General features: G+C 52.4%; 16 protein-coding genes across 16 annotated transcripts; 6 read left to right on the top strand and 10 right to left on the bottom strand.

The window, feature by feature from the left end:
- Window positions 1-2938: 2938 nt before the first annotated feature.
- Window positions 2939-3406, top strand: CORC01_05746 (uncharacterized protein; the record flags this gene model as incomplete). Its single annotated transcript, XM_022617388.1, has 1 exon — window positions 2939-3406. The coding sequence occupies one exon, from the start codon at window positions 2939-2941 to the stop codon at window positions 3404-3406; it is 468 nt and encodes a 155-aa protein (XP_022476205.1).
- A 1695-nt stretch (window positions 3407-5101) lies between these two features.
- On the bottom strand, window positions 5102-5497 carry CORC01_05745 (uncharacterized protein; the record flags this gene model as incomplete). The annotated part of the gene is made up of 2 exons (XM_022617387.1): window positions 5102-5386; window positions 5465-5497. 2 exons carry the CDS (start codon window positions 5495-5497, stop codon window positions 5102-5104), a joined length of 318 nt encoding a protein of 105 aa, XP_022476204.1.
- Window positions 5498-8701: 3204 nt separating this feature from the next.
- Window positions 8702-9604, top strand: CORC01_05744 (uncharacterized protein; the record flags this gene model as incomplete). Its single annotated transcript, XM_022617386.1, has 1 exon — window positions 8702-9604. The coding sequence occupies one exon, from the start codon at window positions 8702-8704 to the stop codon at window positions 9602-9604; it is 903 nt and encodes a 300-aa protein (XP_022476203.1).
- Window positions 9605-10586: 982 nt separating this feature from the next.
- On the bottom strand, window positions 10587-14585 carry CORC01_05743 (uncharacterized protein; the record flags this gene model as incomplete). Its single annotated transcript, XM_022617385.1, has 3 exons — window positions 10587-12118; window positions 12195-14239; window positions 14299-14585. 3 exons carry the CDS (start codon window positions 14583-14585, stop codon window positions 10587-10589), a joined length of 3864 nt encoding a protein of 1287 aa, XP_022476202.1.
- A 1071-nt stretch (window positions 14586-15656) lies between these two features.
- On the top strand, window positions 15657-16265 carry CORC01_05742 (uncharacterized protein; the record flags this gene model as incomplete). The annotated part of the gene is made up of 1 exon (XM_022617384.1): window positions 15657-16265. One exon carries the CDS (start codon window positions 15657-15659, stop codon window positions 16263-16265), a length of 609 nt encoding a protein of 202 aa, XP_022476201.1.
- A 7068-nt stretch (window positions 16266-23333) lies between these two features.
- On the top strand, window positions 23334-26250 carry CORC01_05741 (vacuolar protein sorting-associated protein 35; the record flags this gene model as incomplete). Its single annotated transcript, XM_022617383.1, has 4 exons — window positions 23334-23470; window positions 23578-25810; window positions 25862-26008; window positions 26086-26250. The coding sequence occupies 4 exons, from the start codon at window positions 23334-23336 to the stop codon at window positions 26248-26250; spliced, it is 2682 nt and encodes an 893-aa protein (XP_022476200.1).
- A 1318-nt stretch (window positions 26251-27568) lies between these two features.
- On the bottom strand, window positions 27569-30410 carry CORC01_05740 (PA domain-containing protein; the record flags this gene model as incomplete). Its single annotated transcript, XM_022617382.1, has 2 exons — window positions 27569-27775; window positions 27888-30410. 2 exons carry the CDS (start codon window positions 30408-30410, stop codon window positions 27569-27571), a joined length of 2730 nt encoding a protein of 909 aa, XP_022476199.1.
- Window positions 30411-33746: 3336 nt separating this feature from the next.
- On the bottom strand, window positions 33747-34332 carry CORC01_05739 (uncharacterized protein; the record flags this gene model as incomplete). The annotated part of the gene is made up of 3 exons (XM_022617381.1): window positions 33747-33976; window positions 34134-34177; window positions 34250-34332. The coding sequence occupies 3 exons, from the start codon at window positions 34330-34332 to the stop codon at window positions 33747-33749; spliced, it is 357 nt and encodes a 118-aa protein (XP_022476198.1).
- A 5172-nt stretch (window positions 34333-39504) lies between these two features.
- On the bottom strand, window positions 39505-41843 carry CORC01_05738 (SET domain-containing protein; the record flags this gene model as incomplete). Its single annotated transcript, XM_022617380.1, has 2 exons — window positions 39505-41262; window positions 41550-41843. 2 exons carry the CDS (start codon window positions 41841-41843, stop codon window positions 39505-39507), a joined length of 2052 nt encoding a protein of 683 aa, XP_022476197.1.
- A 1463-nt stretch (window positions 41844-43306) lies between these two features.
- CORC01_05737 (uncharacterized protein) lies at window positions 43307-43501 on the top strand (the record flags this gene model as incomplete). The annotated part of the gene is made up of 1 exon (XM_022617379.1): window positions 43307-43501. The coding sequence occupies one exon, from the start codon at window positions 43307-43309 to the stop codon at window positions 43499-43501; it is 195 nt and encodes a 64-aa protein (XP_022476196.1).
- Window positions 43502-45118: 1617 nt separating this feature from the next.
- Window positions 45119-48805, bottom strand: CORC01_05736 (carboxylesterase; the record flags this gene model as incomplete). Its single annotated transcript, XM_022617378.1, has 7 exons — window positions 45119-45226; window positions 46967-47500; window positions 47564-47905; window positions 47963-48147; window positions 48207-48323; window positions 48382-48557; window positions 48639-48805. 7 exons carry the CDS (start codon window positions 48803-48805, stop codon window positions 45119-45121), a joined length of 1629 nt encoding a protein of 542 aa, XP_022476195.1.
- Window positions 48806-49623: 818 nt separating this feature from the next.
- Window positions 49624-51481, bottom strand: CORC01_05735 (carboxylesterase; the record flags this gene model as incomplete). The annotated part of the gene is made up of 5 exons (XM_022617377.1): window positions 49624-50217; window positions 50278-50633; window positions 50726-50901; window positions 51067-51249; window positions 51309-51481. 5 exons carry the CDS (start codon window positions 51479-51481, stop codon window positions 49624-49626), a joined length of 1482 nt encoding a protein of 493 aa, XP_022476194.1.
- Window positions 51482-52005: 524 nt separating this feature from the next.
- CORC01_05734 (uncharacterized protein) lies at window positions 52006-54020 on the bottom strand (the record flags this gene model as incomplete). The annotated part of the gene is made up of 5 exons (XM_022617376.1): window positions 52006-52095; window positions 52545-52768; window positions 52824-53179; window positions 53264-53622; window positions 53757-54020. The coding sequence occupies 5 exons, from the start codon at window positions 54018-54020 to the stop codon at window positions 52006-52008; spliced, it is 1293 nt and encodes a 430-aa protein (XP_022476193.1).
- Window positions 54021-55799: 1779 nt separating this feature from the next.
- Window positions 55800-57550, bottom strand: CORC01_05733 (uncharacterized protein; the record flags this gene model as incomplete). The annotated part of the gene is made up of 3 exons (XM_022617375.1): window positions 55800-56542; window positions 56605-56908; window positions 56969-57550. 3 exons carry the CDS (start codon window positions 57548-57550, stop codon window positions 55800-55802), a joined length of 1629 nt encoding a protein of 542 aa, XP_022476192.1.
- Window positions 57551-58000: 450 nt separating this feature from the next.
- On the top strand, window positions 58001-59525 carry CORC01_05732 (homogentisate 1,2-dioxygenase; the record flags this gene model as incomplete). Its single annotated transcript, XM_022617374.1, has 2 exons — window positions 58001-58315; window positions 58380-59525. The coding sequence occupies 2 exons, from the start codon at window positions 58001-58003 to the stop codon at window positions 59523-59525; spliced, it is 1461 nt and encodes a 486-aa protein (XP_022476191.1).
- A 267-nt stretch (window positions 59526-59792) lies between these two features.
- On the bottom strand, window positions 59793-61492 carry CORC01_05731 (uncharacterized protein; the record flags this gene model as incomplete). Its single annotated transcript, XM_022617373.1, has 4 exons — window positions 59793-60425; window positions 60495-60886; window positions 60942-61158; window positions 61226-61492. The coding sequence occupies 4 exons, from the start codon at window positions 61490-61492 to the stop codon at window positions 59793-59795; spliced, it is 1509 nt and encodes a 502-aa protein (XP_022476190.1).
- Window positions 61493-62873: the final 1381 nt, after the last annotated feature.

Here is a 62873-nt window from a genome sequence, read left to right as displayed (position 1 = left end):
CCCCCCCTCTTCCTTCTTACTGTAACTCTGAAGTTCTGTATCGTACTAGTCCGCAGAGAGCAGAAGAGGGTCCTGAAGCAAGGAAAGAAAAAAGGGCCCCCCCTATGCCATTTCTTGGATTCTGGGAGGCCTTTCTCTCTGAGCCTCTGGCCGGGGCGCGCGCTCCGAGCACGAGTCATTATCGGGGGGCGATCAGGGGACGGCTCCACCGCCGCTATAAGTGTCGTACGAATATTCTGGATTCCCAGTCGTGCCAGTGTGATCCGTGTCAACTACAGTGAATGCTAGCCGAGTTTTTAAAGACTCGAGGTGCCGCTAACCGCTAGTCGCCCGCGCTTGCGTTGCTTCATTTGCTCGCAAATGGTTGGGGATCGGCGGAGGGTATGCGCTGGATACCAGGTTTCTGCAAAGCGGTTTTGGTTTTCTGCCTCCCTTGACAAAATCATTCTCAATCACTCACTGCACCACACACCTATCGCAACGGGGAGTCCCAATTCTTTGCTGGCCTGGCTGTTAGTGTAGACAACACGCTACTTGACGTCAGGTGGCGTCGTTGAACTGCTGTCTAGCCTTTGGCGGTCTTTGGCCTACCTAGTAGCCAGATGAGCGCCGGCCAACGACGTGACGAGTATCGCTAATCCACCGACGGGCTCACCAGTTACTGTCAACTTTAGAAAGACTGGCCGACGACAGGACTCGATTGGGGTAGCAGACGCGTGAAATTCAATGTAACCTCGTTAAACACTAACAGATGAAGACACCCTTCACCCCAGCAGAGTCTGTCGGGTAACTCCGTCGGCGTTTTGCGAATTTCCAGCAATGCCGTTGCCCTCCTATTGGATTGCGAGGTATATGTATCAATCAATCGACGGAGAACATCTGTAACCCTGGGATCGGAAACGTGGCTAAGCGGCCAAGCCAACGCAACGGTCATGGTACGATACCATCTGCGGCTCCGTGAGTGGCATCAATCGCGTCACCTGCCCTGGCCCCAATGCTTCGCCAACTCGCGTAATGATCTGGTAGAGTGGGGGAGGGGGGGGGATTTATGTATGATCCCGTCTGACCCTCTTTCGTCGCAGACGGGACCAGGATATGAGAAAAAAGGCTATTGAACTTTGTGTCTCTCTCCGTAAATCATCCAATAGTTTTATACTTTTCCATCAGCTCAATTGGGAAGAGAGGAAATGTGGCCTAGGGGGGCAGTGAATTTTGCCAATCTTCATTTGATTTTTCTGGAAGGGCGCAGGGGAATTCCCTGAGATTCTTTCTAGATGGATCATGATAGTTTCTGCACAGCCGCCATGCGACCGATTCGGCCTGCACTCCCGCGGCTTTCATCTCCCCTCTGCCGTATACGGATACACACACACACGACTGATCTGAATGGAGAACATCGGCCATCCCTGGAACGGTGGACCTGACTGGGCTGCCTGCACATTCCGGCAGCCCTACCAGGCAAAACCCGGCGCAGGTGTTCGATCGAAATGGCGCTGACGGAGGTTGACCAGCCATCATTCATCCATCACCTACTTATCGAGAATCGAAAACTGGCAGGGAAAGAAGCTGGGTGGACGGATGGGTGTTGGTTCAGACGGAAATTGCAAAAATCCATCACTGGCACGAGCCCCGGACTCATTTCAAAAACAATGCTGCCTCGTGGCGGAATCGAACCGCCGATCTTCTCATATCACTAGTACTAGTGAGACGCTATACCACTTAGCCAACAAGGCGATGCATCCTCAGCCTCAAATTCTGATTCAAGTCGCTTCCGACACGGTTCGGTGATCGTCAACGTAGCCAGAGACAATGATCATGCCAGTTGATGTCAAGAAGAGTCTTTCGAGATAGCAAAGTCTCTCAATCGTCGCTTTCATACCAAACCAGAGACATTCTGGTCAGAACCACAACTTCCTGGGTATTTCTCATCTCTTCTGTCAGGTAAGATCGTCTAGACTATTCACAATTGTTCACTTCGTATCTCGCCCATCGAGGGAAATTAGACGAGAGTTCATCGTTGGGTGTTTCTGCTCTCTTCTGAACTTGGTATGAATTTCTTCAAAGTCCATTATTTTCCCAAGCACTTCTTTTGACTAGTATTCGTGGAGTCTAATTATCTAGATCCTATCGACATTATGTTCAGCATACCTCAAGCTTTCAATCCGCGAATGTAGTGGAAGCATTCGACCACGCTGTCTTCCACAGAAGTAATAGTCGGGCAACATCACCTTCAGTTGCAAATGTCTCAATTTGTACTGGAAGATTTTATTTATTTAGCCTGAAGAGAAGCTTCTACCAGGTCACGTGAAAGCATGAGCTGTTGTGATGATGAAAGAGGATGGTGGTTCCTGCCTAGAAGAATGAAACTGCTACCCAAGAGATGTGAGAGACGTCTTCATTTCCCGGTCAACTACAAATTCTTTTAGGCACTTTGTTAAATAACCGAGAAGGAATTATTATTTGAAGCCGGGTATCAAATTATTTCTGCCTGCTACAAAAAAAACAAAGAAAGCAAGTCTTTACAGCTTCGTCATTTCACATCGTCTTCCGGAAAGTGCGCCAATCTGCTCGAGTCTAGATCGATTCAGGCCCTTTCCTTCCTTTCTCAAGTTTGATATCTGCTGGATGCACCTGCCTCGATGAGCGGCAGTTCTTCCTTCCTCTTCTAGCCATTCTCGCAAAGCCCGCCTCTTCATCTTTTCCTTCTTTTGCCTCTAAAAAGTCACCAATCTCCCACGAAGGCTTCCAGTTCAAGTTTTCTTCAACCCAATATCAACCACGTCGCATTTACTTCACGCCAAACGCCTACCAATTCTACTCACCTTACTGGCGAGTACAGCCAGTGCATCTCTTATCCCCGTCAGTCTGTCGCCATAAACTTTCCTCTTCCCTTGCTCCCTTGGCTAACAAATGTCTTAGGTTGACAACAACAATAACAATGCCTCGCAAGAAGAAGACTCCCAACGCCGGCGCCGGTGCTGCCGCTGGTGCTGCCGCTGGTGCTGCCGCTGGTGCTGCCGCTGGTGCTGCCGCCGCCCGCGAATACACCGACTCTGAGCACAAGCTCATGGTCGCCATCATGGAGCTCATGCCGCGCCCTTCCCTCGACTACAACGCCCTCGCCGCCAAGCTCGGCTCCGCCAGCGTCAACGCCGCCCGCATGCGCGTCACTGCTGCCGTCAACAAGCATCCCACCTGGTTCACCGGCCCCGACGACGCCACCAGCAACGACGGCGATGGTACCCCGGTCGAGAAGCCCCCCATCAACCGCACCCCGAAGAAGAAGGTGCCGTCCGGCGAGGATGACGATGAGAATGCCGAGGAGCAGGCCACGCCCCCCAAGAAGAAGGCTCGTACCGACAAGGTCAAGCAGGAGCTGGAGGATGGCATTGAGGTCCAGAATTGAGGCAAGAAGGTACCGAGGGTTTCAGGCTTTGCAACAAAAAAAAGGGGTTGTGGGCAGGCCACATTGAACTTTGGGCAGGTTGTCATCATGCCATTGTGGAAGCGGGTGGTCTTGGACTTCTGCAGACATCCCAGCCGCGTTTAGATGGATACGATGAGTTTGACTGAAGACCTTGGGGATCTTTACACATCGACAGAATTCACAACATTGAATCATTTGCCGAGTCTTGCTTAGTACTGGTTTGAGAAGTCATGCCCTGCATGTGACCCCTCCTTGAATTCTCAGGCGACTCCATGAGATCAAGGCCTCTAAGATGACGGGTCCAGGGAAAGAGCCCGAGAGTCTCTTCACCAATGATGCCGTCCAATACTTGTCTTTCAGCTATATGGCAACAGTAGCCGTGGAATCGCGTGTTGCTGCAAGTGATATACTTCCAAGGTTGGCATCGCTCGTGTTGTCTTGGTTGACTTATATGCTTGAAAATGTGCCGCTCATGTTTTTAATACTTCCGCAAATTGTGACGGGAATCACCACGCCTTCTATATCTGTCAACGAGGTTAACCCTGTGGCTGGATTGCAGAGTCCAGATAACCTGAGGTGTTCACGGAGGGTCAGATCGAGACTTCTCCAGTGTGGAAATGCCATCGCTTCCCACTTAATCCTCCATCGGCTAATTTGCCGACTTTTACCAGGACAATTTGCGGGTGAATAACGCAAAATTCTAAAGTTCATGGGCAAGCATGTTGACTGCAAGAATGCTTGGACATATACATCCCACCGTTCATCCATGATCTAACTAGCCCTCGTTAGGTGCAATCCTTTTGATCTCTTTTCCTTTAGTTTGCGCATCGCGAGTTTCTTCGTATTCGGTTCAACTGCTGACCTGGTGCTACTTCTTGCCTACCCATGGCTCCTTCTTGCTTCGTAAGAGCCACCAAGTTGAAAAAGACGTTACGCTCGTCGTGTCTCGGCCGTCCAAGAATTTCACGCCGCCGAACTCTGCCGGGAGTATCCTCTCCGTACCCTCCTCGCGCCCCCGCCCTTCTCTTACGACTCTCGAGCCGAATGTATTCAGGAACCTACCTAGTGCAGCCGGTGGGTATCTCGCCCTGATCGATGATCGGAATCCTTCTGGTCTTGGATTTCCCTAACCTTTGTCGGTCGTTCTCCTACCCCTAGTCTGCCCGCCGCAGTTTTTCGTCGCTGTACGCCTCTTGCCTCGTCTCGGCGGCTCACCACCAGGAAAAAGGCCGTCAGCCAGCCAGACAGGTGGACGACGCCTCCGCCCGACATGCCGGCATCGCCCGAGTGGCAGGCACGCTTTCAAAAGTCGCGCACATCTTCGTCGTCCGGCAGATCAAAGCCCGCGATCATCCAGTTAATTACAACGGCGAGAAAGCGCGACTATTCGCATATGGAGGATCCATCGTCATCCAACAGTTCGACGTTGAATTCCGCCAACCTGGTGATACGTCTCGCTAGGTCGGCCCAGTTGCCATGCTTGCCTAGTAGCGTGATAGATGAAAGCCGCACATGATGCTTACGTTGTAGATGAAGTACTGCTTTATAGTACCGAGAAACATCGCGGCGGCAGTCGAGCGGTCGCGCGGCAAAGTCGTGCTAAAGGTCGAAAGCAGCCAGTCCGCCAAGTGGCATTAACCAACCGCCTGCGGACAAAGTCAACGAATTACTCCGTTAAAATGCCACGTCAATGTTGTCGATGTTCGACCTGCCTTTGACGAAGATGACGAGATCGTACTGGCCGTTATGGCCGACAAGAGGTCGCGCAATGCTGACGCGTGAACAACCCCCGCTGGGAAAGAAGCTGAACTGGGCGAGCACGGTCAGCCAGATATTTTCGGGTCGCAGGTCGAGGTGTAGGTGTTGCTGCTCGGCGCGGAGGATCATGTACACGAAGCCGTTTTGGCAGGTCACGATGGTGTGTTTGTTGGTGTCGGAGATGGATATTTGGACTAAATCCTGACATTGATCGTCGAGAGATGGGCCTTTGTGGGAGTCTCAGCGTGTTGATGGTGTATATGTGCATCTGCCGCCCACAACTTCGTCGTGCGTTTGGATAACGGTCGGCATTGGGAACGGGGATAAGTGTGCCATGCGCCGAGGCCAAAGGTAGAGGGCAGAATGGGTCTGAGAAACGTTAAAAGACAGATTTCACTGGGGATTATAGGATTTCGAACGGCCAAATACCGTACCTACCTTTCTAAATAGGTTTAAACAACACATTAGGTGCGACGTTGCCTTGGTTGTCGACTCATCACAGCCAAGATGATGGCCGGAGATGAAGAAGTTTGCAAAAGTCTGAGTCATTGCTTCCACGTGCGCGCGTTACATACGTTAAGATTGTCTGTTAGCCCAAGGTTGATGTCCACGCGACGGACTGCTCTTGATACTAACATGGAAGATGATTGAAAACTATGAAGCATGCTCAGAGTTAGTAACACCATTCAAGTATTTGGATTTGGGATAGATTGGGTCCAATCGTTTCGAATTAGCCTCAGCAGTAATGAGTATATGGAGTAAGTAGCAAACAGCTTGTACTACTTAAAAGCAAGAAGACGAGAGCATGGAGGTCATGTACTTGATATGAATGCTGACCGCCAAATGGGTCTATGTTGATACTACTATAGGAAGGTGTCTTAGGACATGTAAGGCGTAGATAGCTGCCCGCAATGAACGACGTCGTTTTTGCGACAGAATGTTCCGGGACACTTGGCCTGTTGCTAAAAGCCTATCGACCAGCTACCATCATAAGTAGCGCGGAGAACTATTTAACTATTTAGAGAAGCGAACTTGAGTATGTCAGCTTATTTGACTGAGATCTCTTTGTTCTAGCGTTGAGAAGCTGGCACTGGCTGGCAGGGCCTAGGTAAAATTTAGAGTAGCCGACAGGCGGGGCCCAATGTCTGAATGAATTCTAATTCGACCGCAGATTCAGCAAATCTGTCTATGATGAGCCTACGTATACCTACATGCACTCAAACGTTCCACGCAGGGCGCCCTTCTGCACAGCACTGCCGCCAGATCAAGCCAATAGCGAATTGCTGATGAGACGTCATGGACCAAAGTCTGGCACCTTTTGTCATCCAATTTTCTGGTCGAATGGGCTGGGCATTGGTGGGTAGGCATGCTCAGAATATTATATCTGATTGAGACCGGAAGAGAGATAGCCATCATGAAGGATCAAATGTAACAGGTTGGGGGCTAGAACAAATGAGAGGAAGGCGGTCGTCGTGTCGGTCGTCGACATAAGCCTTGTAGGGCTGACCTCCCCTCGGGGAAGGGGGGTGGGGAGATGGTCAGCGGCTTACGCACATGATCCGTGTGCGTGTTCGTGCAGCAAGATCCTGTCGACAACTCAGGGTACATGCAGACTACCGTTGTTACACAGCCCGTGACCAATGCGTGTTCGAGTGTCACGCTTCGCCACTGGGGCCTCTGAGGTGAGCGAAAAAGTTGACGTTTCTCTTGCCGCTTCAGATGACGATTGAAGCAAGCCGTTTCGGTGTGAGCTACGTGGAGAGGCCTCTTCAACATGCTCATCTCACTGCTGCTGAGACTTTTGAGCCAATGTGAGACTGCTTAATTGAATTTAATGTTTCTTACTAGAGTTACTAGAGACCAAAAGGCAAAGAGGTAAGAAGACATGACGTGTGTTTGAGACGATGGTATCCCGTAAGTGCAGCTAAGGCCCTTGTGTGCGTCAGATCATTACAGGACAATGGAATAAGTAGGAGACTCGGTTCTTGCTTCGAGTCCGGAGGAGGGATCCCGTGCGGTAATTGAAATACACTTTCATTTGGCTGGGCAGACATTCTCGCCAATGTGTCGGTGACTGGAGGTTACAGTTGTCCTCGGGAAAAGCTATCGGTGCATGATGCTACGGGGTGGTCGGAAGTGATAATTCTAGGCTCGGCTTGGAAAATGATTCCATGCCCCTACCCGAGTTCCTACTGGTGGACGAGACAATAATGATGCCGAGTTACGCGGGATGTGTCAGAGACGGGAGATGGTTGTCCCATTTGGAAAGAAGAATACCAGGATCAAGTCAACCTAGCGCTGATGTGCATATGGGTTGAATACCGAGCAATCAAAAAGGACTTTGTGAAAGACGGCGCGGCGGGTATCGGACCCTTGGGAGCGGAGGTATCCGAATGGTCTCCGTGGTTTTGCAATTGTGGAGCACGGGGTGCCCCGGAGTGACCCGCGGAGCCGTCAGCGCTGGCCCGAAACGAGGACCGGGGGGATGATCCGGCGGACGGCGGTGGTTGGCGCGGGATACGAGAGTGCCACGCCCCGCACACGGCACTAGCAAAAGGAGGATCGGTAGCCTGCTTGCTTATCATGCTCGTGAGGAGTAAGCTGGTAAGCACCCCAGTGGAGCCATTACATTCTGATTGCATGTTGGTTGCTGTGTCTTGTGCAGGGCCGTCTGTGCAAGTTGCATTCACGCTGACTCGGTTGGTTCACGCAGCTGTTGAAAGGTGAACCAACCGCCAGCCACACTCCATCGGTGCAATGCAATCCGACTACCCAGGTGAGGTGCCTTGAGGTTGGGAGATCCACCCCTCCCTTCCTCCCCGCAGACGCCAACAAGGGGACCTTGACGGCCAAGGGCGGGACGCGGCGTGTGCATGCGGCACAGCAGTGGGACGTTGATACTCTGTAAGTAGTACAGAGTCTGTACCATTATACGGCTGCTGCAGCTGCAACGGGTCTGTACCATAGTATTGTGTACTCAGCAGAGGGGGGCGAGAGAGTCATTGGCTCAGAGTCATTGGCCCTGATGGACGATGCAGGGACGCCAGTGACTCGGGGAGAGGACTATTAGTTGGGTAGGTATCTTCGTTGGAGGTATCCGTACAGACAACTGGAACGCCAAGCTTAGCACCTTGATGGACCCCTCTGCAGTCTCCCCCGTCTCGGAACGTGTGGGTGGTCCAATCCGGAATGGCTTGTCACGCTCACCCTCACGCTCGCAGGGGCACGATGCCATAAGACCAGCTGATGGCGCTCTCCCGGGGGTTTCGGTCGTTTTATTCCTTACCTTCTCTGGTTTCCTGCCGCTCCGTCTCTGGTACTCACTATTTTGCTGGAATCAGATATCCAGAGTAATTGCCCCCAAGACACAGAGTTCCGTTGATCCGAGAAACGTCCCCATCTTCCACGTCCCCAAGTTTCCTCACCCGCCCCCCTCGTTCCGAACCCCAGATTTTCGACCCCAACATTTCCACCACCACCACCACCACCACCCCTCGTAACCCTCGTAACCCCACGATGATGGACAGAGAGCAGTCCCCCTTGATGCGGATCCCCGCCGAAATCCGCATCATGATTTACGAATACCTCCTTGATCTCGACCACGCCGGAGACAAGAGACTCGCCGTCCGCAACAAGGCAATGCACCAGCTGCCGGCCGGCGCCCTGAGCACCTACCGCCGCACCTCGTACCGCATCATCGAGCGGTCGTTCCACCGGCAGTGCTTCGAGACGACCTACGCACACCACCGCCCAGCCGCCCACGCTCATAACAACACCAACACCAACACCAACAACACCTCAACATCAACATCAACGTCATCATCAACACCAATGCACCCGGAAATCATGGCCGTCAACCGCCGCATCCACCGCGAAACAAGCCACCTCCTCTACCGCCGCCCCCACGGCTTCGACTTTGGCAGCGACATTGAAGCCGTCGTCCCCTTCCTCAAAGACCTGACCCCCGCCTCCCGCGCAGCCATCCAGGAACTCACCATCCGCAAAGACGGGCCCGTAATGCACGGCACCAGCGAGAGCGACCGCCTCGACTGGGCGGCCATGTGCGCCTACCTCGCCCGGCTGGACACGACGATACCCAGGCTGCGCATCGTCGTCGAGGGCGGGCGGCCGACGGCGGCGGCGTGGGCGGGGCTCAAGGCGCTGAGCGTCTCGGACCTGCGGCTGCTGGCGCTCATCAAGCACGACAGCATGGACTGGGTCGCGGCGCTGGCGGCGGTCCGGGGGCTGGCGAGGCTGGAGATTGTGCCGCGGGTGCGGTACCTCCCCGCGCCGGGGACTACGGCGACGCTGTTGTTTGCGGCCTTTTCGGCGTCGATTGATACGGCGCTTGTGGAGTATTTGCAGACCGAGTGCGGGCTTCCTGCTGTGGCTGCTTCGTTGACGGCTGGAGAGGCGTGATTTGTGATTTGTGATGATGATGATGATGATGATGATGAGGAGGAGGTGGAGATGGAGATGGGATGCTTGTCGAGTTGCTTTTGGCCTTGCCACTCGGGAAATCCGGGGGCAGGGAGATCGAGCCTACTGATTGCGGGGTGGGCAAAACTGGAGAGAATGCCGAGTACGACGTGGATTTGGATGGCGTTTTGTTTTGTTGGAGTAAGGGATTCTTGAACCCACACACACATCATGCAGCGAGGGCACATGGGTACGGGGACTGGTGCGCAAACGGGTTGGATGATGGGGGTGTATGAACATGGGCATTTGCCCAGCTGAATTTTGGGTTTCTGGTCTATTTCTGTCATGTTTCTGTCATACGAGCATATGATGGTGTGTGAGTTAGCTGAGGGGTTGAATCAACCGACCGACGTTACTTTTGGCTTCTTCTTAATGAGGCCTCTGTCGATCGCCACGTTGTCGAGTTGGTTATAGTCTGTCTGCAAGAAAATGAAGTGCACCGACGGCCCAATGCAGCCATAGCGGGGAGCGCTGGCCGGAGGATGACCCCGGTGCCGCAAACCTTGGACCAAGATGGGACTTTTACTACTCTCAACTTTAAGTGTATAGTGACGCTATTACAATGCTGCCGAGGGGACGGGCGGGCAAGTTTACCATGAGGAAATCCAGTACCTACTTTGGTCAAGGAAAAATAGTGTGTACTAATTACTTTACAATTGTTCTACCAAGACAGCCGTATTACTATAAACTCACACCTCACATAGTATCCTAATCGTCTAGTTGGAAACCCCCCAGAACGACACTCGAGCGTACGTTTACGAAACAGAACACCAAAGCGGCAGTATCCATCTCAATAACTAGACAAAGGATATACTGAGTGTGACAGGCCAGTCTCAGGAGCACAAACAAGCCAGCTCTCCAAGAAAGCCGAACCCGCCACCGCCGCCTCCAAAACATTCCCCGTCCAGTCGCGAAGCTGAATTCAAGAAAAGGATACAATGACATATCCGTAAATGGCATCCGCGCCGCCCTGCGTAGCGCCGGTAACAGCGCCGTCGACGAAACTCGAACCGCCTCCGCCTCCAGCACTCGCGATACCGTTGCCGTTGGTGAAGACCAGATAGACGCTGGACCCGCTCCCGCCACCAAAGTATCCTCCCCCACCGGCGCCGGAACCCCCCACACCGTTCCCGTTGACAAAAGGCGTAGGGCTGCCGTTGCCCCCGCTCCGTCCGCTCCCCGCCACACCGTTATTGGCCGCGGTGGAGTATCCCGTATGTACGCCTCCGGCGCCAGCGGCACTCGCTGTGCCCGGACTCCCTCCCATCGCGTACGAGTAGATTGCCGAAGCATCGTTGGCAGCGGCGAACTCCCTGCCGTGACCTTGCGTTCCCGCGTTCCCGGTATTGTCGTCATTCACAATCTGCCGATCAGGTGCTGCCGAAGTCGACGAGGAGAAGTAGTAGTTGGCACCGCCGCCGCCTCCACCCGCAACGGCGAGGAGCGTGCTGCCGCCGACGTAAATGGCCGATGCGCCTCCGCCGCCGCCGCCTCCGGTGACGGCGTTTCCGCCGCTGCCGAATGCGCTCGATCCACCGGGGCCCACGTCCCCCTCGCCACCGGCGCCTCCTGCGATGGCATTGATGCGTTGCCCGGGCGTGACGGCATAGGACCCGGTAATTCTTCGTCCGTAGCCTCCGCCACGATAAAGCTGTCCACCGGCGCCGCCAATCATTGTAAATGTCATGGTTTCTGCACATGCGGGTACTGTGATTGTCGCCTGGGCGCCTTGGGTGCTGCTGGCGGAGACCGTTTGTGATGTCGTTGGCACAGCGCAAGAATAGGTGACGACAGTCGTTGTACCGCCCGCGGTGGCGGGTAGAGTTGTGAGACCGGTCTTTGTGCCCGTCGAGGTGATTGTCGTCAAGAAGCCAGTGACAGGGGGCACGAATGTGACTACAGTAGACGGGCCGCCGCTAGGGCCGGGGGGGAGAGTCGTTAGGCCGGTCGTTGAGCCTGTTGAGGTGACAGTCACTGGCATAAGAGGAGCGGAGGGAGTGACGAAAGTGATGACAGTCGAAGGGCCGCCACTAGGGCCAGGGGGAAGGGTTGTCAGCCCAGTCACGTCCCCAGTTGAAGTCACTGTGACTAGTGTGAGAGGGATCGAGGAGGTCACAAAAGTAACAACCGTCGAAGGGCCACCGCTGGGGCCCGGAAGAAGGGTTGTTAGGCCGGTGGTGGATGCTGTTGATGTGACCGTGACTGGCGTGAGAGGACTGGCTGAGGGAGTCACAAAAGTGATGATAGTCGATGGGCCACTGCTGGGGCCGGGGGGGAGAGTAGTTAATCCGGTGGTCGATGCCGTCGATGTGACGGTCACGGGAGAAAGAGGACTTATTAACGGAGTTACAAAAGTAACAACGGTCGAAGGGCCACCGTCGGGGCCAGGGGCCAGCGTAGTCAGACCGGTGGTTGAAGCTGTTGATGTGACGGTCACAGGCGGAACCTCACTCGCTGACGGGGCCAGGGGCCAGCGTAGTCAGACCGGTGGTTGAAGCTGTTGATGTGACGGTCACAGGCGGAACCTCACTCGCTGACGGGGCCACATAAGTGACGACAGTGTTGGGGCCGCCTGGTCCCCCAGGAATGGTAGTCAATCCCGTAGTAATGGCGGTCGACGTGAGTGTTACAGGGGCTGGTAGAGTCACGAATGTGATCACGCTAGTGGTGCCAACTGGGTCAGTGGGATTAACCGTCGTGACTCCGGTCGTGGTTCCGGTAGAGGTGACTGTAACCAGAACCCCCGGGCGAAGAACAAACGTAATAACAGTCTTCGGGCCTCCTGGGCCTCCTGAAACTGTAGTGAGGCCTGTGGTAGTGCCGGTAGAGGTCAATGTAACCGGCGGCGGGCTAGTTGCAAATGTGACGATAGTCGTAGGGTCCCCAGGTGTTCCAGGTGTCAAAGTAGTTAGACCTGTCGTTGTGCCTGTGGACGTGACTGTGACAAAAGGAGGGCCAGTTACAAGCGTGACGACAGTAGTAGGATCACCAGGTTTTCCAGGTGTAAGAGTGGTTAAACCAGTCGCCGAGCCTGTCGAAGTGACTGTGGTCAGTCCACCGGCGGGAGGCGTCGCGAATGTTATGACTGTCGTGGAGTCTCCAAGACGACTAGGTTTCTGAGTTATAAGTCCAGTGGTTGATCCTGTAGAAGTGACCGTGACAATACCACCGACGGGAGTTGAGACCAAAGTAATGACTGTCGTCGGATCGCCTGGCCGGCCGGGCGTTAGGGTTGTAAGGCCAGTCTGAGTACCGGTGGACGTGACAGTCGTCAATCCCTCTGAATAAGGGGACACAATAGTAACGACTGTAGTTTGGTCGCCAGGCTGACCAGGCGTCAAGGTAAGAAGACCAATTTGGCCGGGCCGAGTTCCTGTCGACGTGGATGTGACGAATCCTCCTGTGGCAACAGGAGGTGGCACAATAGTAACGACAGTGGTCGGATCGCCAGGACGGCTGGGCGTCAGTGTGAAAAGACCAGTCTGACCTGACTGAGTGCCAATTGAAGTAGAGGTAACTAAGCCGCCGGCGGGAGGAGGTACAATGGTGACAACTGTTGTTGCGTCTCCTGGTTGGCTGGGTCTCAGTGTGAGGAGACCAGTCTGACCTGACTGAGTGCCAGTTGAGGTAAAAGTGACCAAGCCGCCACTGAGAGGGGGCTCAATCGTGACAATGGTAGTGGGATCTCCTGGTTGACCGGGGGTCAGTGTGAGAAGGCCGGTTTGGCCTGGACCAGTGCCGGTCGAAGTTAATGTCACTAAGCCGCCGCTGGGAGGGTGGGCGATAGTAACTATCGTTGTAGGATCACCGGGCTTGCCAGGCGTAAGAGTGAGCAATCCGGTTTGACCTGAACGGGTGCCAGTTGACGTGAAAGTTACTAGCCCATCAGTGGGAGGAGGCACGACGGTAACAACAGTAACAGGATCTCCGAGCTTACCAGGCGTAAGGGTTAACAACCCGGTCTGACCTGGTAAGGTTGCAGTCAACGTAGAAGTCACGAATCCTCCTGTAGGGGGAGACACGATGGTAACGATTGTTGTAGGATCTCCGGGCTTCCCGGGGGAAAGAGTTAATAGTCCTGTCTGGCCAGGTTGAGTACCAGTCGACGTGCTAGTTATCAGACCTCCCGTAGCAGGGGGGACGCAGACAATCTGAGTTCCGATTCGATCAGTTCCCGATGGAGGCAGGGTCAACGTCATCAATGCTGTATCGAATCCTGGAGCTGTGATTGTCGCGCAAGGTCCGTTGAAAGGGGGATTTCCAACGTTGGGCGTGGGATTCAGAACGAGCTCAGTGCCTGTCTGGTCGCCACCAGCAGGGGGAATCGTCAACGTTGTCTTGGCCGAGCCTGGATAAAAAGCGGTGAACGTCGTCATGCTTCCATTGTATGGGTAGTTGCCTGGGTTGTCCGTTCCCGGCAGCCAAGGCTTGTTTGACTCAAGCGGCGAACATATGTACTTTGTCCCTGTGGCCTGGCCGCTCTGTGGGGCAATTACAATAGTCGAAGGCTTAGACCCGGGAGGTAGAGCTGCAGTTACCGTGACGCAAGGTCCTGTGTAGGGCGATTCGGTGTTGCTATAGGTTTCAAACGACTTGTCAGCAAGATTCCAGTCAATTCGAGGCTGAATACTCACACAGTGGAGATGTACGTGACCGTAGTGGTAGCCAGGAAGTCAGATGTAATCAATGCAGGAGCATTGGTGACTTTGACCGTAGTACCCATGACGGTAAAGGTGACATTCTGGGAAACAGAAGTGCTGAGGTGAAGCGGGATGCAATGAACAATCTCCAGGGGCTGAATGGTCGTCGGGACAGCACCAGGCCCAGTGATGGGACAGTCCACGCTTGCTAAGCCAAGCCATGGGAGAAAAGCCACAGTGCTCATAGCGGTTGTGAGGAGCGGAATTCGCTTCATGGTCATTGACACCTGATATGGAGCTTTTTTGCGTCAAACGATTGTGCAGGTATGAATCTTGGAAGGTACTTTAAAAACGAAAGTTGATGAGTCGGTGTTTGGTTGTTCAGAATACTACTTTGAGGTTTGAGAACCCCCAAGATCTTATACACAAGCTCCTTCAACTCGACGTTCCCGAATCTTGCAAACTAGTTAACTTGCAAGAACAGAGACGGGAGCCAAAGGCCCTTACTCAACCCCACAACCGAGCTGAGAAAGAGTTAATGATTTCCTTTCCTAACCTGATGAGGCACGAATCCAACCCGGAAACAGCTCAATCATGGATTGAATGAGCTGCAAGTAGTTAACCGAGCTGCAAATGGCACCATTCTGGTGACTTCAGCCCGGAGAGCACTGTCCCGGGGCATCCAGACCATCGAGGCATACCAGGCAGCATCTGCTCATCCCATACGACTTCATAATCATTACAAAAGAGAATTCCCAGGGTGAGCCCGAGCTATCGCCTCATTTTGACTAGATGTTAGACTATGGCCGATTGCGTCTACAAGGACTTGCGAGGGGAGCTGAGTTGTGGATCTCACGATCTGATACGCAGCGTCTGCTCTGAGTTGAATGACCCCGGTTGCTGTCCAAGAGCAGACATTTGGGAAAAAAGTCAAAACAGTGAAGCGAGCGACTATTTCCCGAGGCAGACATACTGCCAGTCAAAAAGCTGAAAACTTCTCTAGAGTGGCCTGTTTTCACACCTGATTGCCATCTGCAAGCAGTATGGCCTCACACTAGTAGGATCAATCATTGGCAAAGGGCAAGCAAAAAAGTGTACCCATCGAGTGATAGATGCTGTTTTTCTCGGGATAATCTTCGGAGACATTGATAGCCTTGGAATCCAGCATGACCGGATGTTGACGAAACATGTTAACCGAGAATGTATAACATCAAAACATTCAAGTTGACCACGAGGATAAAGTATATAGAAGCTCATCTCCACAATCCAAGGAATCAAGAACATTCGATCAACCATTCTGACAGCCACTGCATCGTCGTCGAGCCATTACACTCTTAATCAAATTACTTAAAATGAAGCCCTACAATCTTCTACACTTTCTTCCTATGGCACTTGCTGCGCCCCCTGTTGTCGATCCATTCCTTCAAGTGTGCAGAGTATCGGTAACATTCTCCGCGATCACCAACACTCTCCTGCTGCCGCCGCAGACAATCTCCCTCTGTGATAACACGAACTGCGCCAATCCTACCATCGTGGCCGGTGGAGGGGTTTCTTCTGGGTCGCCGGAACACCAGGACCTAAGTACTCAACTTCCCCAAGAAACCGGAAGTCAATTCCCTGGAGGCAACCCTCCCGCTGGGCAGCCTGCTGCCACCCAATCTGCCGGGGATAGTGCTACCGCCGGGCAGCTTGCTGCCACTCAGCCCCCCGGAAGCAATCTTCCCACGGCAAAGCCTGCGGTCAGTCAAGCCCCTGGAGGCAATTCTCCCGCTGGTAGTTCTGCCGGTGGCTCAAATGGCAATCCGCCTGCTGCCACGGCTTCGGCCCTAGCGGGCTCTGGCATGCCCACTGCCGTGACGACATCGTCGGCGTCTCGATCGTTTGGTGCTCAATGGGACGAGCTCTTGGTTATGGGGGTCATCACCTTAGTGGTTGTGGCTTCTCTCGGGCTTGGGCTCTAGTATCCGGCCGCTTCGAACAGAGGGGTTCAACAGGATTGACGGCAGGGTAACTAGTGAAGTTTCGTACGCTGTGTCTTCGTAGCGGGTCATCCTTGGTCGAATGAATCGGATTGGAGATTTTTTGTCCGCTAGGCTAGATTTGAGAACTCGCCGCTCCTGGATGAGTAGACTCTGTCGATACAGGAGTTGGCATCGGTATCGGGGGATTGGGTGGGGGGTTTGCCTTGGCCATTTCCAAAGGTAGACAAATGTAGTTCTGATTTTTGTCCTTTCCTGCCGAGTAATAATCTATCGAGCTTTATATTGTCAATGAAATGTTGCGTATCACGTTTGCTTCCTGAGTTGATTGTGCGAAATTGTAGGGCTTGGCCGTACGACGGCTGGGGTTGAGACACGGCCAGCAAAGGAGACCGTTGAGTTGATATTCTTCCGGAAGAGGAATGGTATACATAGCATGTCTTTCAAGCCCTTGCGCCGATCCTTCGGGTCTTCGCACGTTTGCTGACCACGACTCCAGGTCACATCAGCACTCAGCCAAGTAACTCGTCGCTCGACAATCCCTCCACTCACCCAATTTTATATACTCTGGTGAGTACATGTATGGATACTAGGGTTCCCTCTATTCCCTTACCTCAATCTATTTTTTCTAACGCACGACATGCAGTACTTTTAGTGATCCATCATGCGCACAAATGGGCGACCAGCTCAGCTCACTGACATAATGCCCGGTGAACCCTACAAATAGCTTCTTTCTGTTGTGCACCCAGCCCGAAGTCGACGGCAACGCCGGAAAGACGAGTCATGTAAGTCACAATCTAAGCAGTCACATACCAGTCTACATGGAATCTACTGCTTGCTGATCCCCCTCTCCCAAAACTAATTTCAAAGAACAAGTGGTCCCAGCTTCATTCACTTGAGATTGACGTTGAGATGGTACGGGCTAATGAATACTAGCCGCGGAATGAAGTTGGCGGGTATCGTTGCTTCAGCTCCATTTATCCGAAAACCCGACGCAGAAATGTCAGCCTTTTCGAAGAGGAGTTGGAACCTCATCCGACAACCCTCCCCGTACGGGTTAGGCTGTGAAACAGACATGACTAAGCGTCGTGGTCTAGCTATGAAGGTGCATTAGACAGAGTTGAATCATCGTATCCATTCACCCAATATGTATCAAATGTCAAGGGAACCCCGAATGAAAAAAATCCTCAAAACATCACGACTGTCGAAGACAGAACATCTCCCTGTTGGTGTCCTTGTAATATGACATGATTATACATCTTTGCTTAATTGTGCTTACATATCTATTCGAGCCATTAACGATGATTAGAGAATTCCGAACGTGCCTGTCGCGGCGCCGGAATCGATCAAAGGCATGGCGGATCGGCTCCTGGCAAGGTTATACAGGGTGCTCGGAGCCGATACCAGCACACAACCCAGCTTATAACAAGGCACCGTGTTCAGTCTCGGAACTCAAGACCCATAGAAGCTGTCAGCTGCACAGGGTCCCTGTGTCTGCATACTCAACGTCGGTTCACGTTCCAGGCCATCGTGGCTTGTCCTAGTCCACCAATCGTTGTGGCGTGGTGGAGGCGGTGGTGACTTGCCAGGGCCCACGGCGAGTCAGGCCGGCACTCTGAAGACATCGCGCCCGGCAAAGTCGGGCTAGATAGATCATCATGCACCTCGTCTCCCTGCGTCCGGATGCAGCAAAAGATGAAAAGGGAAGCATTTCCAGCGAGGCAGAAGAGTTCCCGATACCCACCGGCGCCACCTCGTTAACCGCGCTAGGAGATCTCGCCCATTGTCTGGTTGAGATGATCTCGAGTTTGCTTCTGTGACGACTGGTTAAGGTGCAATTATGCCGTGTTGGTATCCCATTGTTCGCCGTCGCGCTCTAAATGATAACCCAACAAGAGAGGACAGAGAATCCTGTACCCGGCAGCCGTGGGAAAGGTTCCTCGGTGATCTTGCCGCACCTTGATTGACGTTCCCGGATATCGGGGGCTTTTGGCATCAACGAGACCTCTGTGCCTTGTAGCCGAATATGGTGGTCGAGATTATGACATCTGACACTATGCCGAAAGCACTTTTTTGGCCACCCCTCTCGAACTCTCAACTTGAGAAAGACTCTGGTCGAGTTTCTGGGAACAGGCGCGGGATGCGCGTGATTCCCGGACACAACAAGATCAACTGGGCAACTGCATCCGTACTCTGAAAGATTGGGAGAAACGCGGTCGCGCGTGTTTCTGAATACCTACGGGATGGAGAAAAGGACCTCCATCCAATCAGAGCGTCGCAAACGTGGGGAGAAATGTTTGGATCTCTTTGCAACACTCGGTAATTATGTGGCTTGCACGTACAGCGATGGTCGCAGTGGGTAGAGAGAGCAGCACGAGGCATCACGCGTGAGCAAGTGCTCTACAATTTCGAGTAAGATGCCAGTGTTTTTTCGTACCAGTCAGCTACAGGGAAACCCGGAGGTGAGGTGGCATGTCTCTGGTCTCAACGGTAATGACACAAAGGCGTCCATCCTACATACACACAACAAAAAGTTAAGGGCTAGCTTCGAGAGACGTCGAACGAGAATCAGGAACCGCTCTACAAATAGGTCATGGCATCACAGAGTGTACGAGCAGCTTCTCACTTTAAGTTATGCCATATTCGTTTAATAGTAAGAGCACGGTAAAAGCGAGAACATAGCGATATCAAATAGAATACGATCGTGAATACTTTGGAGGTAATTGCCGAGAAATACAGCGTAGACTCTGCTGATACAATGGAAGCATGTGGATGGGTTCGAGATTCTCACGGAATCTAGGGCAAACAGCTCCCTACATGTTCAAAATCACAGCGATGTGGCCTTGATGTCACGGAATTCATCGAGGATTATGTGACACCCGGGTCTTCTTGCAACCGGGCTGAGTCCATAAAGCCCGGCGAGGGCCCAGACCCCGCGTAGTGCCCAGACGTACGTAGGTAGTAACGTCTTTCGGGAATGTTTTTGCGCGATTATTTGGTGAGACTCTAACTTCATCAGCAGCATGGGCTGACTATCGAAGTACTGGCGAATTGCCGCATCGTCACATCCTAGCAGTCTGGTTTTACACGGAGAGGGCACCCGCAATACATTATCGGAAGCGCCAACTGCGCAATCTACAGGTCCTTTGCTTTGGGGAGAGGTATAGATCGTGCGGCGGCTGATTTTAAGTCCGTGTAATGATGCGGTTGGCCGCATGATGCCAATAGTGAGATCGGAGGCGCTCATGAACGCCACCCTAACATCGGCAGTAACGAGCTTCGGCGCTTCAACTCAGTCAGTGTCTCTGTAAGCGCAACAACTTGGATATGGTCTAGGCCTGGACATTGGGGTTTCCCTGCGAGCCGTCAGCTGCGATAGCGCAAGCAGCAGGTGTGCTTCGCATCTTCAGTTTTTAGTTCGAAGCTTATCTGTGATTAAACCTATATCTGTAGGGGTAACCTTGTCATGATCTCCAGAAAAACAGACTTAATCTGATTAGTGTAGATCAAAACCCCGGGTTCCCGGGAAGACCGTGCCGAGTTTTGGGTGAGCAAACTGAGATGGTCTATCAAGTAGACATTTGGACTTCTAGGCAGATCGGTAGGGCGAAAAATACTGGCGTGGACGCGATATTTACGCCCGTTAGGATGGTGTCATTTTCATCATCCATTCAGTCCAACATCCACGGAATTCAACCGTAACAGACAGGGTGAGAACGTCGGACACGAGCGTATTGTGGTCTTGCAACGGGTTACAACAGCGATAACTGTACACATGTCTGAACCCAGCAGTCCTGCAAACAACGCCAAGTCAGCTTTTAAGAACACCATCTTTTAGTGGTTTTTCTAAGTTGTGATGGTCTTCTCCTCTTATCAACCTACTTAGTTATTTTTCACACGGTTGGCGGGCTTGACGCTGCTATAATAGAGGCTCGATCTTATTTGTTATTGGATTAAGACGACGGAAGCTTGGTTCAACTATTGTAATCGTTGCCGATACCCGTCCATTGGAACGCTTTGATACACAACCAGGTCTTGACCAACTCCGCTAGCTTTCACACAAGCAGCTCCTATCACCGGTTGGCAAAATTGGATCATCAGCGTTGTGTCTCACGGAGCATAATCGTTGCGAGTTGGGTGCCAAGGGATGTCTCCCTCTCATGCTAAAGCCAAACTCCCTGGACCCCGCCTCCTGTATCTCTTTCCCAACCTTTTTTTTCCATTTTCGTACAGAGTAGCAGAGTACATATACACGTTCTCCTAAGGCTTTCCCCTGAATATGGTATAATGGTCGCTGGTGTCAGCGACTGCTATAGGACTTCAGCATAGGCAAATTATTTCCCAAGCCCATGATGTCTTCCCGCCTGCTCTCCCACAACCATCTGGCTGAATGTACGCTAGGTGACTATAGATACCAGGCTAAGTCTAGCCACTCATACCCAGGATTGCGTAAGCCCCCATGGTTTGATCCATCGACATGTCGCCTATCGAATCAGACCAGTTCATGTCCCAGCTGAGGGTTCTTTATTACAAACGCATATAGTGTTTTAGGGAATCCGGCACGCAGTAGCCGTGATGTGTAAGTGGAGTGCCGCAGTGCCCAGGGCTCTCCTGTAGAGTGTCGTTATAGCTTCGCTCAGCTGAGGGGCAATGTAAAACTTTGTTGCCGGATGACTTAAAATCTATCTATTGAAATAATAGTAAGTGCCCCCCTGTAAGTTAAATTTTGTAAATAATTTCAAATTTTATCTAAGAATTCTACGCCTATTCCCAAGCCAGAAGATGGAAGAACATGTGTAACAGAGTGTGCGCTCGATTAGGAAGGTTTTCGATCATGAGGGCCGGAGAGGGGAAGCCGTGGCGTCCGTCGGTATGGGCAGGCATTAGGGCGAGATACCTGCAAGAGGACGTCTACCTAATAGCAGGCAATATCCGACTCACTGGAAGATCAGGGGCCAGGTGCCTCTGAGTGTGTTTCCTTGACCATGTGGGCGATTGCCCTTTGAGTATAAGTTCTAGTGACAAACCTTGGATCATGCAGTACGCATTCAGATGTCAAAAAATCCTACATCCACCCAGTACACGGCGCATTGCCACTCACTCGTCCCTACTCCCTTCAGGCACAGCAGTCAGGTTTCATCGGAACTATCTTAGTCCACAAGACTGCGCTGTCCGATCATCTCCGTCGATGGAGGCTTGGCAAACTATATCGAAGGACGCCTGCAGCATGGATGGCAATTGACAGGCTTCCATACCACGTTAACGAGTTTAAACGAAGGAAAAACTAACGTGGTTTGAAGGAACGCCATATAGATGTCCCTACGTCTCTTCAGCCAACGATAACAGCAGTTGGGCATGCGCTGGGCCGCTACCTGCCATCTCTTCACAGCCTTGGGGACCCTCCCCACGGGACCTGATGCCGCCGATCCATTACACCAAGAGATATTTCCACGATTGCCTTGACTTTTCGCGTTCACAAGTCCGATCTCTGCTTGACTACGGAGCACCTTTCCATTACGATGACTTCAGACAATGTGGAAGGCTTCCTCAGATTGTGACAGACACCGAGAACCTTAGATTCGATCCGCCGGTAAGCTGGGAGGCGAGTTTCGATCGCCCGACCGGTAGATACTACACTACATCTTCAGATACCACTATTTACAGCGTGTCTCGAATCTCGTATTTGTCACCGCGCCCACTGGTGGAGCAAAAGTCGACGATCAGTTACAATGCTTTGGACATGTACTCGGAGTCGCCGTCGATTCGCCATCAATATTAATTTCACTCTGTCGTAAGGAAGAATAGATCATCTCCCCCTGGAGACCGGAAATACCTCTTTGTAATCGTACCGTTAAAGATGGGCAGTTTATTTCGAAAGGGGTGCAAGCCTCGAATTAAGATAGCCTTTAAAAGGCTACATTTATACGTCTTAGAATTAATAAAGCTTTAATAGTCAACAAAAGTTTTATCAAACGAGTTTTTAATAAAAAAGAAACTAGCATAGAGTCGACACGTAAGTGGCAAAGGTTCTTGACATCCCAATGAGAAGACTGAACCAGTAGGCTCCAAGACAATAGACATGATGTGCGAGACCAAGCTGCAAAGACACTGGACTCATCCAAATTGCGTCTATGAAGCAACTATAGCGGACGGTGCAGCCGTTTCAAAGAGAGAAGGAAGAGATTTACGAGATTAAGATTAGAGCTGTTTGTTCTAACTCGATTTGACAGCGTGAGCGTCTTCTCTACATACAGAGAGCCTCAGATTCACTGCAATTTTAACTCCCGCCGAAGGCGTTCCTACACAGAAAGTTGGCGCCAAAACGATTACCCGGCTAATCAAGGATATAGTCATTATCACCACAGCACTCAAATCGAACTATTCGATTGCCAATAAACTGATCAAGCGTTCTCGCTCTCCAAAGTCTTCTGAACCTTCTTTGATGAACTTGGTGGTCCTGAGCGACGACTCTGCATTTCGTCACGTGTTTGCATGTTATCGTAATGGTCTAGTTCCTTATCGGCAAGGTCACTCTTGTCTTACATAAGACGTTATTACATAATCTGTCAATTAGGCAGCTCGATTCTCCAACCTCCCACTGGCGGGCACGCTGCACGCTGCACGCCGCACGTCACAGGCAAAAGAAGGAGACAGTCTCCACTCTCCTCGACGCCGGCCAGTACCTGGCCTTCACTCCATTGCTCCAGCGCCAGCCTCCAGCCACGGCCAGTCCACCGAGCTCGCATCGCACAGCAGCACTGCCCAGCCGGTCCCCAGCACTCGCCTCAACCTGAGCTAGCTACCTTACTGCTAACCTGACGGAACTCTATCGTCAGCCTTCCAACACCCCCCGGACCTCACCTCGCACCCTTTTCGCAGCCGCGCGCGCCGACGACACACTCCCGACCTCTGCGTTTCCATCCATCGCGCAATTGCTCCGCCCTCGATCGATTCTCTCCGACACTGTCGTCTGCCCTTTCCATCAATGAGCCCTAACTGAGAACCCTGCGTCGCCTCGATCGATAACTACCCCGCCGGTTCGACTTCGATATGTCTGCGACTCCCGTGCCGCCGGAAGACCAGGCACGCCTCTTAGAGGATGCCCTGGTCGCGGTGCGCCAGCAGACGGCCCTCATGCGCAAGTGCCTCGACACCCCAAGCAAGCTCATGGATGCCCTCAAGTGCTGGTACGTCATCCCCGTTTGCCGGATCCCCGGGAGCTCCTAGAGAGCTTGGCTCATCCTCCCGATAAGCTTCAATCGTCGAGACTAACCGCCCAATCCACCTCGTGCAGCTCGACCCTGGTTTCTGAGCTGCGCACAAGCAGCCTTGGCCCGAAACAGTATTACGAGCTGTACATGGCCGTCTTTGACGCCTTGCGCTACCTCTCCGTCCACCTCCGAGAGAACCACCCCGTCAACCATCTCGCCGACCTGTACGAGCTCGTCCAGTATGCCGGCAATATCATTCCGCGCCTGTACCTCATGATTACCGTCGGCACCGCCTACATGTCCATCCCCGATGCGCCGGTCAAGGAACTCATGAAGGATATGATGGATATGAGCAGAGGCGTACAACATCCCATTCGCGGGCTGTTCTTGAGATATTACCTTTCGGGCCAGGCCAGGGACTATCTGCCGACAGGAGACGGCGACGGTCCCGAGGGCAACTTGTCCGACTCTATCAACTTCATACTCACCAACTTTGTCGAGATGAACAAGCTCTGGGTGCGGCTGCAGCACCAAGGCCATTCCCGCGAGCGCGAACAACGGACAAGAGAGCGGAAGGAGCTTCAGCTGCTGGTCGGGAGCAACATTGTACGACTTAGCCAGCTCGTGGATCTGGAGACGTACAAGTCAGGCATTCTGGCGCCTCTGCTGGAGCAGGTTGTACAATGTCGCGATGTCCTGGCACAGGAGTACTTGCTCGAAGTCATCACCCAGGTCTTCCCCGACGACTTCCACCTACACACTCTAGACCAATTCCTCGGAGCCGTTTCACGCCTTAATCCCCACGTCAACGTAAAAGCTATTGTTATCGGCCTGATGGACCGCTTGTCAGACTACGCCGAACGCGAGTCCAAGGACGAGGCAGAAGGTGATCGGGCCAAGCTGGAGGAGGAGGCATTATCAGCTCTGCTGGAGAAGACGAAATTGGACAACGAAAAGACGGGGGCGCCAAATGCGCCAGGTGGAAGTTCGGGTGCCATTGGCGAGGCAGGAAAACCCATTGACCTCGACACCAACGGCGCCGCGCACGAAAGTAGTGAGAACGAAGCCCGCGCCGCAGAGGACCTGCCCCCTCCGGAGGAGCCAGCTCCTTCGATCGCCGACACCGAGGCGACTGCCGTGAATGGAGAAGGAAGCGAAGCAGAAAAGGGCATTCCGGAGAATGTGCAGCTCTACGAGATTTTCTTCAGCCAAGTCAAAAACCTGGTGGATGCGCAGCATCTTCCCATCCCGGACACAATAGCGTTGCTTTGCTCATTGACAAATCTGGCACTCAACATCTACCCCGAGAGGCTAGACTTTGTGAACCAGATTCTCGAGTATGCCACGATCAAAGTCAGGGAAAACGCAAACAACGCTGATCTCCATTCTCCTCCGGCCCAGCAAAGTCTCTTGGCCCTGCTGCAAGCGCCGCTTAACCGTTATCTTTCAATCTTCACCGCGCTCTCTCTTCCCACCTACGTGCCCCTTTTCCAGTCCCAGTCGTATCCGACTCGCCGCGCTGTTGCTGGCGAGGTGGCTCGCACTCTTCTCCGTGATCAAACACGGATTTCGACCCCCAGTCAAATGGAGAACGTTTTGGAAGTACTCAAGGTGCTCATTAAGGAGGGCTCCCAGACACCTTCCAACTATCCGGGGGTCGCACAGCGTCGCGCTGTCGAAACCGACGAGACCATGGAGGAGCAAGGATGGCTGGCCAGAATTGTCCACCTCATTAATGGCGAGGACAACGACACACAGTTCCGTCTGTTGCAAATGACCCGCAAGGCTTACTCTGAAGGCAACGAGAGGATCCGCACGACGACACCCCCGCTCATCACGGCCTGCATGAAGCTCGCCAGACGCTTCAAGACGCGCGAACACTACGAGGACAACTGGGAGACTCAAAGCAACGCGCTCTACAAGTTTATGCACTCTGCCCTGAGCACTCTGTACACTCGCGTCAACGGAGCCGGCGCGGCCGAGCTTGCTCTGCGTCTGTTCTGCGCATCCGGTCAGACGGCCGACATGACGGGCTTTGAGGAGGTGGCCTACGAGTTCTTTGCTCAAGCCTTTACCGTCTACGAGGAGGCGATTTCGGATTCCAAGGCGCAGTTCCAAGCCGTCTGCGTGATCGCGACGGCGCTACACCAGACGAGAAACTTTGGCAAGGAGAACTACGACACACTCATCACCAAGTGCGCCCAGCATGGCAGTAAGCTACTGCGAAAGCCGGACCAGTGCCGTGCTGTCTACCTCGCCAGTCACCTGTGGTGGGCCACGCCCATGGCCGTCAATGGCGAGGCCGACGAGACTGGCGTAAGTTTGGAGCGCGCACCTGACCAAGCGATACTCGCTAATTCGTTACAGCTGTACCGCGACGGCAAGAGAGTGCTCGAGTGTCTGCAGAGAGCCCTGCGCGTTGCCGATTCTTGCATGGAGACGGCAACGTCGATTGAGCTGTTTGTCGAGATTCTCGACCGATATGTGTACTACTTTGAGCAGCAGAACGCGGCGGTAAGTGCTTTCCCCCACCAGTCGATGCTGGCATGCTGCTGTCAATGTGATTTTTTGAGAAACTGACATGGCTACAGGTCACCACCAAATACCTCAATGGCCTCATTGAGCTCATCCACTCCAACCTCGCCGGAAACCAGCAGGACTCGGCCTCGGTCGAGAACAGCAAGCGTCACTTTTATCACATCCTCGAAAGTATCAAGGGTCGACAGTACGACGGCATTGTCCTGTACCCGAAATGAGCATCGTTTTCTTTGGATCTAGTGCCCCTCCCGCCGTTATTAGGAAATGGGAGGGTACTCTTTCCCAATCACCATATATGACGACACACCTTACGAGAGCAGGGAGAATGCAAGAAGGGGGATACGAAGAGGAAACAGGGGAGAGTTTCTTAATTAGCAGCGAAGGAGGGAGAGCATTGCGGGTACGGAGGACCTGATTGAAACTTGGAGACCGGGGCAGAGAGGGGGGGAGAGGAGGAGGGGGAGAGTGAATGAATGAGTGAGTGAGAGAGAGAGAGAGAGAGAGAGCAAGAAAAAAACGTGTTCATACGATAAGCGCATGCAATGAATTGGAACAAGACGAATGGTACCTGTGGGTGTGGTTGTGCACAAAGAAACGGATGAAAAAGCTTTGCATGTGTCTTGTAGCCGTGGTTGTCAATACCATGAGTCTATTCTCCTACCTGTCCTTTTGAAGCGATTCAAAGTTTGACTTTAACCCCCGCCCCCTTTTTTGAAGAGTCACTTACTATCGACATCCTTCATGCCCCTCGTCGTCGCCAATTCTGGGTACGAATACAGCACCAGGTTCCATTTCAGGGTTGCATGTAGATTCATGGGCGTACTAGGATTTCGCGATGCTCGAGAAACGCAACAAGGGACCGGGGGGGGGGGGGGGGAAATACCCCATTTACACTACTTCGTTCACAGTCTGAAGCTACGTCTCCTCTCGGAAAAGAGCTGCTTGAAGTATTCGCGACAAAGTACACCCTCGGGTCGTCGCATTACTGGCACACACACGGATGCCGAGGTACACACACGCCACGGACCGCGGCGGTGTAAAAATTCGACTACTCCAGAGGGGGGCCAAAAAGAAAAAAAAAGAAGGACCTATCGTACGTCGGGTAGCATTAACAAGAACATAACATGTTTTTTTAAAAAAGGAATTTAAAGAAGAAAGGAAAAGAGACTTTCGAACATGGTAATGTTGTGGTGTAAGTTAGTAGTAATAAATCCCTCCCCCAAACTCCTTGCAATGCCAGAAACCAACAGTATTGTGAAGGTAGGTCAGGCTTCGCGATACTACTTCTCAGTACCTACGCAGAGCCACCAACAACCCCCCACATGGACCCCCCCCAAAAAGGCGTTTTAAACTAAAGGAGAACAAAATGAGGAATGGGAGCGCGCAGTCCCTTCGTACATGGATGGTGTCGTTCGTGCCTTCAAAATGCGAAACTTCAAACACACACACACACACACACCCGAACCTCCCATGGAAAAACACGGGAAAAAAAGAAAAACAAAGACTCAAACAAAAAGAGGTGGTGGTGATGTGGAATCAGCTGCTCTCCGCAGACTTCTCCCACTCCCGCAACATATTCGTCGCGTTCTGAATGATCCGCGCCGTCTTCTCGACGAGCTTGTTGGCGAGCTCCCAGTTGCCCGCCTCGACGGCATCGCGGATGGCGGCAAAGGTGACGGGCTTGTTGCCGGACCAGGCCCGGGGCCCAAAGATGACGTGCTTAAACTGGGTGCGGTCGGGAATCTGTGCGGTCCCACGTTGATCAGCATTCGGAATCCAAGATAAGACAAGCAAACAAGGGGTTGAAAAAAAAAAAAACCATGTCACGGAAAAACGGAAAAGGATGAAAACGTACACCACCCCCCTGCTCAAGATCTAGCAACGCCGTCTCAAAGTCGGCCATGCGGCTGTTGAACTGGATGCGCTTGTCGCCCATGTCACCCGACTCCCAGCCGCCGCCGCCCATGACCGTGCTCTCCCACGTCATCTCCCACATGGAGAAGCCCTTGATATTGACCTTGACCCCCGCGACAAGCTTCTTGAGAGGCTCCAGCGAGAACTTGTCCTGCGTACTCGCCCCACTGTGCTCGCAAAAGTTGGCTAGGTCGTTGATGTAGCGCTCGATGCGCTCGCTGTAGCCCACCATGTCGAACGGTAGAATCGGCTTATCCGCGAGCTCGAGAATCAAGAGGCCGACAATCTGGCCCATCATGACGTGGTACGCGAAGTCCGGATCTCCGATGCGCTGGACCCATTCGTAGTTGTCGTAGCTGGATTGAGCGGGAAATCGTGCACCCCTGAAGCCGAGATCAAGAGAACTGGTGCCAGCAATGTTCTGGAAGGGGACCCAGTCGCCATCCATCCCAAGCTCTTCTAGGTCACCCTCTCGTTGATTCCAGAGATCGCGGACTGTCGCGTTCAGACTCGCGTCAAAAACGCGTTCGATAACGCGGAGGACAGCCTGTTTGAAGACGGGTGATCCGGCCGCGTGGAACTCGCTGCCTGCTACGGCAGAGTCGAGGTTGATATAGGCAAACGCATTTTGTCTTAGCAATTCGTCGTTGTGTTCAACAAACTCGGTGGAGCCAATCATGTTGTACTCCGTGGCATCCCACGACATGAACTCGATGCTCCGAAGAGGGCGCCAACCTTTTGAGACGAGCCCGCCAAAGATGCGTGCCATCTCAATCAGCACCGCCGTGCCCGAGTGAGGCTCGGTCGCACCAAAGGACCAAGCATCCCGGTGATTTCCAATGATGATGGACTTCTGGTCCTGCTCAATGCCTTCGATTTTGCCATAAACGTTCCAGATGCCCTTCTGCTCGACAACGTCGTTGTCGTTCTTAAGCCGTACGATGGGCGAAGAAAGGTTACCGGTCCACCACTCGGCGATGTCAGGAACGCCTCCTGCCCATTCCTTTGGCACCTGCTCACCATGGCCTTTGAGATGCTGCAGTAAGATCTGTGCGTCACGCCACGCAAGGGGCAGACTGGGGATCTTGGTCAGACCCTTGCTCTCATCGGGCTTCATGCGCGGCAAGTTCTTCTTGCTCTCCCAGCCAGGCGTCAGGGGGTCACCTAGGACCCAGTTCGATAGCGCAACGGAGCCTCTCTGGACGCCATCGGCGGGCATGAAGCGGCCGTTCGGTGCGACATCACCCAATCTGAAGCCATCGTCCGCCGGGTCGCTGTAGACGATGCAACCTGCAAAGCCGGCTTCCTCTGCAGCCTTGACCTTGAGAGCCAGGTTTGCCTGCAGACCGTAGTACCGAACGAGGGCGATGGCGCCCTTGGTGTCGATCCCGTGATCCGCAAGTTTCTTGAAATCAGATCTCGCACCGTAGTTGGCGTATATCAAGGGTCCCTTGACGTCTCCAGACTTGGAAAGGCCGTGGAACACAAAAGTCTGATGTCCGGCTGCTTCCCCGCCAACTTCCTCCTCCTCGAGCTTCGCAGACCACTTCGGCTTCCCGTCATCGCCCAAAATCTCGACAGCACGTCCTCCGGCCTTTGGATAATTCATGTACACGTAGTATTCGTCAACGTTGACGTAATCCAGCCCGGCTCTGGTGAACATGGACTCGACATCCATAGCCAGAGCATAGTCGCCCTCGGTTCCTGCCATATGGGCGTATTTGGTGTAATGAGCTACCGACGCTTTCAGTCGGCGGGCCTCGACGTTTTGTTGCACGTACAAGCGTACGTCTTCGGGGTTGAAGCGCAACCCGCCGTTCATGCGCCTGGCCATGCTGGTGAAAAGATCGCTCATGAAAAGTGCGTAAAGGATGCCCATGACGAAGACAACTGCAAAAACCCGGGCAAAAATAATTATGGCCGTCCGCGCCTTGTCCTTGTCCCATTGCGGAAATGCGAATCTCGGCCTCGTCGTTGTCGCATTCGCCTCGTTTGAATTGCTGGGACTGTCGCTCGAGCCCGAAGGCAAACGAATTGTTGGACGCAAATTTGGCATCCGCCATCGCCAAGACCACTTCCAGCGTGATAAGGAGAGGGCGAAGGGTATCCGTTTCCCCCATATTGACGAGCGCGATCTATCGTCCGGCTCCCCTACCTCGAGCTCTTGCATCTCTCGACGCACGTATGCCGTCTCGTCGCCATCGTCATCACTGCCCCATGAGCTATCTTCGTCCTCTGTTTCGACTGTGGGCGGCCTGTAACCGTTCGGGCGCCGTGATGAAGTCGCGACGCCGTTTCTGTGTAGCAGGGACTGCGACTCGGTTTCGGCCTGAGAGCGGTCATCTAGCGGGGAGCGCGGGGGTTGCCATTCGGAGGGGTCGGCCGGACCGCTTGTGGCGAGGGCCTCGTCGTAACTCGGGATGGGCGGTACGGATTCATACCGGTGATCGCGATCCGATGGCATCGTCGCAATCGTCGGCGCCCGGTGGCGGGAATCAAGGGAACAGCGTATATAGCGGAAGTCGGTCAAGGCCGTCTATCGGCATCCGTACAGCAACGAGGAAGAAACGAGCGGTATCGAGTCGGTCGGGTGAGGGCGGAGATGGAGGGAAAAAGGAGTGGTGGAAAGGCGCAGCAACGCACAACGCAGTCGAAATACTATGACGCAAGAGAAGGGGTGCCCATGGATGCTGCTGGTGAGCAGGCAGACATTGACCGGATCGACAGGATTAGGGACAGCTGGATGGTGAGGCCGGTTGCAATGTCGAAACCGCAGGCGACGAGTGAGCTCGATGGAGGTGGAATTGACTCTGCGGCTGGCGATGTCGAAACACGGAGGTTCGTGATTTGGCATGGATGGACATGGCGGTGCTGCTTTCCCGTCTTCCGTGCGGCAGTGGGTGGGTCTGTCCCCAGGCAGGTAGTTCCAGTCTACTAGACAGTGGCCACAGCCAGTCCAGCCCGGCCCAGTCAGTGAGTGCAGCCGCAGTCAGTGACTCGTCCACTGGAGAGTTCCCTTCTTCCCAGGGGCTGTCCAATCAGAAGTGACCAGTGTCTTTCTGGGCAGTAAATCACTGCTTACGTACTCAATGATTACCTAAGAAAAGATAGCTTACGCGGATTCGTCGAAGACAAGGAAGCCTCGGGACCAATTCGAGGACGGAGCTGAGTGATGACATAAGCGGACCCTTGGCAGATCCGATTATGTCATCAGCACCGCCACGCTTGGCTCCTTCTCGGCTGTCACTTCTCCAGAGCCTCTCTGAATTAGGTTCCCACCCCTCCCCCCAGCCCCACCAGCACCCCCACCCCCCGGTCCTTCCGTCACACCCCTTCCACAGCTGTGAGCCAGGAATGGGGAGATATCCCTGCCGGCCCCTTTCTGATGACGAGATTCCCCACTCACCCCCTGCTCTCCACCGATGGCCACCGGTTCCCAATTTTAATGTGACCCAAAGACCCCTGATGCTTTCTGGTGCTCCATCTCTCAAAACGCAGTTCGTTCTTCGGGAACCGGGACTTCTGCACGGGTCTCAGGTCGGCCCGGCCCCGGGATCGGCGTTCGACATCCGGGCGAACCTGATCTGCCGTGACTCGCCCCGGCGATTCGTCGAGCCAGCCCCGGGTTCAGTGATATCGCGGGAATGGATACCGCTGAGAGATGATTTTTGACTATGATCCGATGGTCAGATATGATTAGATGTTTGGAAGTGCTTATGGTTGCCGATACTGCCGCACCAGTCTCCATGAACCACGAAAGTCTGCCCTAATACGTGCTTCACTAGTTGGGGGCCCAGCATCCTCTCTGTACTAGGCCTGTGGACAGACCTTCTGCGTCCACACCTCCTTCTGGCTTTGCACTCACAATCTCTTTCTCAAGCCACCTTGGAGCTCATCACAACGTTTGGCGACGTCCATTACCCACGATTCTCACTCGCAAGTATGTCTGCGTGAATTGCTAATCTCTACAACCAGCAAGGCATCGTGGACAATTGCAACTCCCCGTTTGCACCACTCACATACCGACTAGTTGAAGCCATCTCCTGACCAACTCGAATCCTCACTCGAAATGTTTCCGCTCGAATACATACCGCTTCGCGATCCCGATCCTGGAGCAGGTCCCTAGTGACCTTGTTTGCCAGCCCATCCGGAACCACCCAAATCGATCGATGTCGAAGCAACCACCATCTCTCCCCGAACACTTCCAGAACCCTACGATCCCTATAAAAATCATTATAAAATCGCAAGCTTTCGCTTGTTCCAGAGTTCCAGACTTTAACGCTGGCACAGTGGGATTCCCCAGAGCAGACGCTTGCCGCCGCCAAGTATCGAATGCCTTGCGCGAATTTTTTTGCCGTGCAAGTCGCCAAACTGCCAAAACAATTTTGCTTTTCGCAAAACATCGTCCATGCTTGCTTCCATCAGTAGACAGACGTCCTTTAGACTTTGGCTACTATTGCATGACGTTTGCGTGACTTTCTAGAAAAGTGTCCCTTTCGGTGACACGAACAGTCCGTTCTTGGAATGGGCGATTGAAGATCGTGTCCCCAGACAATGAACGCTGTACGCAAACGAACACAACATTGCGAAATCTCCAAGTCATCCATCACTCGTACAACTTTCGCCAGGTTGTGCCTGATAGTCACAGCACAACGACGCGATTGTGCTGTCTTACTTATTTCTCGAGTGGCTGATCTAACGCGAAGCCCCAGATTTGAAGTTTTGAACCTGCCGACTCTCATCAATCCGGGCATCGGCTGTTCTTTCTTATCCTTGGAGACACCCGCAGCCTCTCTAACTATTTTCCCTCGTTTCCTGGTAGTTTGCCTTTTATTTCCGTTGCATGGCGTGACTATTCTTGGTCTGCCCGAGTTCCCATTGCCAGGCCTTTGGCGCCGCGCCGTTGTCCTACCAGGCGCTGCTGTTCCTTGGCCCTGGGAGGACCACGGTAACCGATTTCGGAGTGGCGGACTGCAGATTTTTTTTGGTTCCGGGGTAAACAAAGGAACGCCATGCTTTGGTGTCTTCACCGGCCACAGTCCGCCTGCTCGAGCCTCGAATTGCCCTGTCCATATGCCCTAGAAAGACCATTTTCCATTACTTTAGTCTGCTGAACCCCAGAAGCCCTCGGCATTCGCATGCCAGAGCCTTTCTGGTTCACTTTCTGGTGCGTCGGACTCGCGGCGCGGCGCTATTATCATAGGCATTCTCGGGGTTCGTCTTCCGCCACACAAGACTTTGCTACACAAAGTGCGAACTAAGCACCGAAGGTAATAATTTTCGAATGATGTCTGCGCAACCTCTTTCTCTGAAGAATGCGCGAAGGGAAGTGGCATTGGGACCAACTAAAAAATTAATTGTGGGAGATTGGAAGTTTTAGACACCACTAGGCCATCCCTTTAGTCGCGCTCTCTCGCGACATTGATCACCCGCATACCATCAAGTAGCCTTAGCTTAGGCTCGTGGAACACGCAAGAAACAAAACATGCAATGTCTTGGCTAGACTCAACTGCCGTGGAACGTGAACCGCTTCCTGTCATGAAGTCCTCGTGAGACAACATCGTCGGCGTTCAACCCGATTTGGACAAAAGCGAAATTTTCAACCCCGGCTCGTCACTAGACTGCAAATCCAATTGCTACAAAGAACCATTCCATGCGTCATCATAATCAATATTCGTCTCGTTCAGCTCCAGCTGTTGTAGATGCAGACCTTTCCGCCAATGTTCCAACACTCCCCAAGCAAATTCCAATGATCCAACGCCGTGTCAAACTAAGCCTGCAGCCCAAAGCCCTCGCCCCTTCATACCCTGACGCCCTTGACAATCGCCATCTGTACCACATCATTGCTCATCAAACACGCCAGCTCTAGCGTGATCGCATGGTGGAAGTACGCCGCCATTGTCCCCGGGTGGCATCCCGCCTCGTTCTTCGCCGACTCCGCAATGAGCTCTGGCAGCGTATGCCCCAGCTCAAGACGCCCGATAATCAGTTGATTCGCTTGGATAACCAGCGGCACGTCGGGGTACCAATCTATCCCAGAGTCCCGAGGCTCTCACGTCAGCGGAATCCATGCCAAAACGAGTAATAAAAGAGGGCAAATTTTTTTGGGTTTTCTGCCGAGCCACCTCGCCCGCGATGGCACGCTTGCTCGTTCTCGGCCGGCGGCCCGGGTTCTCGCCAAACGAACCTCGGTCAAAGATGAAATGTGTCCTACAAGCCTGTGAGCATATGCTTGGTGCTTTGCCTGCATATGTTTTCTGCAGCCTTGAACGGATGGGGGAAGGGGGGGGGGGCTTTGCTCACGTTTCCTGCAGTCCCGCCGCTGACGCCGTCAACGCGCTCGAGCGACTCGAGCCGCTCCCGTTGCTCTGTGCTCTGCCTCGCATGTTTGATGATTCCATGTCTATTCACGCGTTTTCTGTACACGCCCGGCGATCATGCAGATAAACTGCCTTTTTTTTCACGAATGCCCGCAAAAAGTCTGGGGAAAACAACGGCCTCTATTAAATATTATATTTTGGTCTCTTATCTTCTGCTCACTTGCGGTATGTGTGGTCCCGTGTAAAACGTTCGGTCGTGAGCGTGTTTGAGCAGGTAATCGCCTAATCAGGAAAGGGGCCCTTTTTTTTCTCTTCTTCTATGTACACCAACTCAACGCTCTCCAACACGAGTTGCCGTTTATTTTCTCAGCCCAAACAGTATTGATTGGCCACAACTGCCAATCAACTTGTTGGAGATAGTTGGGGAGTAGGTTATATATGCTTTTCCACTAGGAATTGCCACCGATTGCAAATATTGAATTCGGCTCGTTGGGGTAGGCTCCGCGTCCGCAATTCGATTGTATAGGCTTTTGAAAACATGTAGGTTACGAACACCGCTGTAAAGCCGAAATACGGCCTTATTTCTAGCTTTACAGACTCCGTCGCTTGTACGCATAAGTTCGATAGGGTTGGTTCGCACGTGGCTTGATACAAATCTGTAGACTAGAAACACCGTCAGCTCTGCCATTCGATCTGTGATGCGCAAACTTGCGGGGGGAAAGGGGGGGCGAAGGTCAAAGCATGGAACCGTCCAGGCTTCCAGGTTGTCGTGAAAAGTGCTGATTCGTTGACATAGTCCGCAAAATGACTGCCATTCTTTACGTTATTTCCCGTATTCGTATTGTGTCAAAACCGTGGTAAACATTTGCGAGACACTTGTATAGGACATCGCGCGACTACTGCGGTTGTGAGGATCACGTAGGGATCTCTAGTCTGCGCCGCGGAAATGCGGTTTCTTCGTTTGACAAACGCTAAGATGAGCTACAAGTCTCATTATTAGAAGATTCGGGAATCCCAAGTTGCGTAGAAGCCAATCTGGACAACTGCTACAACCAAATTGCGCTATAGCCGTCGATGATTGCAATGTTTTGTACTCTCGTCCAAAGTACGGCCAGGAGCTGATGAGCCACATTCGCCTCTCCACGAGCGAGAAGAGTGGGAAGATAATATTCTTTGCACTTTCAACATTCTAGAACAGATAATCAGCTCGGGCTTCAAACGCACGCAATTCTTGCACTGCCCAATGAAGCTGGGCGGAAAAGTGTCAGAATTAGCTGTTAGAAGATTCTACTTACGGTTGGCCAGTATTGCTTTTGCCCGCTAGAGCCAGCCAGATTTGCCAGTGACTCCCATCTATAAACCGTCATGGAATTTCGAAGCTATTATGGAGGAGGAAGTCTCAGCAACTTTGTAGTCACCGCAAGTTATATATTCGTCTAGTCGCGCCGTCAATCAATGTGTGTTTTTTGCTAGCTAAAGACAAGTCACGGTTAGCGAATATTCTTGCGATTTCCAAAAGTCTATCCTCAATAGCATTTAGACTTCATTTAGGGAAATTTGTTTCTACTCACTGATTTGATCTCGACCTCTTTTTCCATCAACCTAGCCAGCAAAATGGTAGCTCTTGAGCACTCTGGTAAATTCTAGAGATTGTTCTTTCCAGCCAAACAGCTTCGCCCCAATTCTTGGTTAGTAGAGCTGCCAAAATTGAAAACAAAAGCATTGGACTTCCAATGCTCTTCTTCGGCACGTCGGAGTTGACTCTGTAGACTACTGCGCCATATCGGCGAAACCGCAGCTAGTCAACGCCAGCAACTCGATGCAACTCTGACCGTCGTACTACGACTGCTCGCCCTATTGCATAGTTGTGGCCCGCAACTTGAAACGAGGCTTTTGTTATTCACGCATCGATTCGGATCCTGGTTTTCGGCCAATAGGGGGCTTCCTGCGAGTTGTCCCGACAAAAGGCGTAACCGGCGGGAACCGCTTGGATATCATTGGCCTTTGACTGCATGCCAACCCCGAGTTGTCCGTCGAAGCAATCGATGAGACATCGATTGCCGGTGTGGCATACCGGCAGTCTGCTCCCGGCGGGAGACAGATCGTGATTGTTGAGTGACACTGCTTTTCAGCTTTGGAAACCTGGCGCACCTGTTGCTTGCTGACCTCTCTTGGCCAGGTTAATGTTTCTTTTTCTGGCCGAATAGGAGATACGGCCGAGCCACTCGAGCCTGTTATTCGCTCCTGCATGAGTTGTTGGGTAGCAATCCCATCGATGGCGGGGAGCCAGGCGATCCAAGAGACAAAGTTCACAACCTGCTTGGGCCCGAAGTCTTTGGGCCAGGGCCGTGCCAGGATGAAGGGTAGTATCAGGTGGTAGAGAAGAGGGGGGTTTGTTCAGTCGATGGAACACGATCGATCGTTGCAAAAGTTTTTCTTGGGTTGACGAACGCTGTATCTTTGGTGATGCCGGGGTGGACCGGAGTGAGGGAAAATTGGTTCACGCTGTAACAAGTTAGCTCAACAGACGAACGTGGTTGTGTCTATAGGCTCCTGGCACCACATAGTACAGGGCTCCGTCACACAAAGCCAACGTCCTGCCTACCCTGCAGAATAGCATTTGGAAGACTGATGTGGACACAGGATGGGACACGACTTTGTTTTACATTTCAGGATGACAACTGATTTAGCTATGAGAACAGGTGGATTGTCAGGTCCAGGCAGACGTTGCTGGCCGGTGCATGCTGGCGAGCCTCGTAGTCAGGGGGGAGGGGGTAGGGGGGTGTTCTGGCAGGATAAAGAACCTTTCTCTCTCGCTGTTAGTGCCCGGCGGCGTCTCCGACGAACTTCATAGGCGGGATCCCTAGCACTACGATCACTAGACTTGTACTACATAGTCCCACCACTCTCAAACGTGTTCAATGGCTCTCGTTCTCGGCAATTTTTAGATAGTTATCGAGAGCCACCCGAGAACACCAAAGCGAAACGGTCTAAATGTGCCCTCTTTTTCGGTGTCCGTCCGTCAAAGCGGGAGGTGGGAACAAGGGGGAATGGGGAGTGCGGTGGGTGACTGCGCTGGTGTGTCTGGTCAGCCCCGTCTTCTGGAAGTGTGGGAGGCATGTCAAACAGGCGGTTACACAGTCACCAGTTCAAAGTTGTCGAGGACCATGGGACGCCAAGGAAGACTGCCAAAGACTGGCCAACCCAAGTTGAGGGAAGCACCAGTGCGGTTCGATCTGCCCAAGAGGTGTCAGCTCAAGAAAAAGCTACTGCCCGTCTCTCTTGCCCTGCAGTAGTGTGAGAGGATACCTGTCGCAGGACCTTTTGTGGAATTTTGGTCAGAGCTGCGTGTGTCTATCTACATGTGGCCACCGCTAAGAGTTGCCTCTATGAGGCGTGTCTGTGAGGGCATTTGCGCATCGACTAGACATGGAAATTTCCCTACTGCGATATGCCGATGTGTCAAGCGCGGGATGGATCAGTGGTGAGCATTGGCATCAGCGCCAGTAGGAGACTAGCGGTTGAGGTACGGGACACGGTCTCATAGGCGCGGGAAAACTCTCGAATGAGGCCTGAGAGGCATGATCACTCCCTAGCTCGTCAAGCCATAGACTCTGATTCTGGTCAGAAGATGTGCGGGGGATTTTCAAGATCATCGGTCGTCCACCCCTAGTAGGTACTCTCATGTTGGTTATTCTCGAACCCAGGTGGCTCTTTAGCACCCCCTGATCTATCCCCCCTGAGTTCTCTGGGATGATGGTACTGGCGCAAAGAGTCACGTTTCCACGCCAGTCGATGACGAGCAGCGTCTGTTAGCGGGCCACGGACGCCTAACAGCTGTCAAAGGTGCTTCCGGACCTCGACATGAGGAATCCAGAAAAACCGTCGAAACTCTGAAGGCGACGGTCTAGTCGACACTAAGATCACAATGCGCCACAAGAACAACCGAGCCCCTAGGCACGATTAAATTCGCAATTCAGTCCCACACCCACCTATCTCGCTACCGCAGACATCGGCTAGGAGCTAAACTTTTCGGGTACGAGATTCCCAGTCCTAGCAGCAACAAGAAGACGGGGGAAAGTGGATGTAAATTGGCTCCGTGACCGGGCAGTACTTATCGTCCAAGGAATGCAGCGCCGTTCGCCCGGTGGACTCTTTATTACGTCAAGATTTCGTTACACGCTCCGTCCCTGAAGCGTTGAAGCTTATCAGGCCTGGTACCGGGACACAGCGATGACAAAACAAATAAGGCTTTCTCCGCCCTTCACGAGCGAGAACTTGGGAAGGGTTCCTTCATGAGCCTCGGAACACACAGGGCTTTCCGACCCTGACTTCCCTGTTTGACGTTCCGACGCCTCAGTCCCACGGTTCACAGACCGCCGCTTGGGAGTGATGCCTTCAAAGCTTCGGGACAAACTCCAAGAAGGGAGAACGGGCCAGTCCGCCGTCCCTTTTGGCGTTCTTTTGGCAAAAAGTAAAAAAAGTTCTAGTCGAGGGACGAAGAAGAGAGTTTTGGGAGGGAAATAGGGCAAAGTGAAAGTGCGGATTGGGGAACGGCGGCCAGAGCTAATGTAGTTCGAAAGCATTGCGATTCAAGGCGCATGTTCTAGCCGCTTTAGGGCAGGGCGTTGGTACAAACCTGGAACCCGCTAGCTCGACACGAACTTTGCGATTCAGCGAGCCTGGAGGACTAACGGACGGGCAGTTGGGACACACGGATGGGCTTATTCAGACTGGAATGTTGTGTAGATCAAGCGAGATTCATCTGCCGTAACGGGCTAAACGTCATCAGCTCTCGGTCGGACTGCCACCCCCCCCCCCCACATCTCCTTCCGCCCCTCTCTAGAAACATCGACTCAGCCGCGGAGAAGGGAGAAAAGAATGTTATCAGAGACTCGGATGGTGCGGCGGCTGTGTTCCCTACCTGTCTGTGGATGCTTAAACCGAAGAGGATTGGGAACAAGGAAAGGCTTGCGATCAACAACCTGAAGCATCTGTTCGCGGACGTACGCATCTGTATCTCGATCCCGAAGACTAATCCTAAAATCGTAAAAACGTGATCGGTAGTTGCGAGTAATGTTTTCTTTTTCTTTTTCCCACTGGAACATGATCTGGGTCTTCTTCCCTCCCCACCGCCAGCCACCACCGGTCGTTGGCGTGGGCTCAATCCTCCCGTTTCCCGTCTCGCCCTAATCTTCGTAGTAATAACTTGTTGTCCCGCTCATCCCCCTTCTCTCCCTATCGTGCTGCGTTCCTATACCGGCAGCACGACTCTCCACAGAGACACTCCTTGTCCAAGCCGCGCCAGTAGCTCCCAGAGTAATCCACCGTGATCTCGTGCCCCGCCTCGATGCCCTTGCTCACCAGGATGATACGCTGCGTGCTCATCCACACAAACTGCTGGAACTGCGCGTTGGACTTGCAGCTGTGGTTGACGAACCTCGTAAAGTTGCCCTGCCGCCCTTGCCAGATCTGATAGGCCCGTACGCCCGTCGAGCTGTCCATGACGTCCATGTTTTGCAAATCCTTTGTGATAAGACCGACAAACTCTCCTATGGCCGCCCCGCGCTCAAAAGGACAAAGGGCCATCAGCCCGTTGTTGCGTCCGTCCGAGGTCCGGAATACCTGCACCGGACAGGGGCTCCGACGCCCGGACCCGAATAGCGTCGGGAAGCAGTAGCACGAGTTGATCTTGGGGTCTTCGGACTGCTCCTGGCCGCACGAGTGACACGTGTGCATGCCCTGGACGCAAGCCACGGCGTTCATCGGCGGCACCCACCGCGGGTCGTCGGTGCCCCACGCGCTCATGTCCATGACGGAGTGTTCGAGCTGCTCGAAGCTGAAGTAGGGGTCGTACTCGAGATATGTCGACCGGAGCGGGACCGGGTCGGAGCCGTCCTGGCGGACGACCCAGTCGTGCGGGTGGCCGCAGAACCGACGCTGCGCGCCCTCGCCGACAATCATGAGTAGTTGGCGCCACGTGGGATGCAGCGTGTCGGCGGCGACCTCGATCCGCGGCCGGAGGCATCGGAGTCGCTGCATGCTGTCTGGGTTAAATCCGACTCGGTATTTGCAGAAGCGGTAGAGTCCCATGCCGGCGAAGACGAGCGCGGCCCAGCCTCCCGCGTCCTTGATCTCCTTGTAGCCGCGCCAGATGGCCATCTTGTTCCGCAGCTCCTTCTCGGACCACCCAAAGTCGTTGCACGCCTCAATAAGCGCCGCCTTGCGGCGCTTGGTGGGGGACATGCCCGGGTTCGTGATGGCGAGCAGCTCGACGTACGAGTCAAAGTGCTCGATCCACCGCGCTTGGACAATGACCTCGATCGAGCGGCACGCGCGGCTCGCCTGTGTCACCTTTCGGCAAAAGATGTTGCTGCGGTTAAACGTCCCCTCCATGTCAATTTCAGTCAGCGTGCCGTCCGCCGAGGGTGCCTGCAGCAGGCCGAGCTCGAGCTGCTCAGGGACGTGAATCTTGCCCGCGTTGTTAATGGTTGCCGTTGCCGCCGTCGCCGTGAGTTGCCACTGTTCGAGGAGACTCTGTGGATCCAGGCTAATGCCGCCATGGATCTGCTCCCAGACGCTGACGACGAATTTGTCAATGGAGGACTGCTGCGGGATGAAGACGACGTCCGTTTGGATCTTTGTGCGTTTAGGGAAATTGTTGGCAATCTGCATGTGCCGCTGACTGTTTGGCTGCTGGTGCTCCTCCTCCAAAACCGACGCGGCTCCCCGGGCTGGTCGTAGGGCTCCAGTTCCCCTTCTTTGAAATAAAGCATTGGCATCGGTCTCGGGCGGTAGCTGCGGCGGTGCTTGGGATGGCGTCCGTTGTGTCCGAACATAGGCCCGGCTGGCGCTTGACGCGACGTCGTCCATCATCATTTGCGGGCTGATGGTGGGCGGCGTCGGGTGGTCGATGGTGTTTTCTCTTCCAGCATGGCTCGCGTTCGGGCTATTATTTGCGCTCTGTGATATAATGCCAGACAAATCTACCATTTTCTGTATATTTGATGGCGGTGATTAGCAGAAAACCCTCTTGTGCCCAACCAACCACCCACCCACCCATGGCACAACACGGGAAGGCAGTGAAATAAACCCCAGCCGGACATCAACTGATGCTGAGTCATCCACTCTCCATCTGTCTTGATTGGACATCTCCGGTCAAGTGTAGTTTGGCTCTGTAGAACTGGAGAGTCCTACGGGCAGCAAAAGCTGGATACTTGCAAAACATATTCCGCGCCAAAGCCGGTCCAGCCTGCGATGATAAACATGGAGATGCAACTTACCGAAACCACAGGAGAGCGGGGTGTTTGCCCCTGCATTCCGGGCTCGCCGTCCTGGATGAAAGCCTCAAATCGAAGTACCGGGTTCGTAAGGTTCCCAGACGAATAATCCCGCAGGGTTTCCGCAAGCTGGTCTAGAATCACGCGGCTGAGACCCTCTCGCAGAGTGTCCATCTGCTGCTCCGGGGACGTCATGATCCAGCGTTGGCGGTAGGGATCGGTCGGCGGGAGAAACACCTTGACGGCAAAGGGATCTTGTGCGCGCTGGAAATCAACTAGTCGACGCTTCGACACCATGTCAAGACGGGTTGTCTGAGGTATATCGAAATATTCGACAAGAATTCGTTTGCCGAGGGTTAATGGATCCAAAGGGAAATAAAAAAAAATAGACGTGTCAAAAGAGATAGCCTAAAGAAGGACTGATCGAAGCTTGTCTCTATCGTTGTCAAACGTTTGATTACTGGGTATCATAGTTGGCCTGCGGGCGGGTAACGGCACCAGGCATCATATTCTAATCGAGGAGTGTGGGAGGCCAGCACAGTTTTAACGGCGGAGAAGAGAAGAGGACGCAATGAGTGATATTCAGGGTCCACCTTCCTGCTCTGGAGGTGGGGTCAATTGTGCCAAAGCAAGGTGAGCCGAGCTTGTCTTAGTCCCTCTCCTCCTCCTCCTCCTCCTCCTCTTCTTGGGTGTGTAGACATGTATCTATGGCTGAGTGGGTGTGGGTGGTGTAGGTCCTGTTGTGCGGTGGGTGTGTTGCGAGTGAGCATCAGCCGAGAGACGAGGAGCAGGTCACCAGAGTCTAGCCCATCAAACGCCAGCCTAACCTGGTCAAGCAAGGATCGTCTTTGGGCAGACAGAATCGAATTGCTGCGTGGGCAGAAATTCCCGAGGCGGAAGGGGGGGTGGAACTGGGCAGAACGATCCGCCTCGGTATCATACACTTTTCGTCGCTTGTCTTATTTGTTAGCGGCGCCATCACAGCCACAGTTGAAAACGGCTTGACAAAAACGTTTTCTCCTCACGTGTTTTTTGCTGCTACGGAACCATGCCCGAGAAACGGGCTGTGGGGAGCAAGGGGAAGGGGGGGAGGGGGGAGCCTAGTGATGGGTCTGCTTCTCCTCTCACAGACTCTCGCAACTTGACTCTTTGCAAGTTCAAGTTGTGACGCTTGAACCCGAGTTAACCATTTGCATGACCCAATAGACTGGTTAACAGCCTGACTGACAGGCCGACTGGACTGATTGACTGACTGACTGGTGTACCAGGGGCTGCACACACACACAGAGAGAGAGAGAGAGAGAGAGAGAGAGAGAGAGAGAAAGAGGACACATACATAACACGAACAGGGGTCAACCTTTGGAACACAAAAGAAAAAGGCGTCATACAAATAGAGTTTACATGGCGTCGGCTAGCCGACGTCATACCCGGTCCGGTAAGGTTGCCTGGAAACAGCCAGTCTGAGCCCAGCCACAATTCTCGCTGTTAGGGCCACTATTCAACCGTCCGTCTCCGTATCTTCTCTCGTGGACTGTAGACCGGGGACCGGCTTGTTCGCCTCGGCTTTTTTTTTTTTTTTTTTTTGGCACCTGCAACCCCAAGGGAAGCCTGCCGGTGGACTCTCAAATTGCCATCAAATGCGCCCTTCGGGGGCAGGCTCAAACCTTATTGTTATCAGTAGAGCCGCCGCTAGATGCCAAATTCCCCCGAACAATTCATCACTATTTCTTATGCCCTTTTGCGGGCAGCTTTGGTTTCACATGTCTCTTTTAGGTCGCTATGAATCTCTGGCCAGGGCAAACAGGAACACCCTTGACATCGCGAGCCCACCTCCCCCCCCCTCCCTACCTTCTCTTTCCTACCTATCCGTATGTGCAATCTTTTACATACATTCCTGTCGTGTAATCTCCCGCTGGCATGCTGAATGCTTGGCGCTTGAAGCTTCCTATGTATAAGTGAGAAGTGATAGTCACCATAATGGCCTGCCTATTACTATCCACTTCCAATCGGACCGCTCCGTGATGTGTATTTATTAAGGTTCAGCTATTCCACGGCGACCTGGTAAACGGAGGTACTGCCAGACAAGAACTAGCCAAAGTTGCCCTACAGAGCACTTGCCGGGGAATCGATCGAGAGGGGCTTGTATCCGTATCCGTACAGGTAGCTGCTTTCCCCTTAAGGTGTGCGCAAAGCTAAATGAACCAGCTTTTCAGGGATAGCGAAAACGAATTACTGTGAGGTCGAACATCCGGCGAACCTTCTTTGCGCTTCTCGTTGACTTGACAGCTCATGCGCTTAGTTTGGCTCATGGCGCTTGTTGCTTCCCTTGCGAGGAAACAGTTGCGAGCCGACTCTGTGCAGAGCAGAAGAAACGGATCACTTAGAGGTCCATGTTTCTCCTTGCTGTTTCTTTTGGTCAGAGTTTTTTTTTCCCACACACCCCCCTCCCCCCTCCCCCCTCCACTTCTTCCCCTTCCCCCCTTGTGACCCTTTTGGGTTGGGAGATCTCGTGTGCTTGGACGAAGTTGCCATCGGGTGTCCCGAATGCAGTCTGTCTGTGACGCCTTTTAAAAGTCTAGTTTTCGGCAATTCGTCCTTTGTAGCCAGGCGCACAGGGCTGACCAACGGTGTGGCAGAAGCTACCACTCTGCTGGTTCAGTTTGACAGTTCATGCAATGTCAAAGATTCGACAACATTGAGCATATTTGCATTAAGCCTATTACGGTAATCAATGTTCCGGGTCGTTTTTCTCTCTCTCCTGTTTGTTCGGCATCTCCCGAGAGCCAATCGATTTCGACCGGTGAGTCTTCTTTTTTGCTGCTAGCTCATGCTATATTTTGCTAAAGACGACTGGCTCCTCTTACTCCTACACCATCTTTGTCCAGAATTGTCATGCCTCGTAATGTCATAGCCCAGTGCTTGCGCGCCCTGCCAGGAAAGAACCTTTTCGTAAGCCTAACTACAAAACGGAAAAAGAAGAAAGACTACCAAAACGTCAGAGTAGCCTGTCATCCAAACTCGCCTTACTCGGTCCTTTTCAGCTTTTCTTGATCAGATTTAGCGTATTTGCAAAGCTTGAGGAACGGTTCGCAAGCCAGCACCTCTTCGGGGCGGATGGTGAGCATGCGTCGAAGGTTTTCTGTCACTGCAGATTGGGTCAATAACCTCTCGATCCTTTTGTCGATGCACTTGGTCGTAGACCTGTAGAATGCCCCGGCTCGTCTTATTGCGATATATGCCCGTCGACGATGCCCCAGGTCAGGCCGATGCCCCCACTACCATGACGATCGTCAGCACAACCTGCGCGCTACAGGCGACGGAAATTACCGAGCAAAATGAGAAAAGGGCATACAAGGGGTTGCAGAGGTGTGCTGCGTCTACAGTGAGCAAAACACCCGGCCGGCAATCATTCTCTTGGCTAACCGTGAATGGACCTCGTATGCACTGATGTCGACTAGCCTGTACCCGTCGGACTTAGGGTGTCCAGGTAATAAACTTCTTAAGTCCTAAACCTCTCCGGCTGCCTGCCGAGAATCTCATCGGACGTCAAGCTCCCGTAGCTTCACCACACGTTACATGTCACAAGCCGTCTTGGTGATTTTGGCCGCCATGAACCAGGTCTTTGAGCCCAGAATGAAGTTGGAGTCTGTGGAGCCAAAGCGGCCAAAGTCGTAGTAGACCTGTGAGCTCATCAATCCGTCGACTTTGAAGCACGCGGACAGAACCACTTAGACAACGGGCCGAATGAGTTGAGGGTATGACCTACGTTTGCGGCCACGATCTGCTCGTCCCATGTCCTACCAAGGAAATTCGTTCCCAGACAACAATCGCCGCACAATGCTGTTCGCCCCTTCGCACCCAATAACAAAGTCCGCAAAAAAGCTGTGACTTGTCCCCTGTGTCCCCGTTCTCCAGCTCGATCCAGGCCCGAGAATCGTCCTGACCGATGGCTGCCACCCGATGATGAAACAAGTACGTGACTGATGACAGATGCTACTAGTGAACGTAGATTAACTGCGCCATGTTGCACGAGGGCAGTGCAACCATGCAATCTGGGGCATCAACATCAATCTCGTTGCTGATGCCCGCAATGCACACGTTCTCCCTTCCTGGGTTGCGCCATACGACCCCGTCGGAAAGAAACCCGTTTTCCCGAAGGTCGCACCCCAGATCAGTACGATTCAAGACCTTCATCGCCGGGTGGAGCGTAGTGTGTGACTCTCGGCTTCTCATCGAGCTCTCCAATGTCTGCTCGACGATCGTAACGGGAATGGCGCCCCGACCCAGCAGCAGCCCCGAAAGCTACACTGCAGGGCCGGCCCCGACAATGATAACCTAAACCGCACGCTCAGTCAAAGTTTGATAGTGGACGGGTCGGTGTGTTTACGTTCCTCAGCCCTGGGGACGTGGTTAGCTAGTCAGTATGCTTGTCAAAGAAGGTTCGGTCACTCGAATGTAATCGGGTTACCACGAAGAAAAGAGGGAGGCTGTCGGGGGGTTGGGAGGGGAAGGCTCGGAGGGTCCATTCGGACGAGATTGGTGTTGATGATGTGTATGGTTCGATACAGTTGGTGTTCACTTTTAAGTTGGCTATGCCTCGGTACAGGATCCGCTGTCAAAGTAAATGAAGGTTGATCAGATATGAACTAGTTGGAAGTTGGAAGGATGATACGCTGCTCACTGGCCCAAAGTCTCAAGTGAATTCGGCATGATCCCCGTCCCCCCGCGTCCGCCACCGGCGCGGGCACCGGAACCCCTCCACATCCAGGATGAACGCTCGCCGGGCTTAGCGTCCACAAACACCCGTGGACCCCACCCTCCATCAACCAGCGATGTAACAATGTGGTGTGTGTTCCCCACATGGGATGGGGTCCTATCTAGGTAGATTGCCCTAGTTTTCTCTTCATCAGGCATCCAGTGTGGCCCCCAGATTGTAGCCCTGACTATTTTCGGCATGGCTGTATTTAAAAAAAAAAATAAAAAAATCGAACGGTTTGCGGAGTCTCTGTGACAAAAAAGCAGCGAGTTAAACCCCGCAACCGTCGTCCCGTCGGAAAGAGGGGCCCTGTGAGGTAGGTGGTAGCGTCTTGAGAGCCGGCGCGAGCAGGCATTTCCACTTACATGGCCATGTACGGAGGTATCCTCACACATACGCCCGTATGCACAGAGGGATCCAAGATGCTGTCAAGTCTGGTTGGGCGAGTCATATCTCTTCGATTCGGGGGCGGTAACAAGAATAGTGGGACTTTGGGAAATCACAAATCGACAGAGCCTCCAGTAGCCAAAACTTTGGAAGTATTGAAACTACTGCAGAATACTAACTAACAAAAGTACTGTGGCGTGCATGTGCCTGGTACTTTGCAAGTGCAACTATCTTAGTTTACTAAGCTTATCCTGCCGGCAGCAAGACAAAAGAACACCTTATCCAACGTCTCCGAAGGAACCGTGTGCAGAAACTCCGCCTGCTCCGTTCGTCTACGGAGCTTGACGTCGACGCTATCAACTTCTTGGAACATCCCGTATGGTCCAAACGCTGCATAGCTACCCAGCTCCCACGGTTCCTTGGAGTGAAGGAACCTGATCAGTGACCTGCGCATCTGCTCGCCAGTCTTTTGTGCGCCGGGGGAAAAGGACAGATCGAATCCACCAAATAGAAAAAGCAAATCCACCGCGTGATGAGCTCCATTCGAAGGCTGCCAAGGATTGCACTCATCGACGAGATATCGGTAGGCGGGTCTGTTCGCTGCCCTAAATAGGCGAGCAAGATTCTCCGCTGGGAGGAGAAATTTGTAATCGTTGATGAAGTCCAACGCCCCTATCTTGCAAGAAGAAGGTCTGTCAGGGCGAATGTTGTAGAGTTTCTTAAGCGTGTCCTGATGTTCGCCAGCATAGTCGAAAGCTCGAACAATGTCGGCAACATCCATTTCCCAAATGCCAGCCCGCCAGAGAACGGCCTGTTCGTAACGGTCGATTAATGAGACGGAAGACAATTAGCTCCAAGCGTTGAGTGTACATACCTCGTCTTGAACGTCACCTATCATTATGCTCTCCGCAGCCCCTGTTGCCGTTTCCCACCCAAGAAGAGTAGGATCCACTTGGAGGAACCACGAATGTATTCCGGCTAGTTCCATAGCTTCCACCAGTTTTTCAACAGGGGCTGTGCTCAAGTCAAAGTGACCCAGTGTACGAAGATGACTGCGGAGCGTTTGACGCAGAGAAGAAGCCTTTGCCTCTGTTTGAGGAGGAGAGAGGTACAGCGAGCCGGAGGAGAGAATAATCCTCCTGATTGGAAGGCCGGCCGCCAAGTGGGCGTGGCAGTATACCGCTCCAGCACTTTCTCCAGCCAGTGAGACATCATTCTACGGAAGCCCGTCAGTGGTCTGGCGCTCTTGGCAGAAGGGAGCGTGACTTATTACAGGGTCACCTCCAAAATCCGAAATGTGGTCTTTGACCCAACTCAGAGCCAATGATTGATCTTTCAGGGCAAGGTTGCCGGGGCTGCTTTCATCTCCGAACGCGAAGATATTCAGTCTATACTGAACTGTCACGACGATGACGGGGTTTGCCAAGAGTAGGGAATCTTCCACTATTCTTCTCGTGTCTAGATTCACGGTTGTTAGTGGCTAGTAAGTGTATGTACCTATATGCTAGCGCCAAGACGATACTTTTCATCCAGGATCTTTGAGCCCGGCTGAGGGGACATAGCGGAGGACAGGGCGCACTTCGTACCGCATACCCCAGAGGCCGCGCTGCCAAAAGTAACTGCCTGTGATCCGCCTGAGATGTCCGTGTTAGTCGAAAACTCGGCCCCTTTTTTCCCCATCGACAAGCATACCGTGGATCCAGACCAAAACAGGCAATCTTTGGCCGGTCGGCAGTTGCTGTGAGTTGGGCACCGTAACGTCCAAGTTGAGGCATCGAAACTCGTCTTCGGCCTCATCCGGCAGCCTGTGCTCAAAAGGTATACGCAATAAGTGACCTACATCAACCTTCACTTGAGGACATCGAGGGCTGCGATCACAAGAAACTAGTCAGCCTTGCTTCAGCCTTCATCTCTCTCAATTGTTCAGACCGGACGTCAAAAGAACGTACCCAAACTCAGTGCAGTTTATCTCTTGTGGCGAGATCGCTATAGGCCCGGGTTCCGCAAATCGCGAAACAATGTTGCCGTATGGGATGCCTCTAAATTGTACGATCATCCCCACGTCAACGCCAAGTAGAGTTGAACCCAGAGATTTGCTTTCCAATCTATAGGCCATCGTTGTTTCAATAGCATAGCATAGAAGGAACAGAGTTACGCTAGTTCTGACAGAATATTCGACTGTAATCCGAGCTTCAGGCCATTTCCGTAGGACAGGAGACAACGGATGAAAGACCAAGTGTCAGTCAGGTGGAGGACACTGGACGAGTAACAATGCATGTGGTTTCTCCGCGGCCATGAAATCTGTCTTCGCAAGTCGACCCCGCATCAGGTGACTATTTCCGCGGCGATCACGCACGCATAGAACACTCACTCCCCTTCTGCTTCGACATTGAACCGCAGCTGAGCTACCACTAAGCCACAAATAAATCTCGTGAGTAATCGCTTTGAATTACTGATCAGGAATCCCGATGATCATTCAAGGCTCACAGACATCTTGAGTGGGTGTTGTGCCAAGAGTAGACTTTGAAGCAACAAGTGTTTGGTGTCTTAATCGCTGTCGGAATCGAAGTCCAATTCGACCGCTGAGTCAGTGGATCCAACGAATCCACCGCTCTGGCCCAAATAAGCCGGCATACGATTTCCGGCCTGTAGCGCCAATCTCCTACTTTCACATTACGCATACGCAGTATCATCAGAATACAATCCTAATTGAACCTAATTCTTCGTCGCCTATCCAACCGTACGATTGATTAGCCTGTCATATACGATACCGGCAATCGCAGATTCAAAGAGTATTAAGAATCAATATGTGGGGGACATAACAATTTGAACATGCCGGAGATACGGGAGATTCTTCTAGAGATTGACGAATACCCCCGAAATGCTTGGCAAGGATCCCCTCGCCTGGAATTCTCTTTTTGGTCTGTGGAGTGTCTATTGAGAGACCAGGAAAGCCCCCCAAGCCTCCAGCAGCGAATCTAGCCCAATCTTTTCACCCAGCTCGAGCAGCAAATCATATCGTGCCGGGTTTGCCCCGGCCTCCTTGTAAGCTCTCGTCCCATCTTGGTACAGCATCCGCCCGCCAGCATCTTGAAACGGCTGCCATGGAGCTTGACCATGAACAAAGTCAATTATATCAGTGAGAAACAGTTCGGCGGACTTTCGCTGCGTGTCTCCGAGATGTTCGTTATAGTTTTGGAATAGGAATGCAACGTCGAGGACATGGGTACTGTAGCCCCTGAACGGTCCTTCCCACGGGTTAGCCTCGGCAAACTCTAACAAATAGGCGTCGCCGGGAAAGCTTTTGACGAATGACTCTGCCGGCGCTCGAAATCCAATATCGGAGGCGAATTGCAGGATTCGGATGAAAGCCTCGTCGTCGCTTGTGATGTCACTAATGCCGTATGCCTGCAGAATTTGTCCAGCGCTGTCGACATGGTGCGACAGAGCTGCGTTGATGATTCGAGTGAACGAGGCTGCGATGTTCTTCTTGCGCTGCAAGAGACCCATAAACCCAAAAATGCTCGCCTGCGTGATTGGTTATTGACATTACGCCGAGAATGTGGCCGAAATGTTGATGGAACTTACATCCAAGGGAGCGTATCCGACCATGACAGCTTTGTACGAGGTTGTCTCGGGAACTAGCTTCCCAGCTGACGCTGTTTCGAAGGTCGGAACAAACGGAATCGTGGCCTCATCCAGGACCGGCAAGAAAGGAAGACTTTTGCCAATCTTCAAAGACAGGTCTTCGGGGGATGCCCTTGACAAGATCCTGATACGTTCACCTGATCTAACATCTTCAGCTCCCAAAGCTTTGAGAACGCCATTGTACGCCTGCTCAGCCACTCCCAGATCCAAGGGTGCGAGCGCAGGCGGAGAGCCCCCCAGGATGATGAGTTGAGACGCAAGAGCCTTTTCAGAGTACAGGAGGCGGCTCGCCGAGACTAGTCAAAGTCAGAATTGCACCTCGGTGTCGGAAGTCGAGACCGAAGGAAGTCGAGACCGAAGGACGTCGAGACCGAAGTACGAGACTTACCACCGCCGGCGCTTTCACCAACCACAGTCACATGCTGAGGATCACCCCCGAACCCAGAGACGTATTTTCCCACCCATTCCAGCGCTATCCTCTGATCGTGATGGCCTTGGTTGCTCTTGAACCCCGCCTTGCGGAGTTCTTCTGATGTCAGAAATCCGGGCATCCCGAGGCGGTAGCTATTCAGCCAGGTTAGTCGAGAAAGTTACAACGGCTCGTGTGTTTATGTTGAAGACACGCCATACTTGATGTTGATAGCGATGAGAGGCTTTCCAATCTTGTTTGACCATTGCACTATGCGCTTGGTGTCATATTGTGGCCATCAGTTGGACCCGGTGGCAAACCCTCCGCCATGAATGAAGACCAGAACAGGGAGCCGCTTCGAATCATTGCTATTCAGGGGTGCTGTGAGGTTCAGATTGAGACATTCCGTCCCCGAAATTCCCGGAAACTCAGCTGTTGGGATTGACTTCTGAATGATGATGTGTTCATTCTTGACCCCTTCCGGATCGGAAATGGCTTGCGGACTGAGAGACACAGTGTTATCAGTGATTTGACATTGTCGAAGAAAATAAGGATATCGTACCCATGGTGTGTAGCGTTCGCTCCACTCCCATCGTACTGAACAAGCTTCGAATTGTCGAACCAGTGCTCCAACGTAGCATACTTGAGGCCGAGAAACTGGATCACGTCGTCGGACGCTTGGCCCTCCACTTTCCCAATGATGGGGTGGTCAAAGATTTGTACCGTCAAAGCCATTTTCTGAATTTCAGAGCTTATGGGACGTCAGTAACCCTGACAGTTACTCGGAAAGGAGGTGAAGTGAGGGATGGTGGGTATAGTTTGGTCGGTGGACTGGAGGCAGCTAGATTACGATGTTCTCGCAACTGGCCGAAGACTTAAGCAAAGCTTTTAGAAAGAGAGATCATCAACCTGAGGAATCGAGTGTCTTCACAGATGCCTCTACCGCTAGATTTCAAAGTCGTCAACAATGCCAACTTCTTTCGTTCAGGGTGAGTAATCGGATGACTCGGAATAACTCAAAACGACTTCATGCGATGTGTCTCGTCGCTCCGTTGAAGCTGCTGATAGCTGCCCCACATTACCCCGCATGGAGTCTTACCAGCCGTGCCCACAACCAGCTTGATAGCTCTCCACATTGAGTATTGGCTGAGAGGATCGCGTCAGCAACGTGTCAAGCCTCCAACAGGCCGTAAGCATTGGCTACTTTACGAATGTATGTTCGACAATGTTCTCGGCGCAAACTAGGGTTTCTGATTCACCTATGGCGACAGCGAAGCCCCGTGCTTGCTTGGAGTGTTATCTTGGAGACCGTAGCACAGCGTCCAGCTCATGCCGCTGGTACCGTGGCGCTGGTCCGCCTCAGTCACGCGTGTTATCGTATTCGCTGTACTGCTCTGACTACGCTTTGATCCACGTCACATATCCTCATGGTGATGAAGCCATGTCTTATCAAGTGCTGACTTTGGGCTGATCGCGAGATTGATTGGCTAGGACTGCAGGTTTTTGGTCGCAGGGCATCATGGCGAAGGATCTTGCCTGCACCGCACAAGATTACTCGCCCGTTTCTTGACTACTGATCACACACCAGCGGGAAGACAGACGCTGGATATAATTCCTAAAGCATAATGCAGATTCGGTCTTCCAGGATGCACTATTTCTATGGTGGAAAAGCATGTCCAGCAGCCTCATTTCTTGGTCGTATGCTCGTGCCAATCGCTCTAAAACATCACCCATGCGGACCGTGATACCCCATACCCACACCTTACAACTCCCTGTTAACTATCGGCTGACTGAATACATGGGCAAGCACGTGAGCTTGGAATGTGTAGCTTACATCTTGAAGGAGGAGACTGCAAGTTTTGGCTAGGCCGGCAGCGATCGACGTGCTTCCGTTTGCACCATAGTCCGCTTCCTCAAGGACGTCTTTCATCTTCTCAAGCAGACCCAGCTCAGCTGCACTTGGTCCGATACCTTTTCGCATGTCTAATTCGATCGAATGCGCCCACTTGGTGGTGAAGAGTGCTTTTCAGATTAGCCTACCCCTTTCATCGTCTGAATACGGCTCGGCGGCACAAACCATTGTCCCACGCTACCACCGCGTGCTCCACGCTCCATCGGAAAGCAGCTGTTTTTCGTACGAGCATGTGTCCCATACGCATTGGTATGACGAAGCCTTCCAGTGTCTTCTCGATGGCCTTGAGGACATGCACGTCTCTTTCTACTTTCGTGTTGGCAAATGTGGCGACACAGCTGTCAATGGTACTTGGATCTTCGGCGAGTAGACTGAGACGGTCAAACCTCGCCGTGTTATCAAACAGTCGAATGTGAGCGGCCCTTAGTATCGCTTGTGAGCTGAAACACAGCGACGGAATATTGTTGTCGTCCATGTCCTCAAGCTGTGACACTCTGGCTTGGTTCAACAGCCCGCAACACCTGTCCAATGAGCTTAGGCCATTTGTGACAAGTGAGTTTCCCAGAGCATGTTGTCCAGTTATTGATCGAAAGGATTAAACGGACGAGGTTTGTGAGACCTGGTGAAGTTGCCATGTGTGCACGAGTACGGCATCCATCAGGACGAGCGCGGTGAATGGCGAGATGTGATATGATTCAAATCTAGAATCATCCGTGTTCTCATATAAGACGTCTTTGAGAATGTCTTTGGTAGTCCTGGAGTTCCTCTTGCTGTGGCTGGCTCGCAACTCTCGCCACTCGTTGGCCGATGACGCATTCCAGAGGTTTTCGTCGTGGAAGTGTTCGATCTCAAGGTCCTGGCTGGCATTGAAAGCTGGACTGAGGCCGTAGATGACAATGTTGACTGTGCTCGCCACGTAAATGGCACCGAGCAGCCTCTTCCATGATTCGCGTTGCAACCAAATCTGCCCAGGTCGATTTCAGGACATCTAGGTTTTCGCTTTTGAGCTGGTGCCGGACCTTTGTGTACAGCTGCAGAGTTATAAGCATTTGCTAAGGGAGGCTTGTTAGGCAATGTGAAATCTCTGCAGGAGCTTACCAAGGTAAAATAGGTATTCTCCCCTATAGACCGGGCTGCCAAGTCGTTGTCACCACTAAAGGTAGCAAAGAATGTTAACAGAAATTTGGTTTGTAAAACCCCAAGCGGACAGTCTCTTGTCAGAATCTTGACAGTGATTAGTATTACAATACGCGTAGAACATGTGGAGTGACGACCAACCGGCTCGATCAACCGCAGCGCAAGATCCCATAGACGACGTGCTCGACAACGATCCAGGCGGTACAAGGCGCCAATACTACACATGGCAAGAATCAGGGGGCTGGGAATATCATCCTGTGCGATAATTTGTAGGTGAATGAGCGGTAGATGACAGTGATAGCACTCCACATAACTGGAGAGAAAACTCTGACAAGCTTTCAAGGGAGGTATGTCTTTCGATATGTCAGGACCGGTCAACCGCTTATTCACATCTTTTCACATTGAATCATGCATATGCTGGTCCATGGTTAATTTCAGCTTCGGCGTTGGCTTATTCTCAACCAGGCGAGGAAGGTTGCGATTCGGAGCAGCTGGGGACTTTTGTTTTATGGCGCCTGCCGCAGAATCTATATCTGCTTGGAGAGAGCTCCTATCGAACGAACATGGCTGCTCTGGGGTACTAATTATCGACTCCTTTGGGGATCCTAAATCACAGTCTGGGCTCAACGATAACCCCATCCAGTTCGGAGCATCAAGTAACCCAAAACCATGTGTGAAATCAAATATCTCTTCAGGCATTGGCAATAGCGACTGTGCAGTTGGATCTGCAAGGAAAGAGTCCAATGACCCAAGAGCTGAGCCGCTATCTGTAAGCGGAGGGTGACCGTTTGGTATACAGTTCCCGTCTTTGGTCTCTTCGGTGAGTTGATTTTGTAATCGACCAAGGCCCCGAGGCGTCATGCTGCCACACGGCTCGTTGGGATTGGCGTCGAAAAATGTCTCGAAGATGTCTGTTGGACTCGAACTAGAGGCATTGTGAAAGTACAGAGGAGTGAAAACCGCCTCTCCATATGGTCGAAATTGATGGGCATCTTGCAAGCTATCCTTTGACTGTGTTGCAACCACGAGGCTTTTCGAAAACAGAGTCGATGTACGAAAGCCTCTCCTGTGCCCGTTTCCCAACGAGGGCTGACTCAAAGGAGTGCCATACGCACGACAATGTCGTCTGAGAACATTCCTTTCACTCGTAATCGTTTTTCCGACAACGCATCATCAGCGAATTTCCTTTTGTGTTTCGCGATTAGCTTCTGGTCGATGATGATGAAATGGCGCTAAGTTGTCTCGGGGAACCTAACTTTCTTGAATATGTCTTCAGACAATACTGACAAGCATAAGGCTTCTCGTTGGTGTGACTTCACTCGTGACGGATGCAGTGCTCACTGCGTTTGAAGATTTTTGGGCAATAGGCACATTTGTAAGGGCGAGCAGCACGACGAGCACGCTTCTCTCCTGCTTTGCTGGTCTCGATCGACGTGGAAAGTTGCTTCGTCGCGTGGGCGGGCAAGGATGCGGCAGAAGACAGGGGGAACAAATTTTCTCTCAATGACGGGTGAAACAGCGAAAATGGTAGCTTTGTCGATCAGGTGTATGACGGGCTTCTCGAGAATAATGTAAAACGAGCAGCATTTCAAAGACGCTGTTGAGGAGAACAGGGGGAAGGGACTGGACAAGGACGAATCAGCTTCTTGGAGTCTCCGAACTCCAGCCAGACCGCACCGTCACCGAGGATCGACATGGCGCCAAGACGGACACGGATACGGTGAGCACGCGCGGCCCGATCAGTAAGTCATTATTAACTCCTTGGTACTGCGGCAGTTGCGGAGAAAAATGTGGGGTTTATCGCATTTGTGTCCATTGGCAGTGAGAACATTGAATCTGAGAGGACTTTGTCTAAATATACCAGTTACTATTGGCCTTTATGCCCGTTTTTCCCATGCAGACGTGTGACTCTTGTATGTCACAGCTCGGACGAGACGCACCGAATGACTCGAAAGATGGAACATGGGCGGATCACTCTCCGTTAGGTCCCGCCGCGCTCAACTCCTATGCTACCACCATGCCCTTGGTGTCAACCTTGACGCTCCCCAAGTAAAACCCAACCTTCTCTGCTTGGGCCCACTCAGCTGTGAGCACTTCAGCACGTCTGCCATTACGTGGAGTGAACCGGGTTTTGAAGGGTTTGGGAAGGGTATTGATACCCGGTTCATAAGCTTCATCGGATAGATCTATCGGCAGTTCTTTGCCATTCGGATCCAACGCCGGCTCGATGTTGAAAGCCCACAGAATTTTAGCCAATGTGATGAACAGGCTATTTTCAGCTAGGTGCATGCCAGGACAGATGCGCCTCCCTCCGCCAAAATCGAAATGGTCACGAGCTTGGGCGTCACCCTGAGCGGCATAGAAGCCCGCCTTCTCAGGATAAGCCAGGTAGCGTGATGGGTTGAATTCCTCGGGATCGGTCCATTTTTCAGGGCTGAAGTGCAACACGTATTGCGGGATGGCGACGACAGTATTCTTGGGGATGTAATAGTCCTTGTAGAATACGTCCGACGTGGTGTAATGAGGGCTTCCAATTGTAGTGACCGGCCGGATGCGGAGGATCTCCTTGACAATCGCTCTGATATACGGTAGACTCGGTTCGTCTGAAAATGTTGGTGATCTATCATCGCCAATGACGCGCGATAATTCCTCGTTTGCAGTATCCTGGACGCTGGGGTTCGCAGATAGATATAGAATGCAGCTGTTCAACGCCGACGAGGTTGTCTCAGAGCCGGCCTCAATCATTGCTTTACTGAGAGTTAGTATTCCGCCGGCGATTTCCAGAACAGTCAGAAGATCTTTCACTTACAGCCTGCAACAAAACCGGCTTGAACATCAGTGACACCAAGTTTCTCAAAATCCGACTCCATAAACTGTTTCACGAAGCACTCGGGGGCTTTCTTCTCAGCCACTGAAGTCTTCAAGTCATTCCAGTAGAGCATCCAGATATTCCTCTGCCTTTCGTAGGCACGAATAGCAGCAGGCCGCCACCACTGGAAAAACCATGGAAGATTGGCGAGCGGAGGAAACATGTCAGCGATGTATGCGCCAGGTTGTGCAACTTCGGTAAAGTCTTTCAACAGCTGGTAAATCTGGCGCACATCGTCGCAATCCTGCTTTTTAGTTAGATACATTTCTATAGAAGAAGAATCGATGAGAGAACAACGACATACCCAGGTAGGAACACGGCGTCCATATGTACTAGTAAGCACAACTGATGTGGTGTACCTCCGCACATGCATATAGAAACTTTCTTGATCTGCATTATCGGTCGCGATGTCGTAGATAAGTTGCTTGGCCTCAAACTCTTGAGATGGTTTGTACGTGTCGGAAGCTTTTGGTGTGAGCAGCTTGTGCACAATTGTCCGCAATTGCCGCCATTTGCTCCCATAAGTCAAAAGCAGGAGTCTGTTGCCTCCGGAGAGAAGGTCAGATAGCACCGGCATTGGCGATCTTCCAGAAGTCTTTGCCGATTGTTTGTCAAATATCTCGCGTACCGCGTCTGGGGTGTTGACGAAAACCCAGTTCTCCCAGCCAAGGCGAACTTTGACAATCTCGCCATAATCTTGCGCCCATCGCTGAAGTTGTCGATGTGGTGCTGATCCGAGCTGGAGCGCGTTACCTACAAGAGGCCATCCCTTTGGTCCTGGAATAGTCCTGTACCCCTTTGGAGTCGCAGCTCTTCCTCTCTTGATGTACAAGTGAGCCACCAGTATGGTAACTGAGAGGCAGCTTAATAATTTGAATAATGACATTGCGTTTTACCACGTTTTTGGAGCAATCAAAGTCTGCTCTGATGGAACTTGATATCAGATCGTGCAGATGACAATCTAGTAGCTATTTGTCACAAAGATTTTTTGTTCGCTAGTTAAATAGACAATATGCACACCACATTGGAGCACGAGCCCTCGGCGTCACCTTTGTCAGTCATGACAGAGACACCACATCCCCGCACACTAAGGGGGATAAGCCCGGATAGAAATCTCGTACGAGTGGTCTCAGAACCTCCCACTTGCGAATTGCCGCAGAGGGCGTGTGGAGTAGCTCCGCTACCTCACATAGCTCTATGTGGGGTGAAGCTATCCGCACTTGGAGAGGGGAGCATTCCTTTATAAAAGCGTGGGATAGCTCTATTGACCCATCGTCGTCGTGAAGCTCTCAGCATTGAACCCTCCTCGCATACGTAGAGCTAGCTTCACGTTACAATGGCAGCGCCAAAAATTCTCAAGCCGAAGGACTTCCAAAACGCCTTCCACTGGGCGGCGACGCAGCAAGACGGAGCAATTCCCTCGTTTGCGACCCGTCCTAATGATCCGTACACCTATCAGCCTGGTTTTAACAATAGCTTCGAGTCTGAGGCAATCGCCGGCACAATTCCGAGGGGCCAAAACAGCCCGAGAAGCATTAGATATGGGTTGTATGCCGAACAGGTGACGGCTTCGGCCTTCGTCGCCCCCAGGCATGCGAATAAGAAAGCCTGGCTTTACCGGTCGCGGCCAGCTGTAGCTCATCAAGGATTCGTGAGTATCTCATGTGGCATTTGGCTTCAGATTCCTGATGTGTTGCTAATTCTGCCTCTCGTAGACCGACCTTCCCGATAACAAGGACACTGAGTCGACTTTCATCCCCATCAACCCACGAGTACACGTCTCACCAACTCAATTAGCATGGAAGCCTTTCCCGATTCCCGAAGGCCAAGATCTGGACTTTGTCAATGGCCTCAAGACTGTCGCCGGTTCCGGAGATCCAACTCTTCGAGAAGGCCTCGCTACTCACGTCTACCTTTGTAACAAGAGCATGACAAAGAGGGCCATTGCAAACTCGGACGGCGACTGGCTCATTGTGCCTCAGCAGGGTGCTCTAGACATCCAAACCGAGTTTGGTTTCCTGTATGTGCAACCGGGCGAAATCTGCGTCATCCAGCGCGGCCTTCGCTTCAAGATCAACGTTGAAGGGCCGACCCGCGGATACATCCTGGAGATTTGGGGTTCCAACTGGGAGCTTCCCGAGTTGGGTCCACTGGGAGCAAATGGGTTGGCCAACGCTCGCGACTTCTTGCACCCGGTCGCCGCATACGAGGTGACGAAAGATGATCCTTGGGACATCGTGTACAAGCTCGGCGGAAAGTTCTTCAATAGTACACAACGGCACTGCCCCTTCGATGTCGTTGCATGGCACGGAAACTACGTCCCGTTCAAGTATGATCTCACCAAGTTTGTCAACGTGGGCTCCATCTCCGTGAACCACATCGATCCGTCCATCTTCTGTGTTTTGACTGCCAAGTCCCGAGACCCAGCCGCGCCTCTGGCCGACTTTTTGATCTTTTCTCCGAGATGGGATGTCGCATCTCACACGTATCGACCGCCCTACTACCACAGAAACTGCGCTTCTGAGCTGATGGGTCTGATCTATGGCGAGTATGGAGGCCGGTCCGACGAGTTCCAGCCCGGAAGTATCTCGTTCGAGTGCGGATTTGTGCCCCATGGCGTGGCATACGAGCAATTCGCTGCTGCGTCCAAGGAGGACCCTCCTCAGATGCAGATCTCGCTCGGTTCCATTGCCTTTATGTTTGAGACGAGCCGACCTCTCACAATCACCGACTATGCCTGGAACAGCAAGGAGAAGCACGAGCACGACCCCAAGATGTGGGACGATTTGGTGGACAATTTTTCCCAGTTTGAGATTGATCCAAGACTTTTGAAGTCTAACAAGGCGAACAATTGGACTTGAATGCGGTGGAGTGACAAGATAATCTTAACGATTTATGTTTTATATGTTGCAGCGGCTTCCTACCGGAGAAAAGGCTAGCATAGAATCAGGACAGGAAACGACTGCTTGGATAGCTAGGCGAGACAGACCGAGTGATAAAACTACGTGCTCAAGAACCAATTGAGAATAAGATAAGCTAATCTGTCCTTTGTAGTGGACAGCACGCCGAAAAGTGCGCAAGTGACATCCACTCCTGCGGCCATCAGAGACTACATGTAGCCTGCAGACTCAGACTATAGGGTTGTAGAATCTCATCCGATTCTGAGGATCCCATTTCGCCTTCAGCCCTCTCAACCTTTCTAACCTCCATTCATCCCATCCATAAATGGCCTCGAGTGACTCACTCCCATGGGCATAATTCACATACACCCGCAAACGCTCTGGCTCGTGGCTTGCCTCTAGCAGATGCCCTCTGAATTTCTCACCGTATTCCTGAGCAAGTGCATCGAGAGATGCGTTGGGCTTGTACATGATGTACGACGTGACTAGGATATCATCATCTCGATGCGGGAAAGCCGAGACTTTTTCGTCGACAGCTTTGACCCCGTGAGTTGAGTATCCCTCGAGGAGGAAGAATGACCCGGCGAATTCTGGGTTGCGGTTCGACATGTCGGCAATGTCATCGAAGACTCTCCGGACAGCAGGCAGATCGTACGTTTTGAGACCGATGGGATATCTCAGGCCCGTATAGCCCTTGGCGCACCCAATGCTGTCGCTGCTCATAAAGGTCAAAGCCGCCAAGTCTGGCATCGGTGCTCGGCCGGCTTCGACGTTTACGTGATAAATATCGTAGAGCGGCTTCGCGTATTCTGTGGAATTTTCGAAGGGGCCGTCGTAAATAATGGCGTACCAAATTACTGGCTGTTTTATTTTAGCTGTCGCGAAATGCCACTATCCCTTGGAGGTTGTGTCATGGGGTCGCGGACTTACTCGCTTGGGGTCGATCTCTGGGATGTTGACGAAATACATCCAGTGCGTGACTTCCGGAGGCTGAGTCTCCATCATCTGGTTGGTTAGATCGAGGACCTCCTCAAGCTTATCGCCGAGGTAGATGAATATCTGGTAAGACCACTCCGTGTTCTTGATATCGTGGATTCGATATTGCCACTCAGTGACGATACCAAAGTTGTGCCCGGCGCCCCTCAAGGCCCAAAATAGATCAGAGTTTTCATCATCAGAAGCTGTGGCGAATTCTCCATCGGGAAGAACAACTTTGGCCGACATGACTTGATCCGAAGCCAGACCATACTGGCCCTGAAGCCATCCGTGACCGCCTCCCAGAATTGGGGCAGACATACCCACGCATTCGCAAATTCCGGTCACTTTCCGTGGTCAGCATCAAATTTGAAGGGCGTCGCAAACAACTTGATCCCTTACCTGTTTGCTTCCCTGCTGCCCACAAAGTGTTGACAACCTCCTTGACATTTGCTCCGCCTCCAATCGTCACAGTCTCGCCACTCTCGTCGATGATCACCTGGTTCATACCACGAAGGTCTATGGACACCACATTTGTGGCTAAACTCAGGGAATCAGTGGCACCGTGGCCCCCAGACCTAGCAAGAAAAGGGAGGCTCTGCTCATTTGCATACCGAATCTGTGGAGATTCCAGTCGTCAGAAATGTGATACAAAAAGCGCCTAGACCACAACCCATAGAACATACTGTTGCTTGAACGTCGTCTTCACTGAACACGTTGACGACAACTCCTATGTCTGGTGCGTGCCAGTCACGCCATCTGCTGGTATAACTGTGGAAAAGTGGCCCGTCAGGGAGAACGACGGATGCGTTAGGTGATAATTGTGTGGAGAGATGTGCCCACGAGGCTGCGCGTTGGGGCACTAAAGATACCAAGCCAAGGCGGCCGAGGATGTTCTGTGATGAAATTGTTTGGTTCAGCGCCCAGGAAAGACCAAAAGCAAGCACTTCCATTTTCTCTTTTGAGTTAAGAAGCCAATGTTCGGATAGATATGTAAGGCAGATCAGAGCAATTATCACCATTCGTGCCGTGGCGTTGGGTTTTAAGGAACCCCGATTGCTGACATCACGTGCGTGCTCAGAGATGATGGGTGAGCCACGAGCTAAGTGAAGCGTGCGGAGTAGGGGATGCCGTCAGGACGAGCTTACACCTAAGTAGATCCTCGTCTAAGACACTAGATACCTATGCTGTCGACAGACGATTCAAGATTTGTATCGGTATCTCATCGTACCTTGAGGAGCTTTCCCTGCTTTTCATGACGGCTGGTCGACAGGCACCTCAATATCAGGCAGTCACCCTGATATATTCGAAATTTAAAACATTGCTGAACTACTTTGTTGTAGGTGAATTGATTATACAACCGACAAGCTGACAAAATCACACGAGTGATACCTGTACCACTATGCAAACAGCGAAAGCTCGAAGTTGAAAATGCAAACTGAATTTCGTTTTTTAAATAATGCAAAGAATTTTTTGAAAAGGCGTAGAAATAAATCTAAGAATACAATAGCGGATCCTAATGACTGAAAAGTGGACTGCTAGGACAGCCAAATATGCCTGCCCAGATAGCAAAACTGTCATCCATCATGGTGCTCGGCAGGCTCTCCCTCGTTTCCCAGAAGACATCTTCGGCAGTCTTGTCCATGGAATTCGTACGATCGCATCTCAGTGCCAAGTCCTAGGTTTGTCAAGCATTGATTCACGCTCCCTGCTCGGATGTCACGAGCGAATAATGTCGAGTCCGAGGAGAGACTCGGCAGTGGGGAAGAGACCCTGTAACTATCTTGTAGACAGCAAGCTATTCTCGTGCCTCGATTCTCGCTTTAAACACCATGATCCAAGTTCAGGTCATCCTATGTGCATGTCTTTCACCCTCGATACTTCCTTTGCTAAGGCACCCAGTGATGGTTGTTTGGGCGCTCACCCGGTGAGCACCCGTCATCTTGTTGTCTATTACTAACTCCTTCATGACCGTATGGCCGATATCTTAGTTTTTTCATTCCCTAGTGAGTCTATCTTGTTCCCGCAATTATGTATATAATTATCTCCAAAGCCTAGGGGGTCGTCCGCCTGTTTGCCTCGCATATTCGTTCTGATTGCTTGACTTTCTCTTAAGAAGAGAACTTACTTGGAAACAGCCACAGCTCTAAACGATGAATACAGGAGCTTTCGGTCGGCGTGATGGTACATCTAGCTGGTCCCGCGCAGCAAACGGAAATATAGCCAGTTGTTGATGAACGCACATATCAGGTGCCCAAATGAGGTGTAAGGTAATCAGTGGTCCAGTACTGCGATGTTACCAAATCACGGTACCCCAAGTTCCCCAACACAAAC

The sequence above is a fragment of the Colletotrichum orchidophilum genome, assembly GCF_001831195.1.
Source record: "Colletotrichum orchidophilum strain IMI 309357 chromosome Unknown Scaffold_40.1, whole genome shotgun sequence".
NCBI lineage: Eukaryota > Fungi > Ascomycota > Sordariomycetes > Glomerellales > Glomerellaceae > Colletotrichum > Colletotrichum orchidophilum.
The sequence above is the reverse complement of the archived record's forward strand: the minus strand, read 5'-3'. Positions and strand labels throughout refer to the sequence as shown.